The 72,089-nt window shown below is 50.4% G+C and overlaps 1 protein-coding gene across 1 annotated transcript; it reads left to right on the top strand.

The window, feature by feature from the left end:
- Nucleotides 1–32,371: 32,371 nt before the first annotated feature.
- On the top strand, nt 32,372–62,041 carry CHMP1B (charged multivesicular body protein 1B). The gene is made up of 8 exons (XM_088450842.1): nt 32,372–32,508; nt 38,104–38,201; nt 41,916–42,062; nt 44,756–44,824; nt 44,977–45,084; nt 58,879–58,922; nt 59,779–59,851; nt 60,789–62,041. Exons 1-8 carry the CDS (start codon nt 32,493–32,495, stop codon nt 60,831–60,833), a joined length of 600 nt encoding a protein of 199 aa, XP_088306968.1. The 5' UTR covers nt 32,372–32,492; the 3' UTR covers nt 60,834–62,041.
- The last annotated feature ends 10,048 nt before the right edge of the window (nt 62,042–72,089 follow it).

The raw sequence follows: 72,089 nt of genomic DNA, 5'->3' as shown, positions 1-72,089 counted from the left end.
GTCTGTATGAGGAGAGAGCGGTCACAATGTCACATACAGCAGAGACCCAGAGAGGGGAACACAGAGAGAGTGATTAGATAAGTAGGATGAGACACAGGATAGGACAGTGACCTGAGGACCTGGGGATGTAGTGTCTGTATGAGGAGAGAGCGGTCACAGTGTCACATACAGCAGAGACGCAGAGAGGGGAACACTGAGAGAGTGATTAGATAAGGAGGATGAGACACAGGATAAGACAGTGACCTGAGGACCTGGGGATGTAGTGTCTGTATGAGGAGAGAGCAGTCACAGTGTCACATACAGCAGAGACCCAGAGAGGGGAACACTGAGAGAGTGATTTGATAAGTAGGATGAGACACAGGATAGGACAGTGACCTGAGGACCTGGGGATGTAGTGTCTGTATGAGGAGAGAGCAGTCATAGTGTCACATACAGCAGAGACACAGAGAGGGGAACACTGAGAGAGTGATTAGATAAGTAGGATGAGACACAGGATAGGACAGTGACCTGAGGACCTGGGGATGTAGTGTCTGTATGAGGAGGGAGCAGTCACAGTGTCACATACAGCAGAGAGACCCAGAGAGGGGAACACAGAGAGTGATTAGATAAGTAGGATGAGACACAGGATAGGACAGTGACCTGAGGACCTGGGGATGTAGTGTCTGTATGAGGAGAGAGCAGTCACAGTGTCACATACAGCAGAGACCCAGAGAGGGGAACACAGAGAGTGATTAGATAAGTAGGATGAGACACAGGATAGGACAGTGACCTGAGGACCGGGGGATGTAGTGTCTGTATGAGGAGAGAGCAGTCACAGTGTCACATACAGCAGAGACCCAGAGAGGGGAACACTGAGAGAGTGATTAGATAAGTAGGATGAGACACAGTATAGGTCAGTGACCTGAGGACCTGGGGATGTAGTGTCTGTATGAGGAGAGAGCAGTCACAGTGTCACATACAGCAGAGAGACCCAGAGAGGGGAACACAGAGAGTGATTAGATAAGTAGGATGAGACACAGGATAGGACAGTGACCTGAGGACCTGGGGGTGTAGTGTCTGTATGAGGAGAGAGTGGTCACAGTAACACATACAGCAGAGACCCAGAGAGGGCAACACAGAGAGTGATTAGATAAGTAGGATGAGACACAGGATAGGACAATGACCTGAGGACCTGGGGATGTAGTGTCTGTATGAGGAGAGAGAGGTCACAGTGTCACATACAGCAGAGACCCAGAGAGGGGAACACTGAGAGAGTGATTAGATAAGTAGGATGAGACACAGGATAGGACAGTGACCTAAGGACCTGGGGATGTAGTGTCTGTATGAGGAGAGAGCAGTCACAGTGTCACATACAGCAGAGACCCAGAGAGGGGAACACTGAGAGTGATTAGATAAGTAGGATGAGACACAGGATAGGACAGTGACCTGAGGACCTGGGGATGTAGTGTCTGTATGAGGAAAGAGCAGTCACAGTGTCAAATGCAGCAGAGAGACCCAGAGAGGGGAACACTGAGAGAGTGATTAGATAAGTTGGATGAGACACAGGATAGGACAGTGACCTGAGGACCTGGAGATGTAGTGTCTGTATGAGGAGAGAGCAGTCACAGTGTCACATACAGCAGAGACCAAGAGAGGGGAACACTGAGATAGTGATTAAATAAGTAGGATGAGACACAGGATAGGACAGTGACCTGAGGACCTGGGTATGTAGTATCTGTATGAGGAGAGAGCAGTCACAGTGTCACATACAGCAGAGATACCGAGAGAGGGGAACACTGAGAGAGTGATTAGATAAGTAGGATGAGACACAGGATAGGACAGTGACCTGAGGACCTGGGGATGTAGTGTCTGTATGAGGAGAGAGCAGTCATAGTGTCACATACAGCAGAGACACAGAGAGGGGAACACTGAGAGAGTGATTAGATAAGTAGGATGAGACACAGGATAGGACAGTGACCTGAGGACCTGGGGATGTAGTATCTGTATGAGGAGAGAGCAGTCACAGTGTCACATGCAGCAGAGACTCAGAGAGGGGAACACTGAGAGAGTGATTAGATAAGTAGGATGAGACACAGGATAGGACAGTGACCTGAGGACCTGGGGATGTAGTGTCTGAATGAGGAGAGAACAGTCACAGTGTCACATACAGCAGAGACCCAGAGAGGGGAACACTGAGAGAGAGATTAGAAAAGTAGGATGAGACACAGGATAGGACAGTGACCTGAGGACCTGGGGATGTAGTGTCTGTATGAGGAGAGAGCAGTCACAGTGTCACATACAGTAGAGAGACCCAGAGAGGGGAACACTGATAGTGATTAGATAAGTAGGACGAGACACAGGATAGGACAGTGACCTGAGGACCTGGGGATGTAGTGTCTGTATGAGGGGAGAGCGGTCACAATGGCACATACAGCAGAGACCCAGAGAGGGGAACACAGAGAGAGTGATTAGATAAGTAGGATGAGACACAGGATAGGACAGTGACCTGAGGACCTGGGGATGTAGTGTCTGTATGAGGAGAGAACGGTCACATTTTCACATACAGCAGAGAACCAGAGAGGGGAACACTGGGAGAGTGATTAGATAAGTAGGATGAGACACAGGATAGGACAGTGACCTGAGGACCAGGGGATGTAGTGTCTGTATGAGGAGAGAGCGGTGACAATGTCACATACAGCAGAGACCCAGAGAGGGGAACACAGAGAGAGTGATTAGATAAGTAGGATGAGACACAGTATAGGTCACTGACCTGATGACCTGGGGATGTAGTGTCTGTATGAGGAGAGAGCAGTCACAGTGTCACATACAGCAGAGAGACCCAGAGAGGGGAACACAGAGAGTGATTAGATAAGTAGGATGAGACACAGGATAGGACAGTGACCTGAGGACCTGGGGATGTAGTGTCTGTATGAGGAGAGAGAGGTCACAGTGTCACATACAGCAGAGACCCAGAGAGGGCAACACAGAGAGTGATTAGATAAGTAGGATGAGACACAGGATAGGACAGTGACCGGAGGACCTGGGTATGTAGTATCTGTATGAGGAGAGAGCAGTCACAGTGTCACATACAGCAGAGAAACCGAGAGAGGGGAACACTGAGAGAGTGATTAGATAAGTAGGATGAGACACAGGATAGGACAGTGACCAGAGGACCTGGGGATGTAGTGTCTGTATGAGGAGAAAGCAGTCATAGTGTCACATACAGTAGAGACACAGAGAGGGGAACACTGAGAGAGTGATTAGATAAGTAGCATGAGACACAGGATAGGACAGTGACCTGAGGACCTGGGGATGTAGTGTCTGTATGAGGAGAGAGCAGTCACAGTGTCACATACAGCAGAGAGATCCAGAGAGGGGAACACAGAGAGTGATTAGATAAGTAGGATGAGACACAGGATAGGACAGTGACCTGAGGACCTGGGGATGTAGTGTCTGTATGAGGAGAGAGTGGTCACAGTGTCACATACAGCAGAGACCCAGAGAGGGCAACACAGAGAGTGATTAGATAAGTAGGATGAGACACAGGATAGGACAATGACCTGAGGACCTGGGGATGTAGTGTCTGTATGAGGAGAGAGAGGTCACAGTGTCACATACAGCAGAGACCCAGAGAGGGGAACACTGAGAGAGTGATTAGATAAGTAGGATGAGACACAGGATAGGACAGTGACCTGAGGATCTGGGGATGTAGTGTCTGTATGAGGAGAGAGCGGTCACAGTGTGACATACAGCAGAGACCCAGAGAGGGGAACACTGAGAGTGATTAGATAAGTAGGATGAGACACAGGATAGGACAGTGACCTGAGGACCTGGGGATGTAGTGTCTGTATGAGGAAAGAGCAGTCACAGTGTCACATGCAGCAGAGAGACCCAGAGAGGGGAACACTGAGAGAGTGATTAGATAAGTAGGATGAGACCAAGGATAGGACAGTGACCTGAGGACCTGGGGATGTAGTGTCTGTATGAGGAGAGAGCAGTCACAGTGTCACATACAGCAGAGACACAGAGAGGGGAACACTGAGAGAGTGATTAGATAAGTAGCATGAGACACAGGATAGGACAGTGACCTGAGCACCTGGGGATGTAGTGTCTGTATGAGGAGAGAGCAGTCACAGTGTCACATACAGCAGAGAGATCCAGAGAGGGGAACACAGAGAGTGATTAGATAAGTAGGATGAGACACAGGATAGGACAGTGACCTGAAGACGTGGGGATGTAGTGTCTGTATGAGGAGAGAGTGGTCACAGTGTCACATACAGCAGAGACCCAGAGAGGGCAACACAGAGAGTGATTAGATAAGTAGGATGAGACACAGGATAGGACAATGACCTGAGGACCTGGGGATGTAGTGTCTGTATGAGGAGAGAGAGGTCACAGTGTCACATACAGCAGAGACCCAGAGAGGGGAACACTGAGAGAGTGATTAGATAAGTAGGATGAGACACAGGATAGGACAGTGACCTGAGGACCTGGGGATGTAGTGTCTGTAAGAGGAGAGAGCGGTCACAGTGTCACATACAGCAGAGACCCAGAGAGGGGAACTCTGAGAGTGATTAGATAAGTAGGATGAGACACAGGATAGGACAGTGACCTGAGGACCTGGGGATGTAGTGTCTGTATGAGGAAAGAGCAGTCACAGTGTCACATGCAGCAGAGAGACCCAGAGAGGGGAACACTGAGAGAGTGATTAGATAAGTAGGATGAGACCAAGGATCGGACAGTGACCTGAGGACCTGGGGATGTAGTGTCTGTATGAGGAGAGAGCAGTCACAGTGTCACATACAGCAGAGACACAGAGAGGGGAACACTGAGAGAGTGATTAGATAAGTAGGATGAGACACAGGATAGGACAGTGACCTGAGGACCTGGGGATGTAGTGTCTGTATGAGGAGAGAGCAGTCACAGTGTCACATACAGTAGAGAGACCCAGAGAGGGGAACACTGAGAGAGTGATTAGATAAGTAGGATGAGACACAGGATAGGACAGTGACCTGAGGACCTGGGGATGTAGTGTCTGTATGAGGAGAGAGCGGTCACAATGTCACATACAGCAGAGACCCAGAGAGGGGAACACAGAGAGAGTGATTAGATAAGTAGGATGAGACACAGGATAGGACAGTGACCTGAGGACCTGGGGATGTAGTGTCTGTATGAGGAGAGAACGGTCACAGTGTCACATACAGCAGAGACCCAGAGAGGGGAACACTGGGAGAGTGATTAGATAAGTAGGATGAGACACAGGATAGGACAGTGACCTGAGGACCTGGGGATGTAGTGTCTGTATGAGGAGAGAGCGGTCACAATGTCACATACAGCAGAGACCCAGAGAGGGGAACACAGAGAGAGTGATTAGATAAGTAGGATGAGACACAGGATAGGACAGTGACCTGAGGACCTGGGGATGTAGTGTCTGTATGAGGAGAGAGCAGTCACAGTGTCACATACAGAAGAGAGACCGAGAGGGGAACACTGAGAGAGTGATTAGATAAGTAGGATGAGACACAGGATAGGACAGTTACCTGAGGACCTGGGGATGTAGTGTCTGTAAGAGGAGAGAGCAGTCACAGTGTCACATACAGCAGAGAGACCGAGAGAGGGGAACACAGAGAGTGATTAGATAAGTAGGATGAGACATAGGATAGGACAGTGACCTGAGGACCTGGGGATGTAGTGTCTGTATGAGGAGAGAGTGGTCACAGTGTCACATACAGCAGAGAGACCGAGAGAGGGGAACACTGAGAGAGTGATTAGATAAGTAGGATGAGACACAGGATAGGACAGTGACCTGAGGACCTGGTGATGTAGTGTCTGTATGAGGAGAGAGCAGTCACAGTGTCACATACAGCAGAGTCCCAGAGAGGGGAACACTGAGAGAGTGATTAGATAAGTAGGATGAGACACAGGATGGGACAGTGACCTGAGGACCTGGGGATGTAGTGTCTGTATGAGGAGAGAGCAGTCACAGTGTCACATACAGCAGAGAGACCGAGAGAGGGGAACACCGAGAGAGTGATTAGATAAGTAGGATGAGACACAGGATAGGACAGTGACCTGAGGACCTGGGGATGAAGTGTCTGTATGAGGAGAGAGTGGTCACAGTGTCACATACAGCAGAGACCCAGAGAGGGCAACACAGAGATAGTGATTAGATAAGTAGGATGAGACACAGGATAGGACAATGACCTGAGGACCTGGGGATGTAGTGTCTGTATGAGGAGAGAGCAGTCACAGTGTCACATACAGCAGAGACCCAGAGAGGGGAACACTGAGGGTGATTTGATAAGTAGAATGAGATACAGGATAGGACAGTGACCTGAGGACCTGGGGATGTAGTGTCTGTATGAGGAGAGAGCAGTCACAGTGTCACATACAGGAGAGAGACATAGAGAGGGGAACACTGAGAGTGATTAGATAAGTAGGATGAGACACAGGATAGGACAGTGACCTGAGGACCTGGGGATGTAGTGTCTGTATGAGGAGAGAGCAGTCACAGTGTCACATACAGCAGAGAGACCGAGAGAGGGGAACACTGAGAGAGTGATTAGATAAGTAGGATGATACACAGGATAGGACAATGACCTGAGGACCTGGGGATGTAGTGTCTGTATGAGGAGAGAGCAGTCACAGTGTCACATACAGCAGAGACCCAGAGAGGGGAACACTGAGAGAGTGATTAGAAAAGTAGGATGAGACACAGGATAGGACAGTGACCTGAAGACATGGGGATGTAGTGTCTGTATGAGGAGTGAGCAGTCACAGTGTCACATACCGTAGAGAGACCCAGAGAGGGGAACACTGATAGTGATTAGATAAATAGGATGAGACACAGGATAGGACAGTGACCTGAGGACCTGGGGATGTAGTGTCTGTATGAGGAGAGAGCAGTCACAGTGTCACATACAGCAGAGAGACCGAGAGAGGGGAACACTGAGAGAGAGATTAGATAAGTAGGATGATACACAGGATAGGACAATGACCTGAGGACCTGGGGATGTAGTGTCTGTATGAGGAGAGAGCAGTCACAGTGTCACATACAGCAGAGACCCAGAGAGGGGAACACAGAGAGAGTGATTAGATAAGTAGGATGAGACACAGGATAGGACAGTGACCTGAGGACCTGGGGATGTAGTGTCTGTATGAGGAGAGAGCAGTCACAGTGTCACATACAGCAGAGAGACCCAGAGAGGGGAACACAGAGAGTGATTAGATAAGTAGGATGAGACACAGGATAGGACAGTGACCTGAGGACCTGGGGATGTAGTGTCTGTATGAGGAGAGAGCAGTCACAGTGTCACATACAGCAGAGACCCAGAGAGGGGAACACTGAGAGAGTGATTAGATAAGTAGGATGAGACACAGGATAGGACAGTGACCTGAGGACCTGGGGATGTAGTGTATGTATGAGGAGAGAGCAGTCACAGTGTCACATACAGCAGAGAGACCCAGAGAGGGGAACACAGAGAGTGATTAGATAAGTAGGATGAGACACAGGATAGGACAGTGACCTGAGGACCTGGGGATGAAGTGTCTGTATGAGGAGAGAGTGGTCACAGTGTCACATACAGCAGAGACCCAGAGAGGGCAACACAGAGATAGTGATTAGATAAGTAGGATGAGACACAGGATAGGACAATGACCTGAGGACCTGGGGATGTAGTGTCTGTATGAGGAAAGAGAGGTCACAGTGTCACATACAGCAGAGACCCAGAGAGGGCAACACAGAGTTAGTGATTAGATAAGTAGGATGAGAAACAGGATAGGACAATGACCTGAGGACCTGGGGATGTAGTGTCTGTATGAGGAGAGAGCAGTCACAGTGTCATATACAGCAGAGACCCAGAGAGGGGAACACAGAGACTGTGATTAGATAAGTAGGATGAGACACAGGATATGACAGTGACCTGAGGACCTGGGGATGTAGTGTCTGTATGAGGAGAGAGCGGTCACAGTGTCACATACAGCAGAGAGACCCAGAGAGGGGAACACAGAGAGTGATTAGATAAGTAGGATGAGACACAGGATAGGACAGTGACCTGAGGACCTGGGGATGTAGTGTCTGTATGAGGAGAGAGAGGTCACAGTGTCACATACAGCAGAGACCCAGAGAGGGCAACACAGAGAGTGATTAGATAAGTAGGATGAGACACAGGATAGGACAGTGACCGGAGGACCTGGGTATGTAGTATCTGTATGAGGAGAGAGCAGTCACAGTGTCACATACAGCAGAGAAACCGAGAGAGGGGAACACTGAGAGAGTGATTAGATAAGTAGGATGAGACACAGGATAGGACAGTGACCAGAGGACCTGGGGATGTAGTGTCTGTATGAGGAGAAAGCAGTCATAGTGTCACATACAGTAGAGACACAGAGAGGGGAACACTGAGAGAGTGATTAGATAAGTAGCATGAGACACAGGATAGGACAGTGACCTGAGGACCTGGGGATGTAGTGTCTGTATGAGGAGAGAGCAGTCACAGTGTCACATACAGCAGAGAGATCCAGAGAGGGGAACACAGAGAGTGATTAGATAAGTAGGATGAGACACAGGATAGGACAGTGACCTGAGGACCTGGGGATGTAGTGTCTGTATGAGGAGAGAGTGGTCACAGTGTCACATACAGCAGAGACCCAGAGAGGGCAACACAGAGAGTGATTAGATAAGTAGGATGAGACACAGGATAGGACAATGACCTGAGGACCTGGGGATGTAGTGTCTGTATGAGGAGAGAGAGGTCACAGTGTCACATACAGCAGAGACCCAGAGAGGGGAACACTGAGAGAGTGATTAGATAAGTAGGATGAGACACAGGATAGGACAGTGACCTGAGGATCTGGGGATGTAGTGTCTGTATGAGGAGAGAGCGGTCACAGTGTCACATACAGCAGAGACCCAGAGAGGGGAACACTGAGAGTGATTAGATAAGTAGGATGAGACACAGGATAGGACAGTGACCTGAGGACCTGGGGATGTAGTGTCTGTATGAGGAAAGAGCAGTCACAGTGTCACATGCAGCAGAGAGACCCAGAGAGGGGAACACTGAGAGAGTGATTAGATAAGTAGGATGAGACCAAGGATAGGACAGTGACCTGAGGACCTGGGGATGTAGTGTCTGTATGAGGAGAGAGCAGTCACAGTGTCACATACAGCAGAGACACAGAGAGGGGAACACTGAGAGAGTGATTAGATAAGTAGCATGAGACACAGGATAGGACAGTGACCTGAGCACCTGGGGATGTAGTGTCTGTATGAGGAGAGAGCAGTCACAGTGTCACATACAGCAGAGAGATCCAGAGAGGGGAACACAGAGAGTGATTAGATAAGTAGGATGAGACACAGGATAGGACAGTGACCTGAAGACGTGGGGATGTAGTGTCTGTATGAGGAGAGAGTGGTCACAGTGTCACATACAGCAGAGACCCAGAGAGGGCAACACAGAGAGTGATTAGATAAGTAGGATGAGACACAGGATAGGACAATGACCTGAGGACCTGGGGATGTAGTGTCTGTATGAGGAGAGAGAGGTCACAGTGTCACATACAGCAGAGACCCAGAGAGGGGAACACTGAGAGAGTGATTAGATAAGTAGGATGAGACACAGGATAGGACAGTGACCTGAGGACCTGGGGATGTAGTGTCTGTAAGAGGAGAGAGCGGTCACAGTGTCACATACAGCAGAGACCCAGAGAGGGGAACTCTGAGAGTGATTAGATAAGTAGGATGAGACACAGGATAGGACAGTGACCTGAGGACCTGGGGATGTAGTGTCTGTATGAGGAAAGAGCAGTCACAGTGTCACATGCAGCAGAGAGACCCAGAGAGGGGAACACTGAGAGAGTGATTAGATAAGTAGGATGAGACCAAGGATCGGACAGTGACCTGAGGACCTGGGGATGTAGTGTCTGTATGAGGAGAGAGCAGTCACAGTGTCACATACAGCAGAGACACAGAGAGGGGAACACTGAGAGAGTGATTAGATAAGTAGGATGAGACACAGGATAGGACAGTGACCTGAGGACCTGGGGATGTAGTGTCTGTATGAGGAGAGAGCAGTCACAGTGTCACATACAGTAGAGAGACCCAGAGAGGGGAACACTGAGAGAGTGATTAGATAAGTAGGATGAGACACAGGATAGGACAGTGACCTGAGGACCTGGGGATGTAGTGTCTGTATGAGGAGAGAGCGGTCACAATGTCACATACAGCAGAGACCCAGAGAGGGGAACACAGAGAGAGTGATTAGATAAGTAGGATGAGACACAGGATAGGACAGTGACCTGAGGACCTGGGGATGTAGTGTCTGTATGAGGAGAGAACGGTCACAGTGTCACATACAGCAGAGACCCAGAGAGGGGAACACTGGGAGAGTGATTAGATAAGTAGGATGAGACACAGGATAGGACAGTGACCTGAGGACCTGGGGATGTAGTGTCTGTATGAGGAGAGAGCGGTCACAATGTCACATACAGCAGAGACCCAGAGAGGGGAACACAGAGAGAGTGATTAGATAAGTAGGATGAGACACAGGATAGGACAGTGACCTGAGGACCTGGGGATGTAGTGTCTGTATGAGGAGAGAGCAGTCACAGTGTCACATACAGAAGAGAGACCGAGAGGGGAACACTGAGAGAGTGATTAGATAAGTAGGATGAGACACAGGATAGGACAGTTACCTGAGGACCTGGGGATGTAGTGTCTGTATGAGGAGAGAGCAGTCACAGTGTCACATACAGCAGAGAGACCGAGAGAGGGGAACACAGAGAGTGATTAGATAAGTAGGATGAGACACAGGAAAGGACAGTGACCTGAGGACCTGGGGATGTAGTGTCTGTATGAGGAGAGAGTGGTCACAGTGTCACATACAGCAGAGAGACCGAGAGAGGGGAACACTGAGAGAGTGATTAGATAAGTAGGATGAGACACAGGATAGGACAGTGACCTGAGGACCTGGTGATGTAGTGTCTGTATGAGGAGAGAGCAGTCACAGTGTCACATACAGCAGAGTCCCAGAGAGGGGAACACTGAGAGAGTGATTAGATAAGTAGGATGAGACACAGGATGGGACAGTGACCTGAGGACCTGGGGATGTAGTGTCTGTATGAGGAGAGAGCAGTCACAGTGTCACATACAGCAGAGAGACCGAGAGAGGGGAACACCGAGAGAGTGATTAGATAAGTAGGATGAGACACAGGATAGGACAGTGACCTGAGGACCTGGGGATGAAGTGTCTGTATGAGGAGAGAGTGGTCACAGTGTCACATACAGCAGAGACCCAGAGAGGGCAACACAGAGATAGTGATTAGATAAGTAGGATGAGACACAGGATAGGACAATGACCTGAGGACCTGGGGATGTAGTGTCTGTATGAGGAGAGAGCAGTCACAGTGTCACATACAGCAGAGACCCAGAGAGGGGAACACTGAGGGTGATTTGATAAGTAGAATGAGATACAGGATAGGACAGTGACCTGAGGACCTGGGGATGTAGTGTCTGTATGAGGAGAGAGCAGTCACAGTGTCACATACAGGAGAGAGACATAGAGAGGGGAACACTGAGAGTGATTAGATAAGTAGGATGAGACACAGGATAGGACAGTGACCTGAGGACCTGGGGATGTAGTGTCTGTATGAGGAGAGAGCAGTCACAGTGTCACATACAGCAGAGAGACCGAGAGAGGGGAACACTGAGAGAGTGATTAGATAAGTAGGATGATACACAGGATAGGACAATGACCTGAGGACCTGGGGATGTAGTGTCTGTATGAGGAGAGAGCAGTCACAGTGTCACATACAGCAGAGACCCAGAGAGGGGAACACTGAGAGAGTGATTAGAAAAGTAGGATGAGACACAGGATAGGACAGTGACCTGAAGACATGGGGATGTAGTGTCTGTATGAGGAGTGAGCAGTCACAGTGTCACATACCGTAGAGAGACCCAGAGAGGGGAACACTGATAGTGATTAGATAAATAGGATGAGACACAGGATAGGACAGTGACCTGAGGACCTGGGGATGTAGTGTCTGTATGAGGAGAGAGCAGTCACAGTGTCACATACAGCAGAGAGACCGAGAGAGGGGAACACTGAGAGAGAGATTAGATAAGTAGGATGATACACAGGATAGGACAATGACCTGAGGACCTGGGGATGTAGTGTCTGTATGAGGAGAGAGCAGTCACAGTGTCACATACAGCAGAGACCCAGAGAGGGGAACACAGAGAGAGTGATTAGATAAGTAGGATGAGACACAGGATAGGACAGTGACCTGAGGACCTGGGGATGTAGTGTCTGTATGAAGAGAGAGCAGTCACAGTGTCACATACAGCAGAGAGACCCAGAGAGGGGAACACAGAGAGTGATTAGATAAGTAGGATGAGACACAGGATAGGACAGTGACCTGAGGACCTGGGGATGTAGTGTCTGTATGAGGAGAGAGCAGTCACAGTGTCACATACAGCAGAGACCCAGAGAGGGGAACACTGAGAGAGTGATTAGATAAGTAGGATGAGACACAGGATAGGACAGTGACCTGAGGACCTGGGGATGTAGTGTATGTATGAGGAGAGAGCAGTCACAGTGTCACATACAGCAGAGAGACCCAGAGAGGGGAACACAGAGAGTGATTAGATAAGTAGGATGAGACACAGGATAGGACAGTGACCTGAGGACCTGGGGATGAAGTGTCTGTATGAGGAGAGAGTGGTCACAGTGTCACATACAGCAGAGACCCAGAGAGGGCAACACAGAGATAGTGATTAGATAAGTAGGATGAGACACAGGATAGGACAATGACCTGAGGACCTGGGGATGTAGTGTCTGTATGAGGAAAGAGAGGTCACAGTGTCACATACAGCAGAGACCCAGAGAGGGCAACACAGAGTTAGTGATTAGATAAGTAGGATGAGAAACAGGATAGGACAATGACCTGAGGACCTGGGGATGTAGTGTCTGTATGAGGAGAGAGCAGTCACAGTGTCATATACAGCAGAGACCCAGAGAGGGGAACACAGAGACTGTGATTAGATAAGTAGGATGAGACACAGGATATGACAGTGACCTGAGGACCTGGGGATGTAGTGTCTGTATGAGGAGAGAGCGGTCACAGTGTCACATACAGCAGAGAGACCCAGAGAGGGGAACACTGAGAGTGATTAGATAAGTAGGATGAGACACAGGATGGGACAGTGACCTGAGGACCTGGGGATGTAGTGTCTGTATGAGGAGAGAGCAGTCACAGTGTCACATACAGCAGAGAGACCCAGAGAGGGGAACACTGAGAGTGATTAGATAAGTAGGATGAGACACAGGATAGGACAGTGACCTGAGGACCTGGGGATGTAGTGCCTGTATGAGGAGAGAGCAGTCACAGTGTCACATACAGCAGAGACCCAGAGAGGGGAATACTGAGAGAGTGATTAGATAAGTAGGATGAGACACAGGATAGGAGAGTGACCTGAGGACCTAGGGATGTAGTGTCTGTATGAGGAGAGAGCAGTCACTGTGTCACATACAGCAGAGACCCAGAGAGGGGAACACTGAGAGAGTGATTAGATAAGTAGGATGAGACACAGGATAGGACAGTGACCTGAGGACCTGGGGATGTAGTGTCTGTATGAGGAGAGAGCAGTCACAATGTCACATACAGCAGTGACCCAGAGAGGTGAACACAGAGAGAGTGATTAGATAAGTAGGATGAGACACAGGATAGGACAGTGACCTGAGGACCTGGGGATGTAGTGTCTGTATGAGGAGAGAGCGGTCACAGTGTCACATACAGCAGAGACACAGAGAGGGGAACACTGAGAGAGTGATTAGATAAGTAGGATGAGATACAGGATAGGACAGTGACCTGAGGACCTGGGGATGTAGTGTCTGCATGAGGAGAGAGCAGTCACAGTGTCACATACAGCAGAGAGACCCAGAGAGGGGAACACTGAGAGAGTGATTAGATAAGTAGGATGAGATACAGGATAGGACAGTGACCTGAGGACCTGGGGATGTAGTGTCTGTATGAGGAGAGAGCAGTCACAGTGTCACATACAGCAGAGAGACCGAGAGAGGGGAACACTGAGAGAGTGATTAGATAAGTAGGATGATACACCGGATAGGACAATGACCTGAGGACCTGGGGATGTAGTGTCTGTATGAGGAGAGAGCAGTCACAGTGTCACATACAGCAGAGACCCAGAGAGGGGAACGCAGAGAGAGTGATTAGATAAGTAGGATGAGACACAGGATAGGACAATGACCTGAGGACCTGGGGATGTAGTGTCTGTATGAGGAGAGAGCAGACACAGTGTCACATACAGCAGAGACCCAGAGAGGGGAACACAGAGAGAGTGATTAGATAAGTAGGATGAGACACAGGATAGGACAGTGACCTGAGGACCTGGGGATGTAGTGTCTGTATGAGGAGAGAGCAGTCACAGTGTCACATACAGCAGAGACCAAGAGAGGGGAACACAGAGAGTTATTAGATAAGTAGGATGAGACACAGGATAGGACAGTGACCTGAGGACCTGGGGATGTAGTGTCTGTATGAGGAGAGAGAAGTCACAGTGTCACATACAGCAGAGACCCAGAGAGGGGAACACTGAGAGAGTGATTAGATAAGTAGGATGAGACACAGGATAGGACAGTGACCTGAGGACCTGGGGATGTAGTGTCTGTATGAGGAGAGAGTAGTCACAGTGTCACATACAGCAGAGAGACCCAGAGAGGGGAACACTGAGAGTGATTAGATAAGTAGGATGAGACACAGGATAGGACAGTGACCAGTGGATCTGGGGATGTAGTGTCTGTATGAGGAGAGAGTGGTCACAGTGTCACATACAGCAGAGACCCAGAGAGGGCAACACAGAGATAGTGATTAGATAATTAGGATGAGACACAGGATAGGACAATGACCTGAGGACCTGGTGATGTAGTGTCTGTATGAGGAGAGAGCAGTCACAGTGTCATATACAGCAGAGACCCAGAGAGGGGAACACAGAGACTGTGATTAGATAAGTAGGATGAGACACAGGATGGGACAGTGACCTGAGGACCTGGGGATGTAGTGTCTGTATGAGGAGAGAGCAGTCACAGTGTCACATACAGCAGAGAGACCCAGAGAGGGGAACACTGAGAGTGATTAAATAAGTAGGATGAGACACAGGATGGGACAGTGACCAGAGGACCTGGGGATATAGTGTCTGTATGAGGAGAGAGCAGTCACAGTGTCACATACAGCAGAGACTCAGAGAGGGGAACACTGAGAGAGTGATTAAATAAGTAGGATGAGACACAGGATAGGACAGTGACCTGAGGACCTGGGTATGTAGTATCTGTATGAGGAGAGAGCAGTCACAGTGTCACATACAGGAGAGAGACCGAGAGAGGGGAACACTGAGAGAGTGATTAGATAAGTAGGATGAGACACAGGATAGGACAGTGACCTGAGGATCTGGGGATGTAGTGTCTGTATGAGGAGAGAGCAGTCACATTGTCACATACAGCAGAGAGACCCAGAGAGTGGGGAACACTGAGAGAGTGATTAGATAAGTAGGATGATACACAGGATAGGACAATGACCTGAGGACCTGGGGATGTAATGTCTGTATGAGGAGAGAGCAGTCACAGTGTCACATACAGCAGAGACCCAGAGAGGAGAACACAGAGAGAGTGATTAGATAAGTAGGATGAGACACAGGATAGGACAATGACCTGTGGACCCGGGGATGTAGTGTCTGTATGAGGAGAGAGCGGTCACAGTGTCACATACAGCAGAGAGACCGAGAGAGGGGAACACCGAGAGAGTGATTAGATAAGTAGGATGAGACACAGGATAGGACAGTGACCTGAGGACCTAGGGATGTAGTGTCTGTATGAGGAGAGAGCAGTCACAGTGTCACATACAGCAGAGACCCAGAGAGGGGAACACAGTGAGTGATTAGATAAGTAGGATGAGACACAGGATAGGACAGTGACCTGAGGACCTGGGGATGTAGTGTCTGTATGAGGAGAGAGCGGTCACATTGTCACATACAGCAGAGACCCAGAGAGGGGAACACTGAGAGAGTGATTAGATAAGTAGGATGAGACACAGGATAGGACAGTACCTGAGGACCTGGGGATGTAGTGTCTGTATGAGGAGAGAGCAGTCACAGTGTCACATACAGCAGAGAGACCCAGAGAGGGGAACACAGAGAGTGATCAGATAAGTAGGGTGAGAAACAGGATAGGACAGTGACCTGAGGACCTGGCTATGTAGAGTCTGTATGAGGAGAGAGCAGTCACATTGTCACAAACAGCAGAGAGACCGAGAGAGGGGAACACTGAGAGAGTTATTAGATAAGTAGGATGAGACACAGGATAGGACAGTGACCTGAGGACCTGGGGATATAGTGTCTGTATTAGGAGAGAGCAGTCACAGTGTCACATACAGCAGAGAGACCCAGAGAGGGGAACACTGATAGTGATTAGAAAAGTAGGATGAGACACAGGATAGGACAGTGACCTGAGGACCTGGGGATGTAGTGTCTGTATGAGGAGAGAGCGGTCACAGTGTCACATGCAGCAGAGAGACCCAGACAGGGGAACACTGAGAGAGTGATTAGATAAGTAGGATGAGACACAGGATAGGACAGTGACCTGAGGACCTGGGGATGTAGTGTCTGTATGAGGAGAGAGCACTCACAGTGTAACATACAGCAGAGACCCAGAGAGGGGAACACTGAGAGAGTGATTAGATAAGTAGGATGAGACACAGGATAGGACAGTGACCTGAGGACCTGGGGATGTAGTGTCTGTATGAGGAGAGAGCAGTCACAGTGTCACATACAGCAGAGACCCAGAGAGGGGAACACTGAGAGAGTGATTAGATAAGTAGGATGAGACACAGGATAGGACAGAGACCAGAGGACCTGGGGATGTAGTGTCTGTATGAGGAGAAAGCAGTCACAGTGTCACATACAGCAGAGACCCAGAGGGGGGAACACTGAGAGAGTGATTAGATAAGTAGGATGAGACACAGGATAGCACAGAGACCTGAGGACCTGGGGATGTAGTGTCTGTATGAGGAGAGCGCGATCACAGTGTCACATACAGCAGAGACGCAGAGAGGGGAACACTGAGAGAGTGATTAGATAAGTAGGATGAGACACAGGATAGGACAGTGACCTGAGGACCTGGGGATGTAGTGTCTGTATGAGGAGAGAGCAGTCACAGTGTCACATACAGCAGAGTCCCAGAGAGGGGAACACTGAGAGAGTGATTAGATAAGTAGGATGAGACACAGGATAGGACAGTGACCTGAGGACCTGGGGATGTAGTGTCTGTATGAGGAGAGAGCAGTCACAGTGTCACATACAGCAGAGAGACCGAGAGAGGGGAACACTGAGAGAGTGATTAGATAAGTAGGATGATACACAGGATATGACAATGACCTGAGGACCTGGGGATGTAGTGTCTGTATGAGGAGAGAGCAGTCACAGTGTCACATACAGCAGAGACCCAGAGAGGGTAACACAGAGAGTAGATAAGTAGGATGAGACACAGGATAGGACAGTGACCTGAGGACCTGGGGATGTAGTGTCTGTATGAGGAGAGAGCAGTCACAGTGTCACATACAGCAGAGACCCAGAGAAGGGAACACTGAGAGAGTGATTAGATAAGTAGGATGAGACACAGGATAGGACAGTGACCTGAGGACCTGGGGATGTAGTGTCTGTATGAGGAGAGAGCAGTCACAGTGTCACATACAGCAGAGAGACCGAGAGAGGGGAACACTGAGAGAGTGATTAGATAAGTAGGATGATACACAGGATAGGACAATGACCTGAGGACCAGGGGATGTAGTGTCTGTATGAGGAGAGAGCAGTCACAGTGTCACATACAGCAGAGACCCAGAGAGGGGAACACAGAGAGAGTGATTAGATAAGTAGGATGAGACACAGGATAGGACAGTGACCTGAGGACCAGGGGATGTAGTGTCTGTATGAGGAGAGAGTGGTCATAGTGTCACATACAGCAGAGACCCAGAGAGGGCAACACAGAGATAGTGATTAGATAAGTAGGATGAGACACAGGATAGGACAATGACCTGAGGACCTGGGGATGTAGTGTCTGTATGAGGAGAGAGAGGTCACAGTGTCACATACAGCAGAGACCCAGAGAGGGCAACACAGAGATAGTGAATAGATAAGTAGGATGAGACACAGGATAGGACAATGACCTGAGGACCTGGTGATGTAGTGTCTGTATGAGGAGAGAGCAGTCACAGTGTCATATACAGCAGCGACCCAAAGAGGGGAACACAGAGACTGTGATTAGATAAGTAGGATGAGACACAGGATATGACAGTGACCTGAGGACCTGGGGATGTAGTGTCTGTATGAGGAGAGAGCGGTCACAGTGTCACATACAGCAGAGAGACCCAGAGAGGGGAACACTGAGAGTGATTAGATAAGTAGGATGAGACACAGGATGGGACAGTGACCTGAGGACCTGGGGATGTAGTGTCTGTATGAGGAGAGAGCAGTCACAGTGTCACATACAGCAGAGAGACCCAGAGAGGGGAACACTGAGAGTGATTAGATAAGTAGGATGAGACACAGGATAGAACAGTGACCTGAGGACCTGGGGATGTAGTGTCTGTATGAGGAGAGAGCAGTCACAGTGTCACATACAGCAGAGACCCAGAGAGGGGAACACTGAGAGAGTGATTAGATAAGTAGGATGAGACACAGGATAGGAGAGTGACCTGAGGACCTGGGGATGTAGTGTCTGTATGAGGAGAGAGCAGTCACTGTGTCACATACAGCAGAGACCCAGAGAGGGGAACACTGAGAGAGTGATTAGATAAGTAGGATGAGACACAGGATAGGACAGTGACCTGAGGACCTGGGGATGTAGTGTCTGTATGAGGAGAGAGCAGTCACAATGTCACATACAGCAGAGACCCAGAGAGGTGAACACAGAGAGAGTGATTAGATAAGTAGGATGAGACACAGGATAGGACAGTGACCTAAGGACCTGGGGATGTAGTGTCTGTATGAGGAGAGAGCGGTCACAGTGTCACATACAGCAGAGACGCAGAGAGGGGAACACTGAGAGAGTGATTAGATAAGTAGGATGAGACACAGGATAGGACAATGACCTGAGGACCTGGGGATGTAGTGTCTGTATGAGGAGAGAGAGGTCACAGTGTCACATGCAGCAGAGAGACCCAGAGAGGGGAACACTGAGAGAGTGATTAGATAAGTAGGATGAGACACAGGATAGGACAGTGACCTGAGGACCTGGGGATGTAGTGTCTGTATGAGGAGAGAGCAGTCACAGTGTCATATACAGCAGCGACCCAGAGAGGGGAACACAGAGAGTGATTAGATAAGTAGGATGAGACACAGGATAGGACAGTGACCTGAGGACCTGGGGATGTAGTGTCTGTATGAGGAGAGAGCAGTCACAGTGTCACATACAGCAGAGACCCAGAGAGGGGAACACTGAGAGAGTGATTAGATAAGTAGGATGAGACACAGGATAGGACAGTGACCTGAGGACCTGGGGATGTAGTGTCTGTATGAGGAGAGAGCAGTCACAGTGTCACATACAGCAGAGAGACCCAGAGAGGGGAACACAGAGAGTGATTAGATAAGTAGGATGAGACACAGGATAGGACAATGACCTGAGGACCTGGGGATGTAGTGTCTGTATGAGGAGAGAGAGGTCACAGTGTCACATACAGCAGAGACTCAGAGAGGGCAACACAGAGATAGTGATTAGATAAGTAGGATGAGACACAGGATAGGACAATGACCTGAGGACCTGGTGATGTAGTGTCTGTATGAGGAGAGAGCAGTCACAGTGTCATATACAGCAGCGACCCAAAGAGGGGAACACTGAGACTGTGATTAGATAAGTAGGATGAGACACAGGATATGACAGTGACCTGAGGACCTGGGGATGTAGTGTCTGTATGAGGAGAGAGCGGTCACAGTGTCACATACAGCAGAGAGACCCAGAGAGGGGAACACAGAGAGTGATTAGATAAGTAGGATGAGACACAGGATAGGACAGTGACCTGAGGACCTGGGGATGTAGTGTCTGTATGAGGAGAGAGCAGTCACAGTGTCACATACAGCAGAGACCAAGAGAGGGGAACACAGAGAGTGATTAGATAAGTAGGATGAGACACAGGATAGGACAGTGACCTGAGGACCTGGGGATGTAGTGTCTGTATGAGGAGAGAGCAGTCACAGTGTCACATACAGCAGAGACCCAGAGAGGGGAACACTGAGAGTGATTAGATAAGTAGGATGAGACACAGGATTGAACAGTGACCTGAGGACCTGGGGAAGTAGTGTCTGTATGAGGAGAGAGCAGTCACAGTGTCACATACAGCAGAGACCCAGAGAGGGGAACACTTTGAGAGTGATTAGATAAGTAGGATGAGACACAGGATAGGAGAGTGACCTGAGGACCTGCGGATGTAGTGTCTGTATGAGGAGAGAGCAGTCACTGTGTCACATACAGCAGAGACCCAGAGAGGGGAACACTGAGAGAGTGATTAGATAAGTAGGATGAGCCACAGGATAGGACAGTGACCTGAGGACCTGGGGTTGTAGTGTCTGTATGAGGAGAGAGCAGTCACAATGTCACATACAGCAGAGACCCAGAGAGGTGAACACAGAGAGAGTGATTAGATAAGTAGGATGAGACACAGGATAGGACAGTGACCTGAGGACCTGGGGATGTAGTGTCTGTATGAGGAGAGAGCGGTCACAGTGTCACATACAGCAGAGATGCAGAGAGGGGAACACTGAGAGAGTGATTAGATTAGTAGGATGAGACACAGGATAGGACAGTGACCTGAGGACCTGGGGATGTAGTGTCTGTATGAGGAGAGAGCAGTCACAGTGTCACATACAGCAGAGACCCAGAGAGTGGAACACAGAGAGTGATTAGATAAGTAGGATGAGACACAGGATAGGACAGTGACCTGAGGACCTGGGGATGTAGTGTCTGTATGAGGAGAGAGCAGTCACAGTGTCACATACAGCAGAGACCCAGAGAGGGGAACACTGAGAGAGTGATTAGATAAGTAGGATGAGACACAGGATAGGACAGTGACCTGAGGACCTGGGGATGTAGTGTCTGTATGAGGAGAGAGCAGTCACAGTGTCACATACAGCAGAGAAACCCAGAGAGGGGAACACAGAGAGTGATTAGATAAGTAGGATGAGACACAGAATAGGACAATGACCTGAGGACCTGGGGATGTAGTGTCTGTATGAGGAGAGAGAGGTCACAGTGTCACATACAGCAGAGACCCAGAGAGGGCAACACAGAGATAGTGATTAGATAAGTAGGATGAGACACAGGATAGGACAATGACCTGAGGACCTGGTGATGTAGTGTCTGTATGAGGAGAGAGCAGTCACAGTGTCATATACAGCAGCGACCCAAAGAGGGGAACACTGAGACTGTGATTAGATAAGTAGGATGAGACACAGGATATGACAGTGACCTGAGGACCTGGGGATGTAGTGTCTGTATGAGGAGAGAGCGGTCACAGTGTCACATACAGCAGAGAGACCCAGAGAGGGGAACACTGAGAGTGATTAGATAAGTAGGATGAGACACAGGATGGGACAGTGACCTGAGGACCTGGGGATGTAGTGTCTGTATGAGGAGACAGCAGTCACAGTGTCACATACAGCAGAGAGACCCAGAGAGGGGAACACTGAGAGTGATTAGATAAGTAGGATGAGACACAGGATAGAACAGTGACCTGAGTACCTGGGGATGTAGTGTCTGTATGAGGAGAGAGCAGTCACAGTGTCACATACAGCAGAGACCCAGAGAGGGGAACACTGAGAGAGTGATTAGATAAGTAGGATGAGACACAGGATAGGAGAGTGACCTGAGGACCTGGGGATGTAGTGTCTGTATGAGGAGAGAGCAGTCACTGTGTCACATACAGCAGAGACCCAGAGAGGGGAACACTGAGAGAGTGATTAGATAAGTAGGATGAGACACAGGATAGGACAGTGACCTGAGGACCTGGGGATGTAGTGTCTGTATGAGGAGAGAGCAGTCACAATGTCACATACAGCAGAGACCCAGAGAGGTGAACACAGAGAGAGTGATTAGATAAGTAGGATGAGACACAGGATAGGACAGTGACCTGAGGACCTGTGGATGTAGTGTCTGTATGAGGAGAGAGCGGTCACAGTGTCACATACAGCAGAGACGCAGAGAGGGGAACACTGAGAGAGTGATTAGATAAGTAGGATGAGACACAGGATAGGACAGTGACCTGAGGACCTGGGGATGTAGTGTCTGTATGAGGAGAGAGCAGTCACAGTGTCACATATAGCAGAGACCCAGAGAGGGGAACACTGAGAGAGTGATTAGATAAGTAGGATGAGACACAGGATAGGACATTGACCTGAGGACCTGGGGATGTAGTGTCTGTATGAGGAGAGAGCAGTCACAGTGTCACATACAGCAGAGAGACCGAGAGAGGGGAACACTGAGAGAGTGATTAGATAAGTAGGATGATACACAGGATAGGACAATGACCTGAGGACCTGGGGATGTAGTGTCTGTATGAGGAGAGAGCAGTCACAGTGTCACATACAGCAGAGACCCAGAGAGTGGAACGCAGAGAGAGTGATTAGATAAGTAGGATGAGACACAGGATAGGACAGTGACCTGAGGACATGGGGATGTAGTGTCTGTATGAGGAGAGAGCAGTCACAGTGTCACATACAGCAGAGACGCAGAGAGGGGAACACTGAGAGAGTGATTAGATAAGTAGGATGAGACACAGGATAGGACAGTGACCTGAGGACCTGGGGATGTAGTGTCTGTATGAGGAGAGAGCAGTCACAGTGTCACATACAGCAGAGAGACCCAGAGAGGGGAACACAGAGAGTGATTAGATAAGTAGGATGAGACACAGGATAGGACAGTGACCTGAGGACCTGGGGATGTAGTGTCTGTATGAGGAGAGAGTGGTCACAGTGTCACATACAGCAGAGACCCAGAGAGGGCAACACAGAGAGAGTGATTAGATAAGAAGTATGAGACACAGGATAGGACAATGACCTGAGGACCTGGGGATGTAGTGTCTGTATGAGGAGAGAGCAGTCACAGTGTCATATACAGCAGAGACCCAGAGAGGGGAACACAGAGACTGTGATTAGATAAGTAGGATGAGACACAGGATATGACAGTGACCTGAGGACCTGGGGATGTAGTGTCTGTATGAGGAGAGAGCGGTCACAGTGTCACATACAGCAGAGAGACCCAGAGAGGGTAACACTGAGAGTGATTAGATAAGTAGGATGAGACACAGGATGGGACAGTGACCTGAGGACCTGGGGATGTAGTGTCTGTATGAGGAGAGAGCCGTCACAGTGTCACATACAGCAGAGACCCAGAGAGGGGAACACTGAGAGAGTGATTAGATAAGTAGGATGAGACACAGGATAGGACAGTGACCTGAGGACCTGGGGAAGTAGTGTCTGTATGAGGAGAGAGCAGTCACTGTGTCACATACAGCAGAGACCCAGAGAGGGGAACACTGAGAGAGAGATTAGATAAGTAGGATGAGACACAGGATAGGACAGTGACCTGAGGACCTGGGGATGTAGTGTCTGTATGAGGAGAGAGCAGTCACAATGTCACATACAGCAGAGACCCAGAGAGGGGAACACAGAGAGAGTGATTAGATAAGTAGGATGAGACACAGGATAGGACAGTGACCTGAGGACCGGGAGATGTAGTGTCTGTATGAGGAGAGAGCTGTCACAGTGTCACATACAGCAGAAACGCAGAGAGGGGAACACTGAGAGAGTGATTAGATAAGTAGGATGAGACACAGGATAGGACAGTGACATGAGGACCTGGGGATGTAGTGTCTGTATGAGGAGAGAGCAGTCACAGTGTCACATACAGCAGAGAGACCCAGAGAGGGGAACACTGAGAGAGTGATTAGATAAGTAGGATGAGACACAGGATAGGACAGTGACCTGAGGACCTGGGGATGTAGTGTCTGTATGAGGAGAGAGCAGTCGCAGTGTCACATACAGCAGAGGGACCGAGAGAGGGGAACACTGAGATAGTGATTAGATAAGTAGGATGATACACCGGATAGGACAATGACCTGAGGACCTGGGGATGTAGTGTCTGTATGAGGAGAGAGCAGTCACAGTGTCACATACAGCAGAGACCGAGAGAGGGGAACGCAGAGAGAGTGATTAGATAAGTAGGATGAGACACAGGATAGGACAGTGACCTGAGGACCTGGGGATGTAGTGTCTGTATGAGGAGAGAGCAGCCACAGTGTCACATACAGCAGAGACCAAGAGAGGGGAACACAGAGAGTGATTAGATAAGTAGGATGAGACACAGGATAGGACAGTGACCTGAGAACCTGGGGATGTAGTGTCTGTATGAGGAGAGAGCAGTCACAGTGTCACATACAGCAGAGACCCAGAGAGGGGAACACTGAGAGAGTGATTAGATAAGTAGGATGAGACACAGGATAGGACAGTGACCTGAGGACCTGGGGATGTAGTGTCTGTATGAGGAGAGAGCAGTCACAGTGTCACATACAGCAGAGAGACCCAGAGAGGGGAACACTGAGAGTGATTAGATAAGTAGGATGAGACACAGGATAGGACAGTGACCAGTGGACCTGGGGATGTAGTGTCTGTATGAGGAGAGAGTGGTCACAGTGTCACATACAGCAGAGACCCAGAGAGGGCAACACAGAGACTGTGATTAGATAAGTAGGATGAGACACAGGATATGACAGTGACCTGAGGACCTGGGGATGTAGTGTCTGTATGAGGAGAGAGTGGTCACAGTGTCACATACAGCAGAGAGACCAAGAGAGGGGAACACTGAGAGTGATTAGATAAGTAGGATGAGACACAGGATGGGACAGTGACCTGAGGACCTGGGGATGTAGTGTCTGTATAAGGAGAGAGCAGTCACAGTGTCACATACAGCAGAGAGACCCAGAGAGGGGAACACTGAGAGTGATTAGATAAGTAGGATGAGACACAGGATGGGACAGTGACCAGAGGACCTGGGGATATAGTGTCTGTATGTGGAGAGAGCAGTCACAGTGTCACATACAGCAGAGACTCAGAGAGGGGAACACTGAGAGAGTGATTAAATAAGTAGGATGAGACACAGGATAGGACAGTGACCTGAGGACCTGGGTATGTAGTATCTGTATGAGGAGAGAGCAGTCACAGTGTCACATACAGCAGAGAGACCGAGAGAGGGGAACACTGAGGGAGTGATTAGATAAGTAGGATGAGACACAGGATAGGACAGTGACCTGAGGATCTGGGGATGTAGTGTCTGTATGAGGAGAGAGCAGTCACATTGTCACATACAGCAGAGAGACCGAGAGAGGGGAACACTGAGAGAGTGATTAGATAAGTAGGATGATACACAGGATAGGACAATGACCTGAGGACCTGGGGATGTAGTGTCTGTATGAGGAGAGAGCAGTCACAGTGTCACATACAGCAGAGACCCAGAGAGGGGAACACTGAGAGAGTGATTAGATAAGTAGGATGAGACACAGGATAGGACAGTGACCTGAGGACCTGGGGATGTAGTGTCTGTATGAGGAGAGAGCAGTCACAGTGTCACATACAGCAGAGACCCAGAGAGGGGAACACTGAGAGAGTGATTAGATAAGTAGGATGAGACACAGGATAGGACAGTGACCTGAGAACCTAGGGATGTAGTGTCTGTTTGAGGAGAGAGCAGCCACAGTGTCACATACAGCAGAGACCCAGAGAGGGGAACACTGAGAGAGTGATTAGATAAGTAGGATGAGACACAGGATAGGACAGTGACCTGAGGACCTGGGGATGAAGTGTCTGTATGAGGAGAGAGCAGTCACAGTGTCACATACAGCAGAGACCCAGAGAGGAGAACACAGAGAGAGTGATTAGATAAGTAGGATGAGACACAGGATAGGACAGTGACCTGAGGACCTGGGGATGTAGTGTCTGTATGAGGAGAGAGCAGTCACAGTGTCACATACAGCAGAGACCCAGAGAGGAGAACACAGAGATAGTGATTAGATAAGTAGGGTGAGAAACAGGATAGGACAGTGACCTGAGGACCTGGCTATGTAGTGTCTGTATGAGGAGAGAGCAGTCACATTGTCACATACAGCAGAGAGACCCAGAGAGGGGAACACTGAGAGAGTTATTAGATAAGTAGGATGAGACACAGGATAGGACAGTGACCTGAGGACCTGGGGATATAGTGTCTGTATGAGGAGAGAGCAGTCACAGTGTCACATACAGCAGAGAGACCCAGAGAGGGGAACACTGATAGTGATTAGATAAGTAGGATGAGACACAGGATAGGACAGTGACCTGAGGACCTGGGGATGTAGTGTCTGTATGAGGAGAGAGCGATCACAGTGTCACATACAGCAGAGACCCAGAGAGGGGAACACTGAGAGAGTGATTAGATAAGTAGGATGAGATACAGGATAGGACAGTGACCTGAGGACCTGGGGATGTAATGTCTGTATGAGCAGAGAGCAGTCACAGTGTCACATACAGCAGAGACCCAGAGAGGGGAACACAGAGATAGTGATTAGATAAGTAGGATGAGACACAGGATAGGACAGTGACCTGAGGACCTGGGGATGTAGTGTCTGTATGAGGAAAGAGCAGTCACAGTGTCACATACAGCAGAGAGACCCAGAGAGGGGAACACTGAGAGAGTGATTAGATAAGTAGGATGAGACACAGGATAGGACAGTGACCTGAGGACCTGGGGTTGTAGTGTCTGTATGAGGAGAGAGCAGTCACAGTATCACATACAGCAGAGAGACCCAGACAGGGGAACACTGAGAGAGTGATTAGATAAGTAGTATGAGACACAGGATAGGACAGTTACCTGAGGACCTGGGGATGTAATGTCTGTATGAGGAGAGAGCAGTCACAGTGTCACATACAGCAGAGACACAGAGAGGGGAACACAGAGAGAGTGATTAGATAAGTAAGATGAGACACAGGATAGGACAGTGACCTGAGGACCTGGGGATGTAGTGTCTATATGAGGAGAGAGCAGTCACAGTGTCACATACAGCAGAGACCCAGAGAGGGAACACTGAGAGTGATTAGATAAGTAGGATGAGACACAGGATAGGACAGTGACCTGAGGACGTAGTGTCTGTATGAGAGAGCAGTCACAGTGTCACATACAGCAGAGACCCAGAGAGGGGAACACAGAGAGATTGATTAGATAAGTAGGATGAGACAGTGACCTGAGGACCTGGGGATGTAGTGTCTGTATGAGGAGAGAGCGGTCACAGTGTCACATACAGCAGAGACCCAGAGAGGGGAACACTGAGAGAGTGATTAGATAAGTAGGATGAGACACAGGATAGGACAGTGACCTGAGGACCTGGGGATGTAGTGTCTGTATGAGGAGAGAGCAGTCACAGTGTCACATACAGCAGAGACCCAGAGAGGGGAACACTGAGAGAGTGATTAGATAAGTAGGATGAGACACAGGATAGGACAGTGACCTGAGGACCTGGGGATGTAGTGTCTGTATGAGGAGAGAGCAGTCACAGTGTCACATACAGCAGAGACCCAGAGAGGGGAACACAGAGAGTGATTAGATAAATAGGATGAGACACAGGATAGGACAGTGACCTGAGGACCTGGAGATGTAGTGTCTGTATGAGGAGAGAGCAGTCACAGTGTCACTTACAGCAGACCCAGAGAGGGGAACACTGAGAGATTGATTAGATAAGTAGGATGAGACACAGGATAGGACAGTGACCAGAGGATCTGGGGATGTAGTGTCTGTATGAGGAGTCTGTACTCCAACCCCTTAGTTTCACTTATTTTTAGTAAGCTGATTGTATTTCCCATAATTGTAATGGGAAATGTGATCCGAACAAAAGTTACTTAAAATAAATTGTAAAAAAATACGGGAAAAGCCTTGTGATAATGTCACCTGGAGTTGGCGCTATCCAGGGTCTCCCCCGGTTACCGGACTCCTACTCTGCTCTGAAAGGCAGAGCAGAGCCCGTAGCCAGTCCCATTGTTCAGCTGTGTGGTCTAAACAGACCGCAAGCTGATACACTGCAAAAAAAAAAGAGTCAAAAAAAAAAAATTCACTTACCTGACTCCAGGGACCGGTGATCGGGGCTACGGTGATGACTCCCCTCCGGTCAGCTGGTCTCCTATGCTGCACTGCGGCCCGGTCATCAGGTGATTGGGTCCCAAGTGCAGTATGGCATATCAGCTGACCGGAGGTATGGAAGACATCACCGAAGCACCGATGACTGCAGGTAAGTGCTATTAAGGGAGGGGGGGTCGTGGGGGGGTCACGGGGGGTCCGCGATCATGGAGGGCGGGACCTAGCATCGGGGGCGGGCTTAGCGCTAGGGGGTAGCAGCGGTGGCCGGTCGGCGCATGCGCGGGGCACTAGTCACTGTTTTTTTTTTGCAAAAATATCATGACTAGAGTGCGGAGGGGATTCGCAGGGACAGAGCTTTCTGTAAGGGATTTGTAGTAAATCCCTGTGATATTGCGTGTGAATTCAGTCGATAATATCACAGTACAATCTGCATTACAAATGTGGATTGTAGTAAATAGAGCCCGATGAGGAGTATTTTATGTTTATTTTCATGGTACATCTGCAAACTTGGATAAATCTGAGATCCCAAAGAAACCTTGATGAGAGTGTGAATAGTCTTGTCGATGTAAGAATCAGTGTGAGCATCTATTCTGCAGTCCATTACATTTATTGTGTGTAGGTCCTTTCACTTACTGAAAGTTTAAAGATAACCTTATGTGAGGATCACCATACTTACTGATGTAAGATATTATGTAAGCATCTGGGCTCAAGTACGGCACTTGTGATAAAGTTTTGTGATACCATCTGTTTGAGTCAAAGATACCTTTATATGAGGATTACCTCACTTACATATGTAAGAATATAGGGCCTGATTCAGACCCGCTCGTGAGCGCATGCGTGAGACCCGGATAGCGAAGGGGGCGTGCTGTCGATGTTGAGTGACAGCACGCCCCTTTTGGTAGGCGGGCTGGGGGCGTGGCTGCCCAGACGGAGGCGTTCCCATGAGAACGCCTACCGTCTGGGGGCGGCCCCACTGACATCACAAGTGATGTCAGTGGGAGTGCTCTCGGCTCTGATAGAGCCGAAAGCTCTCTGGGGCTTGCGTCAACGAGACCCTACCACAAGGGTTTCGTCGCAAGCCCGATGGTCTTGACCATCGCGACCTTCATCATGGCAGCTTGCTACAGCTGTGGGAGGCCGCTCTAAAAAAAACAAAAGGCCGGCCCTGATTCAGGCTCATAATGTGAGCAGAATTCTGTCCTTTTTATGGATGAGAACACTGGGTATGGTCACATGGTGTTCGGATTTTAGACACTGGTGAAATACACACGGTCCTATTCATGTTTTGTTTCTAGTTCAGACCCATTCACTTATACAAGTTTTTTTGTTTCCTTGTTCCATACCTATGAGGAATTTCCCTGTTGGAAAGAAGGCGGAAAAATAGAAAACTACAATATCACAGTTGGAAAAAATTGTCGCAGGAGAACTATACCTTCATTTTTGTTATATTTATGTCCCTTATTCCCGTTACGACTGTAGTGCTCCTTATCCATGGACTGGCTGTGAGAGCGTGCCAATCTGACCCCCAAGAACGACACGGATACCTACCATCATTAATGACACTCTACTTCAGTCATTCCAAGGGGCAGAAATAGAGTACAGGTCTGTGGACTCAGTAGCAGTGCAAATGGATGATGCAATTCACTACCCCGTGGAGTTCCTCAACACCATCAACCCTCCTGGCCTCCCAGCCCACAAGCTTCTCCTCACAGTGGGGGTTCCAGTGATATTGCAGCGGAACCTCAACCCGCTCAAACTGTGCAATGGCACCAGGCTGCAAGTAAAGACCCTCCACAGGAACGTCATCAAGGCCACAGCGTTCACTGGCTGTGCTTGGGGGGAGTGGGTGTTCCTACCACGCATACCACTCATACCATCAGAATACCCCTTTAACTTCAAGAGGCTGCAGTTCCCCCTCAAGGTCTACTTGCCAAGGACCATCAACAATTCCCAAGGGCTCTCGCTGAAGGTGGCAGGGATGGACTTGAGGGAGGACTGCTTCTCACATAGGCCCACTCCACAGTGAGCTCACCCATGTGGTTCACTAAGAATTACTTATATAAGTATATAATTTTTTTTTTTAAACTCTATTTATTTATATGGATACTACCACACCCCATTACTCCAGAGGCATAAAATGATCTAAACATATAAGTAAAGTTAAAATGGGATGAAGGAAATGGAAATAGCAAATATCTAAGGTCTATCCGGGTGAAACCGGGCTCATCAGCGAGTGTGTATATATATATATGTTCCCCTATAACTGCCCCTCACCCCCCCTATAGTATATATAACCGCCTGTAACTGCCCCTCACCCCCCCTATAGTATATATATCCTCCTGTAACTGCCCCTCACTCCCCCTGTAGTATATATATCCTCCTGTAACTGCCCCTCACTCCCCCTATAGTATATATATCCTCCTGTAACTGCCCCTTACTCCCCCTATAGTATATACATCCTCCTGTAACTGCCCCTCACTCCCCCTATAGCATATATATCCTCCTGTAACTGTCCCTCACTCCCCCTATAGTATATGCATCCTCCTGTAACTGCCCCTCACTCCCCCTATAGTATATATATCCTCCTGTAACTGCCCCTCACTCCCCCTACAGTATATATATCCTCCTGTAACTGCCCCTCACTCCCCCTATAGTATATATATCCTCCTGTAACTGCCCCACACTCCCCCTGAAGCAGAGGTGGCCAAAGTGTCTATCGCAATCGACTGATCGACCACAGACACTGGACCAGTCACTTGCGTTGGCCCGTCTAGCAGCAGTTAGCAGCGTCCAATAAGAATCAGTGTAATTATTGGATGATTATTAAGGGGGCGCAGTGCTGCACCCTGGACCGATTAAAACTGGGGGCCCTGCACTGTGGCTACTGGTGTCACCCACAGCTGAGGGCCGGAAGGGACTGGGAGCTCCTCTCTCTCAGACAGGTCAGTGTTCTTTGGGGGCCTGGGGCAATTTAATTTGTTTTATCGTTTTTGTATGTTAGGGACAATGGTTTGTTTGTTTTTCCTGTGGGGGGACCTTGTGTTTGGATGTTTTTCTGTAAGGGCCAATGGCCCTCATTCAGAGGCGGTCGCAAGAAGCGAGCGCTCGCTCTGAATGTGGGCAGCCGCTTGACTTTTCCAGTGAGGCCTCCTGGTCGCTAGCTAAGCTGTGGGTTACCACCCACAGCTTTAGCGACCGACCAGGTTGATGGTCGCGATGGTCAAGACCATCACGACCATCGGGGATTGCGACGAGACCCTAAGGTTGTGTCTCGGCAACTGCAAGCCCCAGGGAGCTTCCTGCTCTAATCGAGCGGGAAGCTCCCCACTGACATCACTGCTGATGTCAGTGCGGCCGCCCACAAAACGGCAAGCGTTCCTTAAGGAACGCCTCCGTCTGTGAAACCACCCCCCGCCACGCCTACAAAACGGGCCGAGCTGTCGATCAACATCGACAGCCGCCCCTTTTGTAGTGAGCTCCGGAGCGAGCGCAGGGCCTAAACATTGACCCGGTTGCGAGTGCTCAGCGCTTGCGACCAGGTCTGAATGAGGTCCTATGTGTGTGTTTAATTTTTTGGCGCGCCAAGCCCCCTTTTACACCTACGGCGCGAGCAAATGTGGATACTGCCCTACAGTATATATATATATAAATATATATATATATATCCTTCAATAACTGCCCCAGACTGCCCCTATAGTATATAGTATATATCCTCCTATAGTGTGAATATATATATCTATATATATATAATATATATATATATATATATATATATATCATACTGACTATAATGAGCCCCATAGTCTTTGTCAGTGGTTCTCCAACTCGGTCCTGCAGGTCACCCAGCAGCTGCACAGGTGTACTCATTACTTAATGACACATTTTAAAAGATCCACAGGTGAAGCTAATTACTTCACTTGCGATTCTGTCAGGAGACCTGGAAAACATGCACTGCTTGGGGTCCTGAGGGCCGAGTATGAGAACCTGTGCTGTGCTCTATGACACTGTCCCCGCCCATTCCCCGCCTCCCGCTGGTGACTGACAGGCTGGGTCATCATATGACGTCCTGTGGTGGGCGTGTCCCAGTAGCGCATCGTGACAGCCGGGTCACAGGACAGTGACCTAATCGGTTCCGCCCTCAGTGCGTTTCATAGCCCCGCCCCTGATACCCAGAGCGGGATTCTACTGGTTGCAGCTCGCTGACGTCACACACTAACAGGAAGCGCTGAGCACCGATAAACCGGAAGAGCCCGGATCTAGTGACAGAGACCGGGAGACACCGGAGAGCTGACCGAGCCAGGAACAATGTCCAACATGGAGAGTATCCTTCCCTGTGGCCGGGGGTTGGGGGAGGTGGGTTCTCTATAGCTGGTGTCCTTGTGTGTCACCCCCCATGTACTGCCCCAGACACCCCCTGACACCTGCTGCACACCCCCTGACTGCCCCACCCCCCTATACACCTTCCCCCACCCCCTGACTGCCCCAGACACCCCCCATACACTTCCCCACACCCCCTGACTGCCCCACCCCCCTATACACCTTCCCCCACCCCCTGACTGCCCCAGACACCCGCCACACACCCCCTGACACCTCCCCACACCCCCTGACTGCCCCAGACACCCTCCCCACACCCCCTGACTGCCCCAGACACCCGCCACACACCCCCTGACTGCCCCAGACCCCTGCCACACACCCCCTGACTGCCCCAGACACCCCCCATACACTTCCCCACACCCCCTGACTGCCCCAGACACCCGCCACACACCCCCTGACACCTCCCCACACCCCCTGACACCTCCCCACACCCCCTGACTGCCCCAGACACCCCCTGACACCTCCCCAGACACCCCCTGACACCTCCCCAGACACCCCCTGACACCTCCCCAGACACCCCCTGACACCTCCCCAGACACCCCCTGACTGCCCCAGACACCCCCTGACTGCCCCAGACACCCCCTGACTGACTGCCCCTGACTACCCCAGACACCCACCAAACACCCCCTGACTGCCCCAGACACCCCCTGACTACCCCAGACACCACCTGACTGCCCCAGACACCCGCCACATACCCCCTGACTACCCCAGACACCCGCCACATACCCCCTGACTACCCCAGACACCCGCCACATACCCCCTGGCTACCCCAGACACCCGCCTCACACCCCCAGACTGCACCAGACTACCCCACACACCCCCTGACTGCCGCAGACACCCCACCCCACACACACACCCCCTGGCTACCCCAGACACCTGCCTCACACCCCCTGGCTACCCCAGACACCTCCCCGCACACCCCCTGACTGCCCCAGACACCCCCTGACTGCCCCAGACACGCACCTTACATCCTTCCGTCTCAAAACATAGAGGAGGCGTTCCATAGTGCATAAAAGTTTTATTTAGGATAATACATCCACTTAAAACAACTGTCTCCAGGTTAGGCTTGTTATATCTCTCATATATTCCCACATCCACGCTGTTCTCGTGGGTCACCCTGCACAGTCCTCAGTTCCACTATGTAGCTCCAGCTTGGCTGGGCACTGTACTGCCACCAAATGATGAAATATTGCTGTTGTGTATAACTGATTGCCAATACAGTCCCGGTATCCGGTATATGAGCTATAGCGCAATGTTGTCATATGTCACCAACATGGAGAGCAAGGTCCAGAGCAATGTCACCGAAATACGTTAGGCCATGGTTTGGTGACACTCTAGGCCAGGGGTGGCCAAACTCTGTCCTTGAGATCTACCAACAGGTCATGTTTTCCAGGTCACCCAGCAGGTGCACAGGTGTACTCATTACTCACTGACACATTTTGAAAGATCCACGGGTGGAGCTAATTATTTCACATGTGACTCTGCGAGGAGACCTGGAAAAGGTGAACTGTTGGTAGATCTCGAGGACCGTGTTTGGCCACCCCTGCTCTAGACACTGCTGGGGACCGTGGTCTACACGGCGACATATGAGAGCATAGACGCTATAGCTCCATACATGGAGGATGGGAGGCGTGTGCATCGTAACCTGAGACAACAGCGTGGATGTGGTGATATGCTCATATAAATATAGTGTTCACTCTCGCACTCTGCTAGAAGCACCAGAGCAGAGAGTGACACCCCAGGCAGGAAAGAGGAACGGGTTGTGACAGGTGCAGGGTGCTAGAATGAATACTATAGACGTATATTTGGTAAAAGTCTCTAACCTGGAGACAGCTGTTAGTGAATGTATTATCCTAAATAACGTGTATGCACTATAGAGCCCCTCTCTGTGTTTAGTTTTGACAAATCAAACCCCCTGTGTAATCTCAGGATTCTTTATTTAGGGGAGCTGGGGGTCATATTACAGTGGATCCTGGTGTGTAAATGTGGTTTTTAAAGTGACACTGATATTGGTAAGCCGGACTGTGGGGTGGTCACATTTATGTTGCTGTAAATGTCTAGGACAGAGGTTCTCAAACTCGGTCCTCAGGACCCCACACAGTTCACGTTTCCCAGGTTACCCAGCAGATGCACAGGTGTATTCATTACTCACTGACACATTTTAAAAGTTCCACTGGCGGAGCTAATTATATCATTTGTGATTCTGTGAGACCTGGAAAACATGCACTGTTTGGGCTCCTGAGGACCGAGTTTGAGAACCTATGGTCTAGGATAATGATCACATATTTAAATGAAAATTGCATTTTTTGTGTATGGATTAAAGTGAACATAGGGGCAGCGTGATCATCTGCTGATGGCTCGGCCTCATACAGTGTAAGGAGCTCACCTGTCCTGTAACCGGCCGGCTCGGCCTCATACAGTGTAAGGAGCTCGCCTGTCCTGTAACCGGCCGCCTCGGCTTCATACAGTGTAAGGAGCTCGCCTGTCCTGTAACCGGCCGCCTCGGCCTGATACAGTGTAAGGAGCTCGCCTGTCCTGTAACCGGCCGGCTCGGCCTCATGCAGTGTAAGGAGCTCACCTGTCCTGTAACCGGCCGCCTCGGCCTCATATACAGTGTTAGGAGCTCACCTGTCCTGTAACCGGCCGCCTCGGCCTCATATACAGTGTTAGGAGCTCACCTGTCCTGTAACCGGCCGCCTCGGCCTCATATACAGTGTTAGGAGCTCACCTGTCCTGTAACCGGCCGCCTCGGCCTCATATACAGTGTTAGGAGCTCACCTGTCCTGTAACCGGCCGCCTCGGCCTCATATACAGTGTTAGGAGCTCACCTGTCCTGTAACCGGCCGCCTCGGCCTCATATACAGTGTTAGGAGCTCACCTGTCCTGTAACCGGCCGCCTCGGCCTCATACAGTGTAAGGAGCTCACCTGTCCTGTAACCGGCCGCCTCGGCCTCATACAGTGTAAGGAGCTCACCTGTCCTGTAACCGGCCGCCTCGGCCTCATACAGTGTAAGGAGCTCACCTGTCCTGTAACCGGCCGCCTCGGCCTCATACAGTGTAAGGAGCTCACCTGTCCTGTAACCGGCCGCCTCGGCCTGATACAGTGTAAGGAGCTCACCTGTCCTGTAACCGGCCGGCTCGGCCTGATACAGTGTAAGGAGCTCACCTGTCCTGTAACCGGCCGGCTCGGCCTGATACAGTGTAAGGAGCTCACCTGTCCTGTTACCGGCGGGCTCGGCCTCATACAGTGTAAGGAGCTCACCTGTCCTGTAACCAGCCGGCCGAGTCTCATTGTTTATTATCAGAGTCAGATTTCTGGCTGCACCCATCATTCCATCATGTGAGTCGGGCTCGGTGAGCATGTGATCCTGACGTAACCACTGTACCTGGCAGGAGGACAGGAGTCTGGGAACTGGCAGAACAGGGTGAGCGAGTTTAGCCGTGCCCTGTACAGTGGTGGGAGAGATATAAATAGTGCAGGTGGCGGTGAAGGCCTCGGCCCTGTCTGTACGTGTTATGATTCAGTAGCCTCTGACCGGCCACACGGTGCTCAGTGAGATTTCTTCTCATAACATGAAATGGGAATTGAAGGTCTTAATGCAGTTACTAGAGCTGGGAGTACCACCATGCCGAGATCTCTGTTCAGCACCTCCATCTGCTCTGTGGTTTAAGCCCATTTTGGGGCAATATGTTCATCTCGGTGACCCCCGGATACCACATTGCACTGGTTCCCTATAGCCCACCTTATTGGTGTATGATCTGATGGCTGTGAGGCTGATTTTAAGTCAGATGGAAATAGTGGGATTTAGCATACAATTTTATTTATTTTTTTTGCCCAAAATTTGAGCGGTTATTTTTCACCAAAGTGCGCAACACAATTTTTTCCACCGGTAATTTATCATTATGGGGGGTGTCCAAATGAAAGAAATCCCCACATTTTTAGCCAAAAATAGGGATTTTGCATTTTTTGGGGTATATAACCACTTGTTTTATAGATTTCCAGTTACTATGAGGAGCTCTGCATGCTGCTATCCAATTTAGCCCCAATATATATCTTTTGGGGATTGACAAACAGGGATTTTTCAACGATTAATCCCAGTTTTTCGTAAAGAAAAAAAAAAATAATCTGTGTTCTCCCCCGGCAGAAACAGCCTGCTGCCCGGCACTTTTCCCCGGTGTGGAACACTGGCCTCTGAAGTGACCGGAGGCTAAAGAAGCCTCCGATCGCTTCAGAGGCCAGCGTTCCCAGTGATGCACTGGGCGGATGACGTCACCCGTGACGTGAGGAGCCTGCCCTGCGCACCTGCTGGATCTAGTTGGATCCAGACAGCGCAAAGCAGCGGACAGCAAGTAAAGGTAAGTTCTGGGCTGGTGTCAGGACCAGTCTGGGGGCACTGCATAAGGGACACTATTAAACCTGGGGGCACTGCATAAGGGGCCAGTCTGGGGGCACTGCATAAGGGACATTATTAAACCTGGGGGCACTACTTCAGCCAGGGGGCAATATATAAGGGCAAAGTTAAACTACAGGGAGCAATGCATAAAGGGGAAAACTACATGGGGCACTGTATAATGGGCACTTTTGACTGAGAGCCAGTGGGGGAGCAGCCTGAGACCTGTCGGGCTGGATTGGTAAGGGAGTTACCCCTTTTCCCGACACGCGCATAATTGCGAAGGCCCCCACCCGGCTACTTTTGGATGCCACCCGGTTGGAAAAAAATTCTGGGGAGAACACTGTATAATTATATATTTTTGTGATCTCTATCTTATATATTTGTCCGAAAACACATAGGATCCGTGGGCCTGTGTCTTCGCCATCGCGGCGGCAAAATCATGGCACTTGTCAGGGATTTTTTTTTTCGAGACACATTGGGCTCCAAATAAAAATCGCCAATAAGTGCTGACGTCGGGCGGATCTTTGGGACTAGCCCCTGGGGGATCCATTAGCGACAGTAATTTACTGCTGCTAGTTGGATACTGGCTGCAGTGTGGGATCATTTTACTTGCGTTACAGAGATCCCCCTAATGCCCAGCACCTCCGATAATGGTCCCTGTACCTGTACGTTGGAGTAAAATATAGGTATAACCATTTCACAAATACTGTAGACCCCTCCCCTGTCTGGCAATTGCTGGCTGATTAGGGGATGATTTTGGCGACATGCAGTCGGCACGTTTTCACGCTGCTTGTTTAGTCGGAACATCCAGTGTCGGGTTATGGAGAATTTCGCTATTTAATTTGGTGCTGACACTGGGGAGGGACAGGGATTCATATGTTGGGGGCTCATTCACACACCGACCGGCTCATAATGAGCTTTTTAGCTGCTAATGACTGAAAACCTTATTACAAATGATTCCTGTGGACGTCTTCCCTATATTGCGCTAGGAATGTGGAGGCTGCGTCTGTTCATGGAAGCTTAGTAATATATTGTTCACCGTCCTCTGACTGCGTTTACAGACGTCATTTCATATTGCGTTACTGGAGGCTGAGATGTAATTGCTACGTGCGTAATGTAACCGGTCTGCTCCTTAACTCGCCAATCAGAGCATCTCTTCAACTTGAAATTCGCAGCTAAAGAACTCAACCGAAATGCCAAGAAATGTGAGAAAGAGGAAAAAACGGAAAAAGCCAAAATCAAGAAGGTGCGAAGTGAGACGATGACCTGGCCAGAATTACTGCAAATAATGGCAATAAGCCCTCCCGCAGTGTCCTGTTACCAAGGGGGCCCCGCCTCCCCTCCCGCAGTGTCCTGTTACCAAGGGGGCCCCGCCTCCCCTCCCGCAGTGTCCCGTTACCAAGGGGGCCCCGCCTCCCCTCCCGCAGTGTCCCGTTACCAAGGGGGCCCCGCCCTCCCCTCCCGCAGTGTCCCGTTACCAAGGGGGCCCCGCCCTCCCCTCCCGCAGTGTCCCGTTACCAAGGGGGCCCCGCCCTCCCCTCCCGCAGTGTCCCGTTACCAAGGGGGCCCCGCCCTCCCCTCCCGCAGTGTCCCGTTACCAAGGGGGCCCCGCCCTCCCCTCCCGCAGTGTCCCGTTACCAAGGGGGCCCCGCCCTCCCCTCCCGCAGTGTCCCGTTACCAAGGGGGCCCCGCCCTCCCCTCCCGCAGTGTCCCGTTACCAAGGGGGCCCCGCCTCCTGCAGTGTCCTGCCACTAATGGCCCCGCCCTCCTCCTGCCTACCTCTGAGACTCCCATCTCTGCCTGGAGACTTCACACAGGACCATGTGGCCAGGTAGCAAAGTGAATGCTACGATCATCCAGAAGCCATCCCCCTTCCTTACAGTGATTAAGCCTGTAGGGAACGTAGCAAAGAGACATCAACCGTTCTGCTAGATCAGAGATGGGCAACGTGCTGCACTCCAGCTGCTGTGTAACTACACATCCCGCATCCCCTGTAACTGTAACCCATAATGTAACCGCAAATCTAGTAGTTCCATTGTAACCATCACACACCATACTGTACACACACCATACTGTACACATCATACACCATACTGTACACACCATACACCATACTGTACACACCCCATACTGTACACATCATACACCATACTGTACACACCATACACCATACTGTACACACCCCATACTGTACACACCCCATACTGTACACATGTACACACACCATACTGTACACATCATACACCATACTGTACACACCCCATACTGTACACATCATACACCATACTGTACACACCCCATACTGTACACAATGTACACACACCATACTGTACACATGTTCACACCATACTGTACACACACCATACTGTACACATCATACACACCATACTGTACACATCATACACACCATACTGTACACACACCATACTGTACATACATCATACACCATACTGTACATACACACCATAATGTACACATCATACACACGCCGTACTGTACACACATCATACACCATACTGTACATACACACGCCATACTGTACACACCATACTGTACATACACACCATAATGTACACACACATCATACACACACCATACTGTACACATCATACACACACCATACTGTACACACAACATACACCATACTGTACACACGCACCATACTGTACACGCACCATATTGTACATACACGCACCATACTGTACATACATGCACCATAATGTACACACACATCATACCATACTGTACACATACAATACTGTACACACACCATACTGCACATCCACACATCATAAACACACCATACTGTACATACACATCATACACACCATACTGTACACATACATACACATACCATACTGTACACACATCATACACCATACTGTACACACATCGTACTATACACACACCATACTGTACACATCATACACACTCCATACTGTACACACTCCATACTGTACACATCATACACCATACTGTACATACACATCATACACATGCCATACTGTACACATACAATACTGTATACACACCATACTGCACATACACACACCATACTGTACATACACAATACTGTATACACACAACATACACCATACTGTACACATACACACACCATACTGCACATCCACACATAAACACACCATACTGTAAACATACACCCCATACTATACACTCATCATACATACACCATACTGTACACACATCATACACCATACTGTACACATACACACCATACTGTACACATACACATCATACACACCATACTGTACACATTATACACACACTATACTGTACACACACCGTACTGTACACACACTATACTGTACACATACACACACCGTACTGTACACACATCGTACACACACCATACTGTACACACACCATACTGTACACACACAACATACACACCATACTGTACACACAACATGCACGCCATACTGTACACACACACCATACTGTACATACACACACTCGCCATATTGTACACATACACACCCCATATTGTACACACCCACCATACTGTACACACACAACATACACACACCATACTGTACACACACAACATGCACACAACATACACACACCATACTGTACACACAACATGCACGCCATACTGTACACACACCATACTGTACACACACAACATACACCATACTGTACACATACACACACCATACTGTACACATACACACACCATACTGTACACACACCATACTGTACACACACCATACTGTACACACACCATACTGTACACACACCCACACCATACTGTACACATACACACACCATACTGTACACATACACACACCATACTATACACACACCATACTGTACTCACACCATACTGTACACACACAACATACATGCCATACTGTACACACACCATACTGTACACATACACACACCATACTGTACACACATCATACACACACTATACTGTACACACATTGTACACACCCACCATACTGTACACACAACATACATGCCATACTGTACACATACACACACCATACTGTACACATACACACACCATACTGTACACATACACACACCATACTGTACACACACCATACTGTACACACACACCATACTGTACACATACACACACACCATACTGTACACATACACACACCATACTGTACACACACCATACTGTACACACACTCACACCATACTGTACACACACAACATACATGCCATACTGTACACACACCATACTGTACACATACACACACCATACTGTACACACACCATACTGTACACATACACACACCATACTGTACACACATCATACACACCTCATATTGTACACACCCACCATACTGTACACATACACACACCATACTGTACACATACACACACCATACTGTACACATACACACACCATACTGTACACATACACACACCATACTGTACACATACACACACCATACTGTACACATACACACACCATACTGTACACACACCATACTGTACACATACACACACCATACTGTACACACACAACATACATGCCGTACACATACACACACCATACTGTACACACACCATACTGTACACATACACACACCATACTGTACACATACACACACTATACTGTACACACATCATACACACCTCATATTGTACACACCCACCATACTGTACACACAACATACATGCCATACTGTACACATACACACACCATACTGTACACATACACACACCATACTGTACACACACCATACTGTACACATACACACACACCATACTGTACACATACACACACACCATACTGTACACATACACACACCATACTGTACACACACAACATACATGCCATACTGTACACACACACACCATACTGTACACACACCATACTGTACACACACCATACTGTACACACACTGTTTTCATTGCAGCCATATTATTGTGTTTATTATTTGAGGTTTTATATTTTTTTGTGCTTTTTCTCCAGGCAATTCAGAAGGGGAATACAGAGATTGCACGGATACACGCAGAGAACGCCATCCGGCAGAAGAACCAAGGCATAAATTTCCTGCGGATGAGTGCTAGGGTGGACGCGGTAGCAGCGCGAGTGCAGACTGCGGTCACTATGGGCAAGGTGGGTAATCTTCCCTCCGAGCCGCTAAATGCCAATTCCACACTGTAACCGGACGCCTTTCGTCTAGGCCAACCCTGGTCACGGGTTAGCGCTTTTGGACTCCCACTCGCCGTCAGTGACCGCCTGTCACTGACTCCGCCCACTGTGCCATGGGCGTTTACTGAAGCTGCCACCACCAAACTCTACCATCGGCGTTTGGAACCTCTTATTAGGTACACTCAGGCTCCTACCGCCGGCTCCTGGAACCGCTCTGCTGCGTCGACTAACTGCGGACACACCTCCTGTTTGGTGTCGGCTGTTCCCACCTGATCCCTCGCAATGGACCAGGTCTGCACGGTAGCTGGCAGAGGGCTTGAACTTGGAGACACTGAGCTCTTACCCAGAACAGCCGGAGAACGGAATAGCGTTTGGCGCAATTCTGTTGTCGCAGGGTACAGATGTAGTTGAAGTAAAGGCAAAAAGGTGTTTATTGCTCTGTCTTAAAGAAGACTCATCGCTTCGGATTGAAGGGGAATAATCAGCATACAATACAAGATGTTACAGGAATTCTTCTCCACACAGGATTTACAAGGATGTACAACATACAGGGCTCACAGGCCTCTTTTATATCATTCTTACACACAATATAACAGGGGGGTAAAGCCGCCCTGGGTTCCACTCAACCAATCAGGCTGTCTCACATAATATAATTATTTAACAACATATTACATTTCAAAGGAGTCACCCAATTTCCTCCTTTATAATCTACCACCTAAAAGCAGTTGCTTCCTAAACATAAACTGATTTATCATACAGTATAACCGTCTCCTAACATGGTGATATAACATTTCACAGGAAATAGTAAATGACATTCATCCTTCCCAACCGTAACACATTCAGTGACATCCAAAAGGTTCTTGAAAACAAGCAAATTGTCTTTTCGAAGGAAGTTCTGTAATTGAAGGGTTTGGCTATATGACACTATTCACACCTTCACACAGAAACCTTCCAGCCAGAGGCCCTGATTCAGAGCCGGACGGTCTGAAAGAGCGCTCGCTCTGAATCTGGGCGTGTGTTGTTTTTTTTTTTTGTGCGGCCTCCTGGCCCCTTGCATAGCTGTGAGTGACCACCCACAGCTATTGTGAGCGGCCAGGGTGATGGTCGCGATGGTCAAGACCATTCGGCTTGCGACAAGACCCTTGTAGTAGGGTCTCGTGGCCGCAAGCCCCAGAGAGCTTCTGGCTCTAATAGAGCCGGAAGCTCTCCCCCTGACATCACTTGTAATGTCAGTGGAGCCGCCCACAAACGGCAGGCGTTCGCTTGGGAACATTTCAGTTTGTGAAGCCAACCCCCGGCCACGCCTACCAAATGGGGCAAGCTGTCAATCACCATCGACAGCTCGCCCCCTTTGGTGCGAGACCTGGAGGGATGGAGCGTCCGTCGCTAGCTGGGTCTGTCACATGCGCATGACGGAGCCGGCTTCGTCGTACGCATGCCCAGTGGGCAAACAACGACCCGATTGCGAGCGCTCAGCGCTTGCGACCGGGTCTGAATCAGGCCCAGAGGTCACTGACCACAACAGGTCTTCCTATTCATCAGACCTCCTGCTAGGAAATCACAATCAGCATCTAGTTTCTGCAGTCACAAGCTTGTCATGTCTTATACCGGCATATACAAGTAGTGCATTTTCTCTACATAATATACATTTAAACCATATAGTGCACAGCCTATTAAATATATGTTGCTTCATGCACTAATACATTGCACATCAGCTGCAGTGCATTACAGCAATACATATTTTAATACAGTTTATTATAAACCATGTGCAGTATGCTTTTACACTGTGTCCTCACTGGGACCGTAACTGTTTCAGCGCTGGACGCAGTGGCTCCCAGTGTGCAGCCACACTCTACCCGCACTCCCCCAGTGCAGCCACACTGTGCCCGCACTCCCCCAGTGCAGCCACACTCTACCCGCACTCCCCCAGTGCAGCCACACTGTGCCCGCACTCCCCCAGTGCAGCCACACTGTGCCCGCACTCCCCCAGTGCAGCCACACTGTGCCCGCACTCCCCCAGTGCAGCCACACTGTGCCCGCACTCCCCCAGTGCAGCCACACTGTGCCCGCACTCCCCCAGTGCAGCCACACTGTGCCCGCACTCCCCCAGTGCAGCCACACTGTGCCCGCACTCCCCCAGTGCAGCCACACTGTGCCCGCACTCTCCCAGTGCCGCAGGTCCAGCACACTTATTGACACTCAGCGCCTAGCGCAGAGTACACATTTACAATGGGCGCCTGGTGCCTTTTGTCCTTTTAAAAATGGCGCCGCAGCACAGGGGTTAACCCCTTCAGTGCCATGGCCGCCATTATACACGTGGGGCCTGCGTCCGGCCACACACACATTGGCTCTTATTGTGGAGATAGAAATAATCCCCATGACCTAATCTGACTGGTCTCGCAAGTCTGCTCCTCTGTGCTGACGGGACCCTGATATTAATGGGCTGAAGGTCTGACTTACCCATAGGCTGCACAGGGAACTGTGTATCGGGGCTCCTAGCCCCACTAATGCTCCTGATTTGTCCACCACAGCGAAGGTTACGGAAGTCCGAGATTATTGTTTTACGTTTAGTCACTTTATATTTTGCGTGTTTCCATGTAGACTTATAAATCCGAGGTTTGGACATAGCGTTAAGGCTTTGTGTTTTTATATTGCAGGTGACAAAGTCAATGGCAGGCGTGGTGAAATCAATGGACGCTACGCTGAAGAGTATGAACCTGGAGAAGGTCAGTGCATGGAGCCTAGTGTGTATGTGTGTGTGTGTGTGTGTGTGTGTGTGTGTGTGTGTGTGTGTGTGTGTGTGTATGTATGTATGTATGTATGTATATATGTATATGTGTGTAACTTATCTATCTCACTCTGCATTTACTCTCTGCAGATCTCAGCTTTAATGGACAAATTTGAGCACCAGTTTGAGACCCTCGATGTTCAGACACAACAGATGGAAGATTCAATGAGCAACACAACAACACTAACTACCCCACAGGTCAGTGATGGCACAATAATAACACTAACTACCCCACAGGTCAGTGATGGCACAATAATAACACTAACTACCCCACAGGTCAGTGATGGCACAATAATAACACTAACTACCCCACAGGTCAGTGATGGCACAATAATAACACTAACTACCCCACAGGTCAGTGATGGCACAATAATAACACTAACTACCCCACAGGTCAGTGATGGCACAATAATAACACTAACTACCCCACAGGTCAGTGATGGCACAATAATAATACTACTACCCCACAGCTCAGTGATGGCACAATAATAACACTAACTACCCCACAGGTCAGAGATGGCACAATAATAACACTAACTACCCCACAGGTCAGAGATAGCACAATAATAACACTAACTACCCCACAGGTCAGAGATGGCACAATAATAACACTAACTACCCCACTACCCCATAATAACACTAACTACCCCACAGGTCAGTGATGGCACAATAATAACACTACTACCCCACAGGTCAGTGATGGCACAATAACAAGAGATATGGTAAGAACTTACCTTTGTTATCTCTGTTTCTACGAAGTCCATAGGGTCCACAGGGTTGACCTTGGGGTTATAGCTGGAACAGGATCCATGGGCACCACACAGTTAAGCTTTTAGCTCCCAGGATGCACTTGGGTCCTCCTCTATACCCCGCCCCCGAGCCACAGGCACCTCAGTTGGTAAGCAGCCTAGGCCGGAGGAGAATATGGAACAGAGAGAAGGAAGACTAGAACACACAAGAAACCATACTCACAGCAATAGGAGACGGAAAACCGGTGACCAGCCACACAGCCCATTTGAAGCCAGGTGCGTCAGGGCGGGCGCCCTGTGGACCCTATGGACTTCGTAGAAACAGAGATAACAAAGGTAAGTTCTTACCATATCTCTTGTTTTCTACTTCAGGGTCCATAGGGGGTCCACAGGGTTGACCTTGGGGATGTCCCAAAGCAGTACAACTAAGGGCGGGGACGCTCCTGTGCTGAAAGGAGTACCCGGCGCCCAAAGGATGCATCCTGAGAGGCAAAGGTGTCAAACGCATAGAACCTCAAAAACGTTTGAATTGAAGACCAAGTGGCCGCCTTACACAGCTGAACAGCAGAAGCGCCACGTCTAGCAGCCCAAGAGGGACCCACAGAACGAGTGGAATGAGCCTTAACAGAGGCTGGCACAGGTAAACCCTCCTGTGCATAAGCCTCACAAATAACGGAACGAAGCCAACGGGCTAACGTTTGTTTGTTGGCAGGCCAACCCCTCTTGTGAAAACCAAAGAGGAAAAACAAGGAATCAGACTTCCTAACGGAAGCCGTCCGGTCTACATAAATTCTAAGCGCCCGGACCACATCTAAGGAAGTCTCACCAGCTGAAAGATCAGGGGACTGAAAAGCTGGCACAACAAGTTCCTGATTAATATGGAACTTCGAGACCACTTTGGGCAAAAACTCAGGACGAGTGCGGAGCACCGCTCTGTCCTGGTGAAAAATCAGGAAAGGAGGGCGACAGGAAAGCGCCCCCAATTCAGACACCCTCCTGGCCGAAGCAATTGCCAGGAGAAAAACCGTCTTAAATGTCAGCCACTTGAGCTCCACCGCCTCAAGAGGCTCAAACGGAGGACCCTGCAGGACCCGTAGCACCACCGCCAAGTCCCAAGGAGCCACAGGAGGCACAAAGGGAGGCTGGATCCTGAGAACACCTTGGAAAAAGGTGTGAACGTCTGGTAGTATAGCAATCCGCCGTTGAAACCACACGGACAAGGCGGACACATGAACCTTCAGAGATGCAAGGCGTAAGCCGAGATCCAATCCTGACTGAAGAAATTCCAAGATCCTAGAAACTCGGAACACCTGAGGATCATAAAGTCTGGACTCACACCACTGAAAGTAAGTGTGCCACACTCTGTGATAAATCCGTGCTGAAGCAGGCTTGCGTGCCCTGAGCATCGTACCAATAACCGAACTGGAGAAGCCCCGAGACCTCAAGACGGCTGTCTCAAGAGCCACACCGTCAAAGACAGCCGACCCAGATCCGGGTAAAGGCAGGGCCCCTGAGACAACAGGTCCCGACGTTGAGGAAGAAGGTACGGAGCGTCGATGGAGAGGCTCCTCAGATCGGAGTACCAAGGACGTCTGGGCCACGCCGGAGCTACCAGCACGAGCATGCCGCCGTCCTGCTTGAATTTCCGCAGAACCCGAGGAAGCAGGGATATCGGAGGAAACAGATACGCCAGGTGAAACGTCCATGTCACCGACAGCGCGTCCACCAGACTTGCACCTGCGTCTCTTGTCCTTGACCCGTAAACGGGCAACTTGTGATTGTGACGGGAGGCCATCAAGTCCAGCTCCGGCAGTCCCCACCTGTCCACGAGTAGCTGAAACACCTCTGGGTGAAGCGACCATTCCCCGGGATGCACGTCGTGACGGCTGAGGAAGTCCGCCTCCCAATTGAGGACTCCGGGGATGAAGACCGCCGAGATCGCTGGAATGTGACCCTCCGCCCAAGACAGGATACGAGACACCTCCGACATCGCTGCCTGACTGCGAGTTCCGCCTTGGTGATTGATATACGCCACCGTGGTGGCGTTGTCGGACTGCACCTGTACCGCCCTTCCGTGAAGAGCGGGGCCGGACGACTGCAGGGCCTTGTATACTGCCCGCAGTTCCAGGATGTTGATGGGGAGAAGTGCTTCTTCCGCTGACCAACGACCCTGAAGCGACAAAGAGCCGGTCACTGCCCCCCAACCCCGGAGACTGGCATCCGTCGTGAGCAGGACCCAGTCCGGGATCCAAAATGGGCGCCCCTCGACCAGATGAGCTGTCTGAAGCCACCAAGCCAAAGATAGCCGAACGTCCGGAGACAACACCAGCACCTGAGAGCGGCTCCGGTGAGGTAACCCGTTCCATTCTGATAGAATCAGCCCCTGCAGGGGCCGGGAATGGAACTGGGCAAATTCCACCATGTCGAATGTCGACACCATGGACCCCAGAACTCTCATAGCCGAATGGACCGACAGGCGGCAACGGCTCAGGCAACTGCGTATCCGCAGCTGTAGTGAGGCGACCTTCTCCGGAGTCAGGAAGATCCTTTGCTGACGCGAATCCAGCAGGGCTCCCAAATGAACCATCTGCTGTGATGGAATCAGAGAGGACTTTTTCCAATTTATCAACCACCCGTGCGCTTGCAGGCAAGCGATCGTCAGGTGGAGATGTTGAAGCAGTACCTCCGGGGAGCTCGCCAGCAACAGGAGGTCGTCCAGGTACGGCAGCAGCCGTACATTCTGGTTCCGAAGATGTGCGGCCATGACCGCCATAATCTTCGTGAACACCCTCGGTGCCGTGGAGAGACCAAAGGGTAGCGCCTGGAACTGATAGTGGTGTTGAAGGATAGCGAACCTCAGATACCGCTGGTGTGAAGATGCTATCGGAACATGGAGGTAGGCGTCCTGGATGTCCAGGGACACCATGTAATCCCCCGGTTCCATCGCCAGAATGATGGAACGTAACGTTTCCATCCTGAACTTGGGAACTCTGAGGAATTTGTTCAGAGACTTCAAGTTGAGGATAGGGCGATGAGAACCATTGGGTTTCTGCACCAGAAACCGAGACGAATAATACCCCGTCCCTCGTTGTGATAGAGGAACGGGAACAATGACCCCTGCTTTCAGCAAGGACTCTATAGCCTCCTGAACCTGTAACGCCTTGGTCTTGTTCTGAGAAGGACTTGTGCAGAAAAACTGGTGGGGTGGTCTGTGCCGAAAAGACAGGGCGTACCCCTGGGAGACCACTTCTCGAACCCAGGCATCCGTGGTGGTATTGTGCCAGCACTGGGCAAATAGAAGAAGTCGGCCTCCCACTCTGAGGTCCCCCAGAGGGAGGCCCGTCCCATCAGGCCGCAGGTTTATCTTCCTGCTTGGAAGAAGGGCGCCGAGCACTCCAGGCTTGCTTCTTGGTTTTAGAGGCCGTCTTACTCGCAGACTGTCTCGGGAAGGACTGACCTTTCGCCTTACCCTGAACCCGAAAGGAACGAAAAGCCGAACTCCGAACCTTAGCAGGCAGTGCCGCTGAAGGGAGGAAGGCCGACTTGGATTTAGCCAGGGTGTCCACTATTTTGTCCAAGTCCGGACCAAATAGTAATTCCCCATTGAAAGGTAAGGCCTCCAGACCTTTCTTTGAATCAGAGTCCGCTCTCCAGGACCGCAACCATAAGGATCGGCGGGCAGACACCGCTGCAGCCGATACCCGCGAGGTCAGCAGACTAGCATCTAAAGAAGCTTCTCCAATGTAAGAAGCGGCGTCCCTCATTTGTCCCAACAACGCCCGCTGGACATCCGGAGCGTCGTCCGGGAAGGTATCTTCCAATGCATTGGCCCACCCCTCAATGGCCTTGGCCACCCAGGAAATGGCCATGGACGGTCGGGCCACCGCCCCGGAGAGGGAGTAAATAGACTTTAAGCAAGTCTCAACTTTCCTGTCCGTGGGATCCTTCAGCGAGGATATCGACGGTAATGGTAAGGTGGCGCCCCGAGTTAAACGGGTGACATGGGAATCCACCGCCGGTGGAGTTTCCCATTTTTTACAATGTGCCTCAGGGAAGGGGTAATTAGAAGCCAACCGCTTCTGAGGAAGGAATCTCTTACTGGGCGCCTGCCAAGCTACCGCCATATGATCCGTCAACTGATCCGACAGGGGAAACACCGCAGAAGCCACCTTAGTTTTTTTGAAACTAGGAAACTTCGACCTAGGAACCGGTGCCTCATCCTCTATAAGAAGAATAGCTCGCACCGCCCTAACTAGTGCTCGCACATTTAATGGACGACTTGGTATCCATTTCCTGGACCGAGGCGTCCGAGTCAGTGTCATCAGGGACCTCCCCATCATCTGAGGAACCCTCTGAGTCCGATACCTGAGCAGCCCGTGTCATGAGTGGGCGTTTAGAAATCCTAGAAGGCATGTCAGTCTGCAACATTGACTGAAAAGCCGAGGAAGCGGCCGCCAAATTTTGCACGGAGTTGGAGAGCACATCCACCCATGGTGGAGGCGTCGCCATAGGGGCCTGAAAAGGTACCACAGGCTGCTGCGGCACAGGGGAAGCCTGTATATACATAGGCAACCCCGCATAGGGACCAACTGATTGAGACCCAGGAGGACTCCGCAATAACTGCGGGACACCCGGGGAATGGGGGATGGCCGGCTGGGGCACCGCCCTAGTAGGGAGAGCAGTCGGGACCGACAGACGGTCCGCAATAGACACCAGCACTTGAGAAAACATCGCCCACGGTGGTTCCTGCGCCAGAGAAGGTCTGGATGGGCCAGGAGCCACCTGGCATCGACTACACAGGCCATCCTGTGACAAATCCTCCCTATCTACTCCTGCAGAACAGCGTCCGCAGGAGGCCAACACCGGAGCCACTGAGCGCTCAACCTCCTCGTCTGACATGACAGAATATATTATATATCTGGCACCAGGGTAGAAGTGAAACGCACTCACCGGTGTGCTGAACAACAGCCCACAATATGGCACTGAGTAGCACACTACTGTATGTGACGGACCTCACAAATACGTGATCTATATAAGTGAGGTCAGTAGAAACGCCCCTCCCCCACACACCTGCAGGGCTTGTAGGAGAAGTAAAGGGACAGGTATAAGCTGACAGTAAGCGGAAAATAAGCACAGACAGGCAGCACTAGCAAAAAGTCACATACCATGCAGGAAGATATACTCACTGCACCTTTCCACTACAATCAACCTGCCCAGATTCAGTGTCTGGGAGGGCTATAGTGCTGTGTACGCTGTCCTTAATCAGGGGAGAGGTACACAGGGGGACCGGTCCACGTGCTCCCTGAGATCTGCGCTGCCACTGGGAAAATGGCCGCTGGAGACCTCAGAGGAGGAGTGGCCGAGTAACTGCAGCTCAGCGACGCCAGACTGCGTGCTGAAAGGCGCGCTGAGCTGAGGGGAGGAGCCGCTGACAGGGAAGGCTTCCTCCCCTAGCTGGCCATAACCCCAGGGATGCTGGCTTCCCGCTTTCCGGTTATCCCTGGTGGTCTAGTGGTCCCACGGGTTATGGGGGGGGCCCGCCGCCACTGCCAGCAGCCTCCGGTCTGTCCCCAGGACCGGAGGCTAAAGGACTGCATTTAAGGCATTCCGCGCGCCGCCGCTAGCCAGCGACGCGCGGCTTACCTGCATCCCCGGCGACTCCGGCAGCAGTCCTGGGAGGTAGGCAGAGTCCGGCTAGTACGGACTCTGTCCTCCCGCCGCGATCCCCAGATCAGTACTGGCGTCGCGGCGCCAGTCGGGGATCAGAGCGGCAGCGTGGGCGTCTGTACAGACAGCCCTTCGCTGCCGTCTGTAGTAAAAATAGATTAAAACTAAATAAAATTTAACTTAAAATAAAAAGCTTCTGGGGGCTGCTCCTGCAGCCCCCCTGCGCGGTGACCGACTCCGGCCGGGCACCAGCTTACACTGAGGTGCCTGTGGCTCGGGGGCGGGGTATAGAGGAGGACCCAAGTGCATCCTGGGAGCTAAAAGCTTAACTGTGTGGTGCCCATGGATCCTGTTCCAGCTATAACCCCAAGGTCAACCCTGTGGACCCCCTATGGACCCTGAAGTAGAAAATAACACTAACTACCCCACAGGTCAGTGATGGCACAATAATAACACTACTACCCCATAATATCACTAACTACCCCATAATATCACTAACTACCCCATAATAACACTAATTACCCCACAGGTCAGTGATGGCACAATAATAACACTACTACCCCACAGGTCAGTGATGGCACAATAATAACACTACTACCCCACAGGTCAGTGATGGCACAATAATAACACTAACTACCCCACAGGTCAGTGATGGCACAATAATAACACTACTACCCCATAATAACACTAACTACCCCACAGGTCAGTGATGGCACAATAATAACACTACTACCCCATAATAACACTAACTACCCCACAGGTCAGTGATGGCACAATAATAACACTAACTACCCCACAGGTCAGTGATGGCACAATAATAACACTAACTACCCCACAGGTCAGTGATGGCACAATAATAACACTAACTACCCCATAATAACACTAACTACCCCACAGGTCAGTGATGGCACAATAATAACACTAACTACCCCACTGGTCAGTGATGGCACAATAATAACACTAACTACCCCACTGGTCAGTGATGGCACAATAATAACACTACCCCATAATAACACTAACTACCCCACAGGTCAGTGATGGCACAATAATAACACTAACTACCCCACAGGTCAGTGATGGCACAATAATAACACTAATTACCCCATAATAACACTAACTACCCCACAGATCAGTGATGGCACAATAATAACACTAACTACCCCACAGGTCAGTGATGGCACAATAATATCACTAACTACCCCATAATATCACTAACTACCCCATAATAACACTAATTACCCCACAGGTCAGTGATGGCACAATAATAACACTAACTACCCCACAGGTCAGCGATGGCACAATAATATCACTAACTACCCCATAATATCACTAACTACCCCATAATATCACTAACTACCCCATAATAACACTAATTACCCCACAGGTCAGTGATGGCACAATAATAACACTAACTACCCCACAGGTCAGTGATGGCACAATAATAACACTAACTACCCCACAGGTCAGTGATGGCCCAATAATAACACTAACTACCCCATAATATCACTAACTACCCCATAATAACACTAATTACCCCACAGGTCAGTGATGGCACAATAATAACACTAACTACCCCACAGGTCAGTGATGGCACAATAATAACACTAACTACCCCATAATATCACTAACTACCCCATAATATCACTAACTACCCCATAATAACACTAATTACCCCACAGGTCAGTGATGGCACAATAATAACACTACTACCCCATAATAACACTAACTACCCCACAGGTCAGTGATGGCACAATAATAACACTAACTACCCCACAGGTCAGTGATGGCCCAATAATAACACTACTACCCCATAATAACACTAACTACCCCATAATAACACTAATTACCCCACAGGTCAGTGATGGCACAATAATAACACTACTACCCCATAATAACACTAATTACCCCATAATATCACTAACTACCCCATAATAACACTAATTACCCCACAGGTCAGTGATGGCACAATAATAACACTACTACCCCATAATATCACTAACTACCCCATAATATCACTAACTACCCCATAATAACACTAATTACCCCACAGGTCAGTGATGGCACAATAATAACACTACTACCCCATAATAACACTAATTACCCCATAATATCACTAACTACCCCATAATAACACTAATTACCCCACAGGTCAGTGATGGCACAATAATAACACTACTACCCCATAATAACACTAACTACCCCACAGGTCAGTGATGGCACAATAATAACACTAACTACCCCACAGGTCAGTGATGGCACAATAATATCACTAACTACCCCATAATATCACTAACTACCCCATAATATCACTAACTACCCCATAATAACACTAATTACCCCACAGGTCAGTGATGGCACAATAATAACACTAACTACCCCACAGGTCAGTGATGGCACAATAATAACACTAATTACCCCACAGGTCAGTGATGGCCCAATAATAACACTAATTACCCCACAGGTCAGTGATGGCACAATAATAACACGAACTACCCCATAATAACAGTAATTACCCCACAGGTCAGTGATGGCACAATAATAACACTACTACCCCATAATAACACTAATTACCCCACAGATCAGTGATGGCACAATAATAACACTAACTACCCCACAGGTCAGTGATGGCACAATAATAACACTACTACCCCATAATAACACTAACTACCCCATAATATCACTAACTACCCCATAATAACACTAATTACCCCACAGGTCAGTGATGGCACAATAATAACACTACTACCCCATAATAACACTAACTACCCCACAGGTCAGTGATGGCACAATAATAACACTAACTACCCCACAGGTCAGTGATGGCACAATAATAACACTAACTACCCCACAGGTCAGTGATGGCACAATAATAACACTAACTACCCCATAACAACACTAACTACCCCACAGGTCAGTGATGGCACAATAATAACACTAACTACCCCACAGGTCAGTGATGGCACAATAATAACACTAATTACCCCATAGGTCAGTGATGGCACAATAATAACACTAACTACCCCACAGGTCAGTGATGGCACAATAATAACACTAACTACCCCACAGGTCAGTGATGGCACAATAATAACACTAACTACCCCATAATAACACTAACTACCCCACAGGTCAGTGATGGCACAATAATAACACTAATTACCCCACAGGTCAGTGATGGCACAATAATAACACTAACTACCCCACAGGTCAGTGATGGCACAATAATAACACTACCCCCCCCATAATAACACTAATTACCCCACAGGTCAGTGATGGCACAATAATAACACTACTACCCCACAGGTCAGTGATGGCACAATAATAACACTAACTACCCCATAATAACACTAACTACCCCGCAGGTCAGTGATGGCACAATAATAACACTAACTACCCCACAGGTCAGTGATGGCACAATTATAACATGAACTACCCCATAATAACACTAACTACCCCACAGGTCAGTGATGGCACAATAATAACACTAACTACCCCACAGGTCAGTGATGGCACAATAATAACACTAACTACCCCACAGGTCAGTGATGGCACAATAATAACACTAACTACCCCACAGGTCAGTGATGGCACAATAATAACACTAATTACCCCACAGGTCAGTGATGGCCCAATAATAACACTAATTACCCCACAGGTCAGTGATGGCACAATAATAACACGAACTACCCCATAATAACAGTAATTACCCCACAGGTCAGTGATGGCACAATAATAACACTACTACCCCATAATAACACTAATTACCCCACAGATCAGTGATGGCACAATAATAACACTAACTACCCCACAGGTCAGTGATGGCCCAATAATAACACTACTACCCCATAATAACACTAACTACCCCATAATATCACTAACTACCCCATAATAACACTAACTACCCCACAGGTCAGTGATGGCACAATAATAACACTAACTACCCCACAGGTCAGTGATGGCACAATAATAACACTAACTACCCCATAACAACACTAACTACCCCACAGGTCAGTGATGGCACAATAATAACACTAACTACCCCACAGGTCAGTGATGGCACAATAATAACACTACCCCCCCCATAATAACACTAATTACCCCACAGGTCAGTGATGGCACAATAATAACACTAATTACCCCATAATAACCCCTCACTCCGCCCCCTAACACATATAATCTCCTGCAGCAGAGGCTGACTGATAGCCCTCCCCCCCCCCCCCCCCAGCGGAGTCTGAGGCCTGGGGAATGAGGCTTCTCTTCCAGCTCACACCCTTTTCTATTCGCCACCATTTTTGTGAGTTACGCTTTATCAATTTGCCGGTTACGTGGCCCTGGCTTGGGGGGAGGGGCTGCACCCGGATCATGGTTACGTGGCCCTGGCTTGGGGGGAGGGGCTGCACGCGGATCATGGTTACGTGGCCCTGGCTTGGGGGGAGGGGCTGCACCCGGATCATGGTTACGTGGCCCTGGCTTGGGGGGAGGGGCTGCACCCGGATCATGGTTACGTGGCCCTGGCTTGGGGGGAGGGGCTGCACCCGGATCATGGTTACGTGGCCCTGGCTTGGGGGGAGGGGCTGCACCCGGATAATGGTTACATGGCCCTGGCTTGGGGGGAGGGGCTGCACCCGGATCATGGTTACGTGGCCCTGGCTTGGGGGGAGGGGCTGCACCCGGATCATGGTTACGTGGCCCTGGCTTGGGGGGAGGGGCTGCACCCGGATCATGGTTACGTGGCCCTGGCTTGGGGGGAGGGGCTGCACCCGGATCATGGTTACGTGGCCCTGGCTTGGGGGGAGGGGCTGCACCCGGATAATGGTTACGTGGCCCTGGCTTGGGGGGAGGGGCTGCACCCGGATCATGGTTACGTGGCCCTGGCTTGGGGGGAGGGGCTGCACCCGGATCATGGTTACGTGGCCCTGGCTTGGGGGGAGGGGCTGCACCCGGATCATGGTTACGTGGCCCTGGCTTGGGGGGAGGGGCTGCACCCGGATCATGGTTACGTGGCCCTGGCTTGGGGGGAGGGGCTGCACCCGGATCATGGTTACGTGGCCCTGGCTTGGGGGGAGGGGCTGCACCCGGATCATGGTTACATGGCCCTGGCTTGGGGGGAGGGGCTGCACCCGGATCATGGTTACGTGGCCCTGGCTTGGGGGGAGGGGCTGCACCCGGATCATGGTTACGTGGCCCTGGCTTGGGGGGAGGGGCTGCACCCGGATCATGGTTACGTGGCCCTGGCTTGGGGGGAGGGGCTGCACCCGGATCATGGTTACGTGGCCCTGGCTTGGGGGGAGGGGCTGCACCCGGATAATGGTTACATGGCCCTGGCTTGGGGGGAGGGGCTGCACCCGGATAATGGTTACATGGCCCTGGCTTGGGGGGAGGGGCTGCACCCGGATCATGGTTACGTGGCCCTGGCTTGGGGGGAGGGGCTGCACCCGGATCATGGTTACGTGGCCCTGGCTTGGGGGGAGGGGCTGCACCCGGATAATGGTTACATGGCCCTGGCTTGGGGGGAGGGGCTGCACCCGGATCATGGTTACGTGGCCCTGGCTTGGGGGGAGGGGCTGCACCCGGATCATGGTTACGTGGCCCTGGCTTGGGGGGAGGGGCTGCACCCGGATCATGGTTACGTGGCCCTGGCTTGGGGGGAGGGGCTGCACCCGGATCATGGTTACGTGGCCCTGGCTTGGGGGGAGGGGCTGCACCCGGATAATGGTTACATGGCCCTGGCTTGGGGGGAGGGGCTGCACCCGGATCATGGTTACGTGGCCCTGGCTTGGGGGGAGGGGCTGCACCCGGATCATGGTTACGTGGCCCTGGCTTGGGGGGAGGGGCTGCACCCGGATCATGGTTACGTGGCCCTGGCTTGGGGGGAGGGGCTGCACCCGGATCATGGTTACGTGGCCCTGGCTTGGGGGGAGGGGCTGCACCCGGATCATGGTTACATGGCCCTGGCTTGGGGGGAGGGGCTGCACCCGGATCATGGTTACGTGGCCCTGGCTTGGGGGGAGGGGCTGCACCCGGATCATGGTTACGTGGCCCTGGCTTGGGGGGAGGGGCTGCACCCGGATCATGGTTACGTGGCCCTGGCTTGGGGGGAGGGGCTGCACCCGGATCATGGTTACGTGGCCCTGGCTTGGGGGGAGGGGCTGCACCCGGATCATGGTTACGTGGCCCTGGCTTGGGGGGAGGGGCTGCACCCGGATAATGGTTACATGGCCCTGGCTTGGGGGGAGGGGCTGCACCCGGATCATGGTTACGTGGCCCTGGCTTGGGGGGAGGGGCTGCACCCGGATCATGGTTACGTGGCCCTGGCTTGGGGGGAGGGGCTGCACCCGGATAATGGTTACATGGCCCTGGCTTGGGGGGAGGGGCTGCACCCGGATCATGGTTACGTGGCCCTGGCTTGGGGGGAGGGGCTGCACCCGGATCATGGTTACATGGCCCTGGCTTGGGGGGAGGGGCTGCACCCGGATCATGGTTACGTGGCCCTGGCTTGGGGGGAGGGGCTGCACCCGGATCATGGTTACGTGGCCCTGGCTTGGGGGGAGGGGCTGCACCCGGATCATGGTTACGTGGCCCTGGCTTGGGGGGAGGGGCTGCACCCGGATCATGGTTACGTGGCCCTGGCTTGGGGGGAGGGGCTGCACCCGGATCATGGTTACGTGGCCCTGGCTTGGGGGGAGGGGCTGCACCCGGATAATGGTTACATGGCCCTGGCTTGGGGGGAGGGGCTGCACCCGGATCATGGTTACGTGGCCCTGGCTTGGGGGGAGGGGCTGCACCCGGATCATGGTTACGTGGCCCTGGCTTGGGGGGAGGGGCTGCACCCGGATAATGGTTACATGGCCCTGGCTTGGGGGGAGGGGCTGCACCCGGATCATGGTTACGTGGCCCTGGCTTGGGGGGAGGGGCTGCACCCGGATCATGGTTACGTGGCCCTGGCTTGGGGGGAGGGGCTGCACTTGAAAAGGTCTTTTAGTTATGACATTTGTAAATATCTATTGATTGATTTCTCTAGGTAGGTAGATACCCTTTGCTGAGGAGTGTATCTAACACTACAGATGAGGAATCTGCTTACAGTCCTCTACAGCATGACATGTGCCCGATATCGCATGCCTTAGTCTGTCACTAATAGCGCGTCACAGAGTCCTAACTGAGGGAACATCTAACTCCATATATATATAATTATATTGGGCCATCACCATTATCCTAAATTGCTGTTTAGCTTAGGGTATACGGAGTGTTTTAGATTGTGAGCTCTTGTAGTGAGAGAACCTCCTAGATTCCTGGGGCTACTGTACAGAGCGTTTCCCTTATACATCACCGCAGGTTATTACTAGTATCTGGGTCTCATCTGCGCTGGTCAGGACAGCAATAATACGTTTGATAAGTCGGTAGATGGGAAACCAACATTTTATTAAATTTACTGTGGGAGTTTTGCGTCCTAGGCCGGGGTAAGCTGAGACAATGGGGCAGTCATCGGGCAGAGGTGGTAGCGTGGTGCTCGTGCCACTTATTGGCGGATGTGTATGTAGTAAGATCTCGCTCATATCTCGTTTTCTTGTTTCTATTTCAGAATCAAGTGGACAGTTTACTACATGAGATGGCGGATGAAGCTGGGTGAGTGAGGTCATTAATCTGCTGGGAGTCACCCGGGGGCTTCACCTGCACTCTCCATAAACGTCTGTAATGTCTTTCTCTAACCTGGGCCTACAAGCGGCGGCTGCTCCTGGGGGGACCTGGGCCTACAAGCGGCGGGCGCTCCTGGGGGGACCTGGGCCTACAAGCGGCGGGCGCTCCTGGGGGGACCTGGGCCTACAAGCGGCGGGCGCTCCTGGGGGGACCTGGGCCTACAAGCGGCGGGCGCTCCTGGGGGGACCTGGGCCTACAAGCGGCGGGCGCTCCTGGGGGGACCTGGGCCTACAAGCGGCGGGCGTTCCTGGGGGGACCTGGGCCTACAAGCGGCGGGCGTTCCTGGGGGGACCTGGGCCTACAAGCGGCGGGCGTTCCTGGGGGGACCTGGGCCTACAAGCGGCGGCTGCCCCTTGGGGACCTGGGCCTACAAGCGGCGGCTGCCCCTTGGGGACCTGGGCCTACAAGCGGCGGCTGCCCCTTGGGGACCTGGGCCTACAAGCGGCGGCTGCCCCTTGGGGACCTGGGCCTACAAGCGGCGGCTGCCCCTGACCTTTATGCGCCTGTCCAGGTCCCATATAAGAGCCACGTTACTGTAGACTGATCATACATGTACTGGCTGAGGTATGCGATGCCTCTGGTTACCGTTGTGCTCTGTCTGTCAGACTCCTACAATGGACAGATTATGACACAAATAGGCGCTATTGTCACGTTTCAGTCCAAAAACTAAAGATTTACATTGTCCCATCTGTATCCAGAGACCGCATTTTTTTTTTACTTTGTCTCTCGTGTTCCTCCCAGTGCTGGATATCCTTTAATGTAAGTGTGTTCTGTTTATTTACAGCCTTGACTTGAATATGGAACTGCCTCAAGGCCAAACCGGCTCCATTGGTACCAGTGTAGCATCTACAGAACAGGTAAAACCCACCTTCACCTCCATCCTTATGTAATAGCTAAACGACACAGAATTCTTGGATGTTGGGTTCTATGAGAGGGGGGGGGGGGGGGGGGCATTCATTTACACTGAGTGGTGTTGGTGAAGTCCTAGTTAGAGAATGGGGAAGAGCTTGTGTGATACAGAAACAGATCTTCTTCCCCAGCCATTTGCATAGAGCAGTCATGTTTAATTCTGTGCAGAGGGACAAAGCTTCTCTGATGGGCAGATGGAGCCAGGCCGGTGCGCGGGAGCCTAAAGATTGATCAGTCTGAACGATTGGCCCCAGATTGGTGGCTTTATAGATGGAGCGAGTACAGTTAGTCTCTGTCTTACACATTGTACGTGAGAGAATCCGCTCTGGGATATTATCTGGGAATAGGCTCCAGTAGAAAGATCCTTTCACACATTGTCTATACAGTATACCATCAGAAATACTGTGGTCACTGTACGAAGCAGACCGCAAAAAGGTGTTATAGCGGAGGTGAGACGTCAGCACCACCCATCTGACAACATTAGAGAACTGGCAGTGGTCACCTAGATGTTACTGACTGCTCCCATTGATCTCCACCCTAAGTATGGAGCAAGCGGGTGAGCGGGAGCCAAGAGGTTAGCAGGGAGAAGAAGCCCTGGTGCTGCCTGGGTAATCCTGCCAGCTTCTCTACGCAGCTCCCTCTTGGTCCCCCTGGCAGTAGTACTGGATATGTGAGAGTAGAGAAGTTCCCTCTGCCATGTGTCTGTTATATAGGTGTATGTATAATAACCATGCACTGATCAGAACGTTTCTCTACGCAGCTCCCTCTTGGTCCCCCTGGCAGTAGTACTGGATATGTGAGAGTAGAGAAGTTCCCTCTGCCATGTGTCTGTTATATAGGTGTATGTATAATAACCATGCACTGATCAGAACGTTTCTCTTACAGGATGAGCTGTCGCAGAGACTTGCCCGTTTACGTGATCAAGTGTAGGAGATTCTGCCCATCCATAAGTGCATTAACTGCCTTTCACTGTATATATGTGGTATATACCTGGATATATAATTCTCCTGTATATGTTTCCATTCATAAATATTATTATACACACAAGAGGCTTATTCACTGGTCATAGAGCCTTATCTGCAGCCCCCATGTGTTATGGCGTATAAAGGGTTCAGGTCATGTTCCACACTGGCGCCATTCCCCAAAAAACCGCTTCCTAAACAGAACCTCTCCCCCCCCCCTCTATGGGGATTCTGCATTTGCTCCAGACATTTTTGTTCTAATCATTATTTTAGTAAAAGTCAAATGGTTTTGTCCTGGACTAAAGGTCTATGCAAATACGTCCTACAGCGTGTAACCCTGAGCCTGCAGTAATATTGTAATTGTCATATTGAACCATGACTCCACGCCTGGGATGAGACGCAAAGTGTGTGTGTATCTAGCAGTGAGACGTAGAACGCGGATCTCTGTATAGTGCAGGGGTCTTCAAACTTGGCCCTCCAGCTGCTGTGGAACTACACATCCCAGCATGTACTGCCACCTTTTTGATATAACAGCATGCTAAAACTATGTGCAGTGCATGCTGGGATGTGTAGTTCCACAGCATCTGGAGGGCCAAGTTTGAAGACCCCTGGTATAGTGTGTCTGAAATACTGACACCAGGATGAGTATAATTAGTCTGAATTTTGAGTCTCTGAGTCTGTAATGACGGGGACACCTGCAACACGTAATGAGCTTTTCATATTATCCAGGTTATTTATGGCGTTTCGCGGCGAGCATTACGGTTCCGTGATATTTTCTGATGCAGAAATCGAGCCATCATTTCATACATATTCTCTGAACAATAACTCTTCTGATTTATATTTTGCGGGTGATGTGAAGAAGTCGTATAATTATATCATTCTGCTCCAATAACATCAACCGCAGTCGTCGCGGCGTAGAATGCATCCTCTGCGGTGCGTGTGAACCGTTCTCCGCTCCCCGTTCTCGCTGCGCCTTTCCCTCATGACTAAGCGCTTTTTTTTATCTCCTGTGGACATTTGCTGAGATTAAATCTATTTTGCGTCCGTATTTATGTTCCCGCTTCCCATGTATATGTCTCCATCTCTTGTACAATGTCCTTCATACGACTTGTCTTCATCCTCTGACTTTTCTACTTATGGTCTGTGTTGCTTTTAATAAAGTGTTTTTGCTTTCCATGTCTGTGTGCAGTTGATGGGTGCGTCGTATAAAATTGCCGGTCTGTGTGCGCTTTGCTCCAGCTGCGGCTCTCGCATCCAGTCCCCAGCGCTCATTATCCCGCACCTCGTATGATGAGGTCTGCAGCTGCCTCTGAGTTCTGGCTGTTTGCTAACTTAGACCACATACATTGAATACCTGACGTGGGGGAGGCCTGAGCCCTGATTAACAAGCCGGTCACCTTGGTAACAAATCTCCCCTCCCCGCCCTCTGCTCAGGGCCCTCGTATTCTGCAGCTCCTGATGGACACTGACTTTCTGAGAGCTCTTCCTATAAACGCATCTAGTAAAACCCTTTCTCGCCTCGTCCTCTGGTCACCTTCTCACAGTGACTGGATGAGCCTGTTTCAGCTGTTATTGATGGTCCCAGCCCATAGCTGTGAGGGGTGTTATATAGGATCGCTCGGCTGTTATTGATGGTCCCAGCCCATAGCTGTGAGGGCTGTTATATAGGATCGCTCGGCTGTTATTGATGGTCCCAGCCCATAGCTGTGAGGGCTGTTATATAGGATCGCTCGGCTGTTATTGATGGTCCCAGCCCATAGCTGTGAGGGCTGTTATATAGGATCGCTCGGCTGTTATTGATGGTCCCAGCCCATAGCTGTGAGGGGTGTTATAGAAGATCGCTCAGCTGTTATTGATGGTCCCAGCCCATAGCTGTGAGGGGTGTTATAGAAGATCGCTCAGCTGTTATTGATGGTCCCAGCCCATAGCTGTGAGGGCTGTTATATAGGATCGCTCGGCTGTTATTGATGGTCCCAGCCCATAGCTGTGAGGGGTGTTATATAGGATCGCTCGGCTGTTATTGATGGTCCCAGCCCATAGCTGTGAGGGGTGTTATAGACCGCTCGGCTGTAGAAAGAATCACACTACATGATAAATTGGATGATTTGTCCTTTTGAGGCAAATTCGAAACGCAAATCGTGTAGTGTGTATGCTCTATTGTGCGCTCCTTGCGATATCATGTGATCGGCCGCGCTGCACAGCCAATAACGTGATATCGCATGCAGGGCTTAATGAAGGGCGGAACGAGTGATCGTTCATTAAATCTTCTACTGTGTCCTGACAATCTTGCATGGTCCAGGGTGAAGGAATATTACCCTGACCACTGGCTAGATTGCCGGGTCGCCTAGTGTGCACCCAGCCTTAGAGAGAAGACCAATGGTTTCAGTCTATGTTGAACGCGTTGGGTCTAGAGAAGCAGCTGCTTAGAGCGCTGGACGCATACTGCAACTCTCTGCCATTGTACCTCCTGCGGCGTGCCCCGGCAATCGTTGTCTTCATGTGCCAAAGGGCTAGGAGAGAGCTACGTAACCCAAACTGATGGTCTGTGATGGTGGACGGGTACTCTGGATGGGGCAGGGGGAGTTTTAAGAAGATGAGGCAGTAGAGAAGGATCATTTGCTGGGAGGACAACAGTGCCCCCTGCAGCTCAGCACTGTAAGCGCACGTGCCACCCCAGATGCTCCTTAGGTCAGTGTTTATGAGCATTCTAGGTCGCTCCCTTTAGGGAAGAAATACCAGAGGATGTCCTCAGAGTTCCAGAGCAGACCACATTGCAGAAACGGTCTTCTACCGTCTATCTGCCCCCTGGGGTGTAACCCATCAGCTCCAGGACTGGGCAGAAAGGGAATGCAACTCTGTGCCATGTTACGCTGATGCAAGAGGTTTTGGGTTGCAGGATTAGGGTGACATTGTACACTTTTAGGATATTCTGCAGCCTGAGCCCTGTTTCTGTGTACATGTATCTGCAGCCTTCCTGCTATCTTACCTAGAAGGTGTCAACCAGCTCCAGTAGAACAGCGCCACCCAGGGGGCAAATTAGGAACTTTCAGATTTCAAACATCGGGTCTGTATGCAGTGCGGCTGTATCTGTCATCGCTATTCTGCTTATACGCACGCTGCGCAGTTGCTAATATCAGCGGTGATATGTAAATGCATTCGCTTTCCGATCTCAGCCTGACATAAGGACGCCCACTTCCCCCTACTCACATCCGTATACGAGGGGAACATAGGAAAATAATCGGTAACATCGGTCCCATACGCACAGTTAAGACAGGTCTGACCTCAGGAAGTGCTCATTTCAGCGCACGCTATGAGGCCTCAGGCTGCGTATGGGTATGAAGTGGATAATTTATTCACACCCCTGCAACGGTGTTGCAACGCACTGGCACGCCTGCATTTGCCCGACCCCACCACCCTGCGTCACCACCCATAGACAGCACTTCATGTCAATCACTGTGCTCTGGGTCTGCGTAGCCTCTGTAATCGCATTTCGGATCGCAATTGCTAGTTGGCGCATGCACACTGCGATGCATGTGCAGTACGCAACAATTGACCAATTGCGTGCGTATTAGCCACTGCGTTCCTTGCTGAATCACGCCCTCGGTGCGCACTTGTCCCAATCATTGGTGCAAAGATCCCCCTGAAAACAGCTCGCCCTTCTGTTACCCGCCCTCGCCAGCTATGCCTACATGCGATCACAGAGTTACACCCCTTCAGGTGACGATGTGACTGAGCTGCTACGACACTGCGTTGCCTGTACCTACGTACGCTCGGGTCTGGGGCATGGGCAGAGCGGTAGCGCAAGATTGGTCCACCACGCAGACCTGCGTTCAGCTCTGCTTAAGCCCGTTCTGGTGCTCTAAGCAGAGGACTCGGAGGCTGTACATAGAAATTGTTTTACGCAAGGCTCCAATTATTTGGGTTATTACGGCCATTTATTTGGCTGCAGCTAGACAACTAGAATGTACTTATTTAGCCCTTAGACATTGTTCCCTAGTATATATTGCTGCTTCTGTATAGGCATTCCCCACATTTCACAGCTGGGACAATGACTGAGGCCTCCACACACTGGCATATATATGTGTGTATATATATATATATATATATATATATAATTTTTTTTTAAAGGATACATCCAGTTCCGACGCATCGAAACGACAAATCATCAAATGTCAGTCATATATTCATATCTTCTCTACATGCAGGAACGTCTGTCAATCTCGTTAACGAATCCCCTCAGATCGTGCAGTGTGTACGCACTACCGAATAACCAGGCGCTATGGTTACCTTATATAGTCTCACCAGCAAACGATGCAAGATATATCGTTTGGTAGTCTGTTAGATCGCACAGTATGTATGCACTGGATCGTTTGTTAGATTGCACGGTGGGTATGCACTGGATCGTCTGTTAGATTGCACGGTGGGTATGCACTGGATCGTCTGTTAGATTGCACGGTGGGTATGCACTGGATCGTTTGTACGGAAGTTCAGGGGTAATCGCTGACAACATCGCATGGTTTGCAAGTCCTCTAGTATGTACCAGGCTTTATATGATGGGGAAGAGCTTGTGCGATACAGAAACTAACACACAGACTATGGGCTGCCCCATCCCCTTGCAGGGAGCAGCCATGTTTTATACTGGGCAGGGGGACAGAGCTTCTCTGAATCCTACAAACCAGAGGAGAAGCCAATGAGAACATTAGTGTATAATGCCCAAACTGAAATCCTCTTTGTGACAACGTATTAGAGCAGGGGTCTTCAACCCTTGGCCTGCGGTGCTGTTCCCCGTTGCCCGCCGATGATGTGCACAGGCACACCCTAATATCACCCCCTCACCAGTGGTGCGGTCCAGGTCCGTTTCAGTTAGTGTAGCGCGGACACTCGTACTACCCGGCAGTGGTGTGTTTGTTTTTGCAACCAATGAGAGTCAGCCAGAGACTCATTGTGCCGGGCTGGAGGTCACTCATGGGCTCTGCCTTCCGGCTCCCGAAATGGGTGAAGGGAGAGACGTCATGACATATCTGCCATAGGGCCGGGAGGACGGGGGAGCGGACGACGGGGGGCGCAGGAGCGGGAATTCAGGTAAGTGTTGTTTTTTTTTTTATTTGTGTATATGTAAGGGGCACTACATAATGGGGACCACTACTGGGGGCACTGTATAAGGGGCACTGCAGTTATGGGACAGTTATGTTTGAGGATGGGGGCAACTATCTGACATAATGGAGGAGGAGGGAAAGGTATGGGGCATAATTATAATTGTGGAAGGAGAGGGGCTGTTCTGGGACCTAATTAAAATTGTAGGAGGGGGCAGTTATGGGACATAATTGTGTGAGGAGGGGGCAGAGTCTAATTACCGCAGTATAGCTTAGTGGCCCTGGGCTTCGATTCATTTTTAATGTGGCTCACACTGTCTTAATGTCTGAAGACCCCGGTATTAGAGCATTAGCAAAGCTCCTGTGCTGCCATCTAGTGTCCTTACAGGAATATATCATCCACAACACATGCAGACATGCCAGCTTTATGGGTTGCTTTCTGTGTAGTTCAGTGGTTTGCAGGCCTCAAGTTTTCCCAACAGGTCATGTTTTGCGGATATCTCTCTGTGGAAACAGGATAATTACTGACCCAGCAAAACAGAATCTCCCCACAAAACATGTAAAGCACGAAGCGGAATGTGTACACATGTACTACAAACAAACCCCTGTTCCTGTATGATGCATGCTCGGTGATGCCCAAATATCAGAGCAGCCCTGCTATTTGTCCCCCGCCTAGTGATGGCACTGCTCGGACCTGATATGGCATGGAGAAGAAAACAAAGTGCAACGTAGGGGTGAAGGTGTGCATGGACTGGCACAATAGTATGGTGCAGGCAATGATTGGAGCGTAGATAGACAATTCCAAGCTCTGTTCATATAAAGGCAAGCAATGCCAGGAGCAAAGAACCAGTCAAACAGTGTGGTCCAGGACGGTGCCGAGGGGCCTCATACACAGGCAGGGATTTTACTGCATTCCCCGTATATACTTCATGCATCATCGAAGAGGTCAACATGTGAAAAGGTCGACTGGTGCAAATGGTCAGCAGGGTCTAAAGGTGGACACAAAGGGTTAGGGTGAAGATTAGTTTCTAATCTAGTTTCATGTAGACCTGTTGGTCCTGTCACCAATTGTACCTGTCGATCTTCTGTGTGTCGATCTTTTGTCTAACATCTGGTGTCTATCTAGACGATACTAGGCACATATCCCATGATTTCTGTAATAACCTAGGGTCAGGCAGGAGAGTGGTCAGTGGCTGTAGCAGGGGTCTGGTACTGTGCAGATAAGTAATAACCTAGGGTCAGGCAGGAGAGTGGTCAGTGGCTGTAGCAGGGGTCTGGTACTGTGCAGATAAGTAATAACCTAGGGTCAGGCAGGAGAGTGGTCAGTGGCTGTAGCAGGGGTCTGGTACTGTGCAGATAAGTAATAACCTAGGGTCAGGCAGGAGAGTGGTCAGTGGCTGTAGCAGGGGTCTGGTACTGTGCAGATAAGTAATAACCTAGGGTCAGGCAGGAGAGTGGTCAGTGGCTGTAGCAGGGGTCTGGTACTGTGCAGATAAGTAATAACCTAGGGTCAGGCAGGAGAGTGGTCAGTGGCTGTAGCGGAGGTCTGGTACTGTGCAGATAAGTAATAACCTAGGGTCAGGCAGGAGAGTGGTCAGTGGCTGTAGCGGAGGTCTGGTACTGTGCAGATAAGTAATAACCTATGGTCAGGCAGGAGAGTGGTCAGTGGCTGTAGCGGAGGTCTGGTACTGTGCAGATAAGTAATAACCTATGGTCAGGCAGGTGAGTGGTCAGTGGCTGTAGCAGAGGTCTGGTACTGTGCAGATAAGTAATAACCTAGGGTCGGGCAGGAGAGTGGTCAGTGGCTGTAGCAGGGGTCTGGTACTGTGCAGATAAGTAATAACCTAGGGTCAGGCAGGAGAGTGGTCAGTGGCTGTAGCAGGGGTCTGGTACTGTGCAGATAAGTAATAACCGAGGGTCAGGCAGGAGAGTGGTCAGTGGCTGTAGCAGAGGTCTGGTACTGTGCAGATAAGTAATAACCGAGGGTCAGGCAGGAGAGTGGTCAGTGGCTGTAGCAGAGGTCTGGTACTGTGCAGATAAGTAATAACCTAGGGTCAGGGAGGAGAGTGGTCAGTGGCTGTAGCAGAGGTCTGGTACTGTGCAGATAAGTAATAACCTAGGGTCAGGCAGGAGAGTGGTCAGTGGCTGTAGCAGGGGTCTGGTACTGTGCAGATAAGTAATAACCTAGGGTCAGGCAGGAGAGTGGTCAGTGGCTGTAGCAGGGGTCTGGTACTGTGCAGATAAGTAATAACCTAGGGTCAGGCAGGAGAGTGGTCAGTGGCTGTAGCAGGGGTCTGGTACTGTGCAGATAAGTAATAACCTAGGGTCAGGCAGGAGAGTGGTCAGTGGCTGTAGCAGAGGTCTGGTACTGTGCAGATAAGTAATAACCTAGGGTCAGGCTGGAGAGTGGTCAGTGGCTGTAGCAGGGGTCTGGTACTGTGCAGATAAGTAATAACCTAGGGTCAGGCAGGAGAGTGGTCAGTGGCTGTAGCAGAGGTCTAGTACTGTGCAGATAAGTCATAACCTAGGGTCAGGCAGGAGAGTGGTCAGTGGCTGTAGCAGAGGTCTAGTACTGTGCAGATAAGTCATAACCTAGGGTCAGGCAGGAGAGTGGTCAGTGGCTGTAGCAGAGGTCTAGTACTGTGCAGATAAGTCATAACCTAGGGTCAGGCAGGAGAGTGGTCATTGGCTGTAGCAGAGGTCTGGTACTGTGCAGATAAGTCATAACCTAGGGTCAGGCAGGAGAGTGGTCAGTGGCTGTAGCAGAGGTCTGGTACTGTGCAGATAAGTCATAACCTAGGGTCAGGCAGGAGAGTGGTCAGTGGCTGTAGCAGAGGTCTGGTACTGTGCAGATAAGTCATAACCTAGGGTCAGGCAGGAAAGTGGTCAGTGGCTGTAGCATGGGTCTTGTACTGTGCAGATAAGTAATAATCTAGGGTCAGGCAGGAGAGTGGTCAGTGGCTGTAGCAGGAGTCTGGCACTGTGCAGATAAGGAATAACCTAGGGTCAGGCAGGAGAGTGGTCAGTGGCTGTAGAAGAGGTCTGGCACTGTGCAGATAAGTAATAACCTAGGGTCAGGCAGGAGAGTGGTCAGTGGCTGTAGAAGAGGTCTGGCACTGTGCAGATAAGTAATAACCTAGGGTCAGGCTGGAGAGTGGTCAGTGGCTGTAGCAGAGGTCTGGTACTGTGCAGATAAGTAATAACCTAGGGTCAGGCTGGAGAGTGGTCAGTGGCTGTAGCAGAGGTCTGGTACTGTGCAGATAAGTAATAACCTAGGGTCAGGCAGGAAAGTGGTCAGTGGCTGTAGCAGGGGTCTGGTACTGTGCAGATAAGTAACAATCTAGGGTCAGGCAAGAGAGTGGTCAGTGGCTGTAGCAGAGGTCTGGTACTGTGCAGATAAGTAATAACCTAGGGTCAGGCAGGAGAGTGGTCAGTGGCTGTAGCAGAGGTCTGGTACTGTGCAGATAAGTAACAATCTAGGGTCAGGCAGGAGAGTGGTCAGTGGCTGTAGCAGGGGTCTAGTACTGTGCAGATAAGAAACAACCTAGGGTCAGGCAGGAGAGTGGTCAGTGGCTGTAGCAGAGGTCAGGCTGGAGAGTGGTCAGTGGCTGTAGCAGAGGTCTGGTACTGTGCAGATAAGTAATAACCTAGGGTCAGGCAGGAGAGTGGTCAGTGGCTGTAGCAGAGGTCAGGCTGGAGAGTGGTCAGTGGCTGTAGCAGAGGTCTGGTACTGTGCAGATAAGTAATAACCTAGGGTCAGGCAGGAGAGTGGTCAGTGGCTGTAGCAGAGGTCTGGTACTGTGCAGATAAGTAATAACCTAGGGTCAGGCAGGAGAGTGGTCAGTGGCTGTAGCAGGGGTCTGGTACTGTGCAGATAAGTAATAACCTAGGGTCAGGCAGGAGAGTGGTCAGTGGCTGCAGCAGAGGTCTGGTACTGTGCAGATAAGTAATAACCTAGGGTCAGGCAGGAGAGTGGTCATTGGCTGTAGCAGAGGTCTGGTACTGTGCAGATAAGTAATAACCTAGGGTCAGGCAGGAGAGTGGTCAGTGGCTGTAGCAGGGGTCTGGTACTGTGTAGATAAGTAATAACCTAGGGGCAGGCAGGAGAGTGGTCAGTGGCTGTAGCCGAGGTTTCTTACTGTGCATATAAGTAATAACCTAGGGTAAGGCAGGAGAGTGGTCAGTGGCTGTAGCAGAGGTCTGGTACTGTGCAGATAAGTAATAACCTAGGGTCAGGCTGGAGAGTGGTCAGTGGCTGTAGCAGAGGTCTGGTACTGTGCAGATAAGTCATAACCTAGGGTCAGGTAGGAGAGTGGTCAGTGGCTGTAGCAGAGATCTGGTACTGTGCATATAAGTAATAACCTAGGGTCAGGCTTGAGAGTGGTCAGTGGCTGTAGCAGAGGTCTGGTACTGTGCAGATAAGTCATAACCTAGGGTCAGGCTGGAGAGTGGTCAGTGGCTGTAGCAGGGGTCTGGTAATGTGCAGATTATAACCTAGGGTCGGCAGGACAGTGGTCAGTGGCTGTAGCTGGGGTCTGGTACTGTGCAGATAAGTAATAACCTATGGTCTGGCAGGAGAGTGTTCAGTGGCTGTAGCAGGGGTCTGGTACTGTGCAGATAAGTAATAACCTGGTCAGGCAGGAGAGTGGTCAGTGGCTGTAGCAGAGGTCTGGTACTGTGTAGATAAGTAATAACCTAGGGTCAGGCAGGAGAGTGGTCAGTGGCTGTAGCAGAGGTCTGGTACTCTGCAGATAAGTAATAACCTATGGTCAGGCAGGAGAGTGGTCAGTGGCTGTAGCAGGGGTCTGGTACTCTGCAGATAAGTAATAACCTAGGGTCAGGCAGGAGAGTGGTCAGTGGCTGTAGCAGAGGTCTGGTACTCTGCAGATAAGTAATAACCTATGGTCAGAAAGGAGAGTGGTCAGTGGCTGTAGCAGGGATCTGGTACTGTGCAGATAAGTAATAACCTAGGGTCAGGCAGGAGAGTGGTCAGTGGCTGTAGCAGGGGTCTGGTACTGTGCAGATAAGTAATAACCTAGGGTCAGGCTGGAGAGTGGTCAGTGGCTGTAGCAGAGGTCCGGTACTGTGCAGATAAGTAATAACCTAGGGTCAGACAGGAGAGTGGTCAGTGGCTGTAGCAGGGGTCCGGTACTGTGCAGATAAGTAATAACATAGGGTCAGGCAGGAGAGTGGTCAGTGGCTGTAGCAGAGGTCCGGTACTGTGCAGATAAGTAATAACCTAGGGTCAGGGAGGAGAGTGGTCAGTGGCTGTAGCAGAGGTCTTGTACTGTGCAGATAAGTAATAACCTAGGGTCAGGCAGGAAAGTGGTCAGTGGCTGTAGCAGGGGTCTGGTACTGTGTAGATAAGTAAAAACCTAGGGTCAGGCAGGACAGTGGTCAGTGGCTGTAGCAGGGGTCTGGTACTGTGCAGATAACTGATAACCTAGGGTCAGGCAGGAGAGTGGTCAGTGGCTGTAGCAGAGGTCTGGTACTGTGCATATAAGTAATAACCTAGGGTCAGGCAGGAGAGTGGTCAGTGGCTGTAGCAGAGATCTGGTACTGTGTAGATAAGTAATAACCTAGGGTCAGGCAGTAGAGTGGTCAGTGGCTGTAGCAGGGGTCTTGTACTGTGCAGATAAGTAATAACCTAGGGTCAGGCTGGAGAGTGGTCAGTGGCTGTAGCAGAGGTCCGGTACTGTGCAGATAAGAAATAACCTAGGGTCAGACAGGAGAGTGGTCAGTGGCTGTAGCAGGGGTCTGGTACTGTGCAGATTATAACCTAGGGTCAGGCAGGACAGTGGTCAGTGGCTGTAGCAGTGGTCTGGTACTGTTTTAATAAGTAATAACCTAGGGTCAGGCAGGAGAGTGGTCAGTGGCTGTAGCAGAGGTCTTGTACTGTGCAGATAAGTAATAACCTAGAGTCAGGCAGGAAAGTGGTCAGTGGCTGTAGCAGGGGTCTGGTACTGTGTAGATAAGTAAAAACCTAGGCTCAGGCAGGACAGTGGTCAGTGGCTGTAGCAGGGGTCTGGTACTGTGCAGATAACTGATAACCTAGGGTCAGGCAGGAGAGTGGTCAGTGGCTGTAGCAGAGGTCTGGTACTGTGCAGATAAGTAATAACATAGGGTCAGGC

Source organism: Taudactylus pleione, unplaced genomic scaffold, assembly GCF_031769625.1.
Source record: "Taudactylus pleione unplaced genomic scaffold, aTauple2 ptg000530l, whole genome shotgun sequence".
NCBI lineage: Eukaryota > Metazoa > Chordata > Amphibia > Anura > Myobatrachidae > Taudactylus > Taudactylus pleione.
The sequence above is the reverse complement of the archived record's forward strand: the minus strand, read 5'-3'. Positions and strand labels throughout refer to the sequence as shown.

Coding starts and splice junctions, on each gene's coding strand:
- CHMP1B (XM_088450842.1), top strand. Junction 44,825..44,976: donor AGAGTATGAACCTGGAGAAG/GTCAGTGCATGG, acceptor TACTCTCTGCAG/ATCTCAGCTTTAATGGACAA. Junction 58,923..59,778: donor GAGATGGCGGATGAAGCTGG/GTGAGTGAGGTC, acceptor GTTTATTTACAG/CCTTGACTTGAATATGGAAC.